Source organism: Silene latifolia, chromosome 3, assembly GCF_048544455.1.
Source record: "Silene latifolia isolate original U9 population chromosome 3, ASM4854445v1, whole genome shotgun sequence".
NCBI classification, from domain to species: Eukaryota; Viridiplantae; Streptophyta; class Magnoliopsida; order Caryophyllales; family Caryophyllaceae; genus Silene; species Silene latifolia.
The window spans coordinates 137773320-137835198 of NC_133528.1; the positions used below are offsets into that span (position 1 = coordinate 137773320).

Consider the following 61879-nt stretch of genomic DNA (forward strand, 5'->3'; position numbering starts at 1 on the left):
ACCAAGTCCTTGGTGAATATGAAGTAAAAAAGGAAGACTTGATTCCCTACCATCAACGGGCATTACAACTGTTGAATCAACTTGAGGACATCCATGTTGGTCATGTGCCAAGGAGTGCCAATAAGTTGGCTGACGCGCTTGCTAATCTTGCAGACCACTTTGGCACCTTTGGGGGCGGAAGAGTCTATGCAAGTCGATCTGTCTGCAATCGTTGGGTAGTATCATGCTTGAAGGAGAGGAAAATGTAGATACAACCAACATGATATGCGTCTACACAGTTGATGAAGATGACTGGCGTCAACCTATCATTGATTTTTTGGACCACCAAAAACTACCCGATGATCCCAGACACAAGGTAGAAATACGTCGACGTGCTCCAAAGTTCATTCACTATAAAGGGACACTCTGGACGTTCTTTCTCGGCCAATGGTTGAGGTGTCTAAGCAAGGACGAAGCTGCGAAGCAATGCATGAAGCTCATTCGGCATTTGTGGTGCTCATCGGGCCTGGGCCTAAACTTCATGATCGCGTAAAGATAATGGGGTATTATCGGCCAACCATGGTGCAAGATTGTATGGACTTTGCAAAAAAATGTGAACCCGTCGGTTCTACGCAAACTTCATACACCAACCGCCGGAGCCGTTGCATCCTATTGTTTCTTCATGGCCCTTTGAAGCTTGGGGACTTGATGTTGTGGGACCTCTTACTCCAAAGGCCTCAAATGGACACGAGTATATACTCGCTGCCACTGACTACTTCTCAAAATGGGCAGAAGCCATCACACTACGGGAAGTGAAGAAAGAAAATGTTGTGGACTTCATTAGAACCCAAATCATCTCTGAGATATGGTGTACCTCAACGTATCACAACCGACAATGGGAAACAATTCTTCAACCATCCGATGACAAGTCTGGGAGAAAAATTCAAGTTCAAACAATACAAGTCATCCATGTACAATGCCTCTGCAAATGGTTTGGTTGAAGCCTTTAATAAAACTCTTTGCAATTTGTTGAGAAAAGTAGTAGCAAAGTCAAAGCGAGATTGGCATGAAAGAATTGGTGAGGCGTTGTGGGCATATCGTACCACATACAAAACACCTACTCGTGCAACCCCGTACGCGTTGGTGTATGGAGTGGAGGTCGTGTTGCCTTTGGAGTTGCAGATCCCTTCCTTACGCATTGCTATTCAGGAGGGACTCACAGATGATGAGAATGACAAATTGCGATTAGCAGAGTTGGAAGCTCTCGATGAAAAGAGATTAGAGGCTCAACAAAAGCTCCAGTGCTATCAAACAAGGTTGTCACGCGCATTCAACAAAAAGGTGCGCCCTCGTTCTTTCCAAGTAGGAGACCTCGTCCTTGCAGTACGAAGACCAATCATCACCTCTCACAAGCCAGTTGGCAAGTTCACCTCTAAGTGGGATGGTCCATACGTGGTACAGGAGGTCTATACAAATGGTGCTTACAAAATCGTGGATGAAGACGGCGTTCGAGTAGGCCCAATCAATGGGAAGTTTTTGAAGCGTTACTATTCTTAAATCCCAACAGTGAAGGCTCCTAAGCAAGAGCGTAAACTGCAAGTCCAAGCTCCTAAGCAAGAGGTTAAACTGTATACAAAAAAAAAAAAAAAAAAAAACAATCTCCACAAAAAAAAAAGAGACTCCAAAAAAAAAAAAAAAAAAAAAAAAAAAAAAAAAAAAAAAACTCCTTCCTTCCTTTATGAACTACGTCGGCTTGATCTTGTGAAATACACTTTGTGCTTCACAAGTACGTAGGCAACTTGGGTGAACATGTAGCTCAAGTGCAGCCACACCTCCAAACAAAAAAATCCCCCTCTTGAACTACGTTGGCTTGATCTTGCAAGTTGTCATCTTGGTAGCTTTGCAAGTACGTAGGCAGTTTGAGCAAACACTTTGTTCAAGTGCAGCCACACCAAAAAAAGAGCAAAAAAAAAAAAATTACAGCAAAATAATTACTCCTGGCCCGCAAGAGTTTAAACTGTGTACGGCTAAAATTACAGTCAATCATCAACCAAGGTTGTAAGAGCAAGGCCATGTTAATCGATGATGAGTTCCGCCTGAGCTGGGTCTTTACACTATTTGCTTCACGGTTAGCCTTGGATAGATCTTTAAAAAAGAGGGTCACGTCGCATACAGGTGATGAAATGATGTAGCAATCTGGCACATAAAGGCTTGGAACTTCCTTACAATCAACGAGCGAGTTCATTGCATGGTAACTCCAAAGGGAACCCAAGATGACTCATCCAAGAGTGACTCGTACTCTCTTGGAGTCGACGAGTCAGGTCTATTGCGAGTTGCATCCCTGAAAAAAAAAAAAAAAAAAAAAAAAAGGACAAATACAAGTAAATATAAAGAATATGTGGAAATCTTTTACAAGTCGGAGAGACATCAAATCAAGAAGCGTATTCATCCGGCATGCCTCAAGGGGAGAGCGTAATGAAATATAGTCTTCATAAAGAGGTTCATTGCATGAGTCTTCAAAACTGTGTCGCGATGACCCGAATGGGTTCACCCTGACACAACCTGTCGCGATGACCCAAAAATGGGTTCACCCTAACAGGCAATAAGTCTTCAAAACTGTGTCGCGATGACCCGAAGGGGTTCACCCTAACACAACCTGTCGCGATGACCCAAAATGGGTTCACCCTAACAAGTAATAAGTCTTCATCGTGTCGCGATGACCCAAAAATAGGTTCACCCTGACAAGTAATAAGTCTTCACGTCACGATGACCCAAACGGGTTCACCCTGACAACTCAGTTGAAAATTGAAGTAACTCGTCTCGAATATGAATTAATTGCTGATTGAAATAATGACTTGTACTCCGTAATGCTTTGTAATAATCCAAATGGTACGTGCTTGGCTAAAAATAAAAACATCATTCCTGCAAATTGCCAACAAACAAATGTACAAACAAGAAAGAAAGAGGCAACATAGACATATCGGGTTGGAATAATGAGTATAGAAATAAAGCTGAAGAAAGGAATAAATAAAGGAGGCCTGAATACTACCTTGCAAAGACTTTCTAAGTGATGTAAATGATATGCTCGGATCTGTTGTACAAGGGTAGCAAATAGATAGCAAATGAAAAAGCTGCAGAAGTCAATGACTAGTATTTAATTTGTCTAATTGACATGGTGTGGTATCCCTGCAACTAGATTACCACTTTAACTACAAAGCTATTCAGATGTTCCCTGCAACTAGATTACCACTTTAATGAGCATTATGAATTCAGAATTCATTATCGGACACACAAGCAAACCTTGTTGTGTATTAGAAGATATGACAAATTGATGAGTGCTCTTATATTACAACGGTAATATTGAAATTTAACACAAGAAAGAATATAATTCGTTCTACGCCTAAACTGCTGACCGGATGCGTTAAACTGCTGAACGAAGTCGAGATTTCGGGTAAACGAGAACGATACTTACTTGTTGTATGCTAAAATGCTGAACGAATGCGAGAAACTAGGGGCGCGTCGGTGTTTGATGGCATTGAAACGAGAACAAAAGACAAAGACTTAACATCATGTATAGTTGTATAACCGAAATCAAAGAAGTTCATGCCTGACTTTCGATATTCGTTAGGCTACAAAGTTCGGGAACATGAAGAATTACTTGGCTGCATTCATTTTTTTTGAAAAAAAAAAAAAAAAGAAAGTGACAAGCATCAGCGAAGTAACTGTTAGATGAGTAAATTCAGCCAATCGGTATTAATACTATGGTCGGAGCGTTCGATAAGTCACAAGTCAGGCCATCTTACCATGGTAAAATCGTGTTCATATATGAATGGCTAAAGGCAGAGATAAAATCAAAGTCTGTAGAATCTATTAATTCATGGTATAGTATACAGATACGATATTCGGCAAATTATGGATCATAGAAGAAACATTCAGCATGTTTTTATTGTTTGAGACGGTCTTTGCTGAGGTCGTTGAGGGGTCAAACGATAACGAAAATCCGAGTTATTAGATGTTTCGGAATCGTGGGACTGCAAATTTCGTGAATATGGGAAGCTTTAGGATCAAGGATCATTCTCCATGATGTAAAATTGGTCGACAACAGGGGCTGTCCACGCACTCTGTTTTTCACGAAATCAGGGGACGATGTGGTGCGTATTTCAAATACAAATTTAATGAAATCATGTTCAGAGTGGAAATAGAAAAAAACAGCAAAAACCAAGAGCAGGGAAGAAGAAAAGGCAATACCAACTTACCGAAAGCAGTCGGATTTGTCACACGATGAAGATGAACACGGAGGATTTAATGCAAGACGATGTTCGATAACAATGGAGCTGTGTCATATATATAAAGAAAGGCAAAGAAGTTAAGAGTATGGTGTCATGTGCTGCTAGAAAATTTAGCGATGGGCAAAGAATAACATGCTCTATTTGATAAAAGCTCAACTCTTTAAGCTTAGAAGAAGGATGGTTTTATACCAATGATACAAGGAAAAGAAGAAGGAATAAACAAACATCAAGCATACCTGTGTTCTTCTAAATTTTGAGCAGGGAAAACGAAGCTGCTTTGGGTAAGCATGGAGAATAGCTGTCGTGTATATATATATATGGGATTGGGTGTCTTTCTTTAACCCTATTTCTAAGAAGTTTTCTATCAAACAAATAATCAAAAAAAGAAGGGAATAAGGAAACCCCACCTAATTATTCGCGTTTCGTATATACGGAGTTGTTCACAATGGACTTTGACGTATGTTTGGTTAACTAGAAGATTAATTTTGGCCTATAATTGCTATTTAGGCTGGAGTTGTTAAAGAAAAAAAAAATCGCTCGCCAAATCAAAAAATGATAGAGTGACGTAAAAAATATGGGTCATCCTTACGACAAGTTTGGGTACCTATTGACTTTCAAGTCAAATACAAATTCACCCGCCAAGTTAGATAATGACAGGGTGACAAAAAAAATGGATCATTCTTGCGACAAGTAAGGCCGCTCATCACCGACTTCCAAGTCAAAGCAAAATCGAGACCCCGCCACGTCAAGACACCGGGAGGCGCACGTGACAAGGTCCCGAGGGGGCAATTTGTAGGCACGGAAAATTTATTAAAGTGCCGAATAAATAAAATAAATTAATTATTTTGAGTTAATACCAAATTTTAACTTAATTTAATTATTTTGTCCCGATTAAATGAAATATGGGCCGATTCGGATTACAAAAGGAGTTGTTCGGATCAATAAACCCAGAAAGAATCAAATTTGGGTCAAGGTTGCTTATAAACCCACAAATGGGCCTGTGACCACCAAAGTCCAACAAGGGGATTTGAAACTCTATAAATAGAGCTCTTCTCCTTCATTCAAAGGGTTGGAAATTCATAATTGCAAAGGAGCTAGAGAGAACAAGGTACAAATTCCTACAAATCCTCTCTGTCAAAATCATTGCAAGCAGTCAACAAGCACATCAAATCGTGCCGCCTGCGTTGAAGATTCAATCACAAGTTCAAACCTTCAAGAGAGATTCAAGTCATCGCGACCCTCTCAAGAAATCAAATTTACATCGCGCGTAGAGCAATTAAATTTGTCTACACGCGCACCCCTCACGTGTACCCCGTACACGTACCCCTTACAGCATATTAGAATCAGAGGATACATTAGAGATTGTACACGTACTTTTGATATTTATTAATAAAATTTAATTGTTTCCTTGTTTTGTATTCCAGTTATCGCAAATACAAAATTTGCTGTTACAGAAGTCTATTACGCATGGACTCAGACCAAGAATGTTCCACAAGATTTTGCTCTTGAGAGGCTTGAACGTGTGTCTTATAGGAATTTTACCCAAGTTTTAATCACTAAACTCCAGCCTCTAAATTATATTTAATTATATCAAAGTTATTAAAAGTAGACCCGTGCATTTATTTGCATGGGATTAAAACTAGTTAGTAAAAGAAACAATAGTAACCACGAGAGTATTGAACGTAATTATATTAAGAAAGAATGTCGTGAAAGTAATAATATTAATAGCGGGGTAAAGAACGTGTCGCATAATTTGAAAATAAATTTTACATTTCATCATAATTACAAGATATGCCGTAGAAAAATATACTACAAATAGTAAACGTGTGAGTTAGACAACTCTAACATAGTTTATTTCATTGAAAATAAAATTTAAGCCGGACACCAAACCTAGTTGAGTTAGTTAAGAACAACCATTTGTCATTAGTTAGTTAGATAGAACAAACCTTTGTTAGTTGATCTAACCGCTCATGAATAAAACATATACGTATAAAGTATAAATAGACCCCACAGGTTCGATTACCCAACTGGTCTTCTCTTGCCTTTCATTTCCTTATTGTTTGTTCCTCCCATCGTCTTCACTGAATAATATCACACCCTTTTTCAACCTCTGAAAAAGGGTTTTCCTTTTTTCCTTTTTTACCCCCTGAAAACTCCATTGAAGGATGCCACGTGCCTCATCCAAGAAAACGGGTCAATCAAATTCTTCCGCTGTTACCGCCTCTGGCGACCTTTACCGCTCCGGTTATTTCCCTTTTTCTTTTTTTATTTATAATCAAATTCATGTATTTATTTAGTAGTATAATCTTGACCTGTTTTGTGTGTGATTGAGCTTAATTAGTCAATTAGTTATGAGATCAGCTTAATTTAATTAAATTAGTTGTTTGTTTGATTAAAATACTCGTCACAAAGAATAAAAAAGGTGAACAAATGATTGAGACGGAGCGTATTAATTAGTGATAAGCTATTGCTTATGTGATACTCTATGTTAGGAACAAAGGGACGATCTTTTCATGATGAATTATGAAAAGTTCTTTTTTATTCGCGACAATCTTTATCGTGTTTTACTGTTTTAGTGTGATTGGTATGAATTCGCAAGTTAATCATGAGATGTTACTTGATCATCTTAGTATGAGTCAAAATGGCAATTAGTCTTTTGTAAGGCGATTTTGTACTAATAAGTGAAGAATGGATCTTGACTACCTAGAACATGACCTGCAGATGTTAGATGTTAAAAAGTACATAGTAGTACCAAAGTTGGCGGGTGTGAGTGGTAAGGACTATCATCTCTTAAACAAGTGGGCATGGGTTAATTCCTGACTCTTGCGAACGAAAAAGCCAAATTTAAGAGGGGTCAACCCATTAAATTGCCTTCAGTACCTCGAAGGAGATTGCCCAAAGCTGTCGGTAGGGGGATACTCCTGGTCAACACCAAAAAAAAAAGTACGGAGTAGTTACCAAGAATCCCGTTTTAGAATAAAACTTTTTAAGGCCGCCTTGCACAATTTTTTCTTAAATGCTGAAATGTGAGAAGTTGGTTTCTTGTGTATGCATGTGAATCTAAGCATGCAAGCTGTGTAAATATGAGGAGTACGAAGAAACGATGTCAGTGGTCCTTCAAATGAATTGCCACGTCAGGAGGAGTACGAATTTTTGGTGTTGTGTTGATGTATGATTTTGCTCTAAGCCTGTAAAGATGTCAGTTGTCCCGGTCTGTGGAGTAATACTTTCAGTTGGTATTATGTTGATAAGCGATGATGGTAGTCTGGTACTAACATTCTAACAAGCTACTATATCTGCTTGTGTTCTGTGTTCTGTAATCATTCAAAATTTGTTTTTTTTTCTCTTGGTTGGGGTTAGGAGTGGTCGAGAAAAATGATTTAGTATGCATGACATGTCACACATTTAAGAAACGATGGTGACAAAAGTTGTAGGTCCAGGAACAATAAGCATTAGTAAGTCTTTGCCATACTGACCTATCTTAGGATCACATTTTTTTTTAAGACTTTCTTGTATATTGTGTTCAGCTTCACATAAAGCCAGTTCCAAGGAGTCGGAGAGGATTGATCAGTTATTTTGTAACTATGCCAACAAATCATCGGAAATGATTGAGTAAGTCTGCTCATAATTCTTGTAGGTTAACATATGTTGTACTGTTATTACAATCGTTGAATGGTTTTAACTTTTATATTGAGGATTCCCTTAGTGTTTTTTTTAAATCTTATTAAAGTTAAAGAAGACTCATTCCTCTTATATTATAATTTGTGTCTTCAGTTAGATGTCTCGTATAAATGCTTGCATTAAGTAATTAGCTAAAAACAACAATTGTGAGTGGAGGATTGAAGGGTAATGATCTTCTGTGTATCTAGCCTACCTTTTTAGAATTAGAGATTTTTTTGGTGGGTTTTGTAGCTCTTATCAACTGAGAAATGATATCTGCTTGTTATTATTTTGCTCGTCAATAATAAGGTCAAGTAATCTCTTCAATATTTCTCTCAAGCATGGAGTTGCAGTATCTTTCTAAATTTCCAAAGTAAAATACTGCACTCTGTAATACAAATTTTATACTCGAAAAAAAAAAACATGAAAGGGGCAAGTAAAATGGAATCAAGACCGAGTAAGGGGGCATAACCCTTTTCGTGTAGTATGTCTTGACATGATTGCATTTTATGACGGATATAAAAAAGCACTACATGGTGGATTCTGTGATTCCAGCAGTGCTTGGGAGAGAGATACTTCTTGCGTCATTACCTGCTTAACGAATAACATCAATATGACTGTATGGTTGTATTTCGTATTCACCATTTCCCCTTCTCCATTTTCGTCTCAATTGATGGTACACTGATACAGGACGTGCAGGCTATGTTTTTATACTGTGTCATATGGGATTATAGGAGTCAGGGTGAAGTGAATATACATAGCAGTATAGCACTATTCCAAATAAAAGCACCATACATATAGATAGGATGCGCCATTTACAAAGTTTTTATTTGCATTTAATGTTGACATTCTTTTGGTAAAAGTGTTGGGCATTGATTTTATTACAGGTGACTCATTCATATTTCTTTGTGTTGCAAGTTCTTTGCTTGATATGTATCTTATTTCTCATATTGTTTTTATGTTTCTATTTGTAAAAACCATGTGACCATAAAACAGCCCAGAAGGTATAGAAGCACTATGCTCAGATGTGGAAGTGGACCATACAGATGTCAGAATACTGATGCTTGCTTGGTAAGCTTTGTAAACATGATTATCTCTTTCCCTCTCGTTTCTAAATCTTTGACTTTATTTGTTGAGTTTCGGTTTTGCATTTCTGACAGGAAAATGCAAGCTGAGAAACAGGGTTACTTCACCTTGGTAAGTTGAATAGTTGTCTCATGAATATGTCGCTTCGTTCTATATGCCAAATCATTTAAGACAAGGTGTCACTTCAAAAACCCTTTTTGTTGTCCCTTTCTCTCGTCTGGCCCACACCCCAACCCCTTTCGTCTCTCCTCTTTTTTACCACATGATATAATTTAAGGAGCCCAATGGTGTCGTTTCTCTTGAATCTTGATGAGATGCATGCTTTCTTGTTTACTTCTTTTATTTGCATCAAGAAGATACTTATCTGTGGATGTAAAGGGAAAAGTTTTTCAAAATTATTATTTTGATCCGCTCTTTCTTCATATTGACTTCCACTTTCGACGGAGCCAAGGTCTCTCTCCTATTTGGGCTTGGAATATAATGAAATAAAGCTATTTGGGGGCCTTTTATACTGTGACATAATGGTAGGTGCAAGTCTTGGCGTAATTTTCATTATAAATCATATGACAATCGTCTCTATGTTGTTAACACTGCATAGCATTGTGTACGTTTGGGTCTTCGAGGGTTTCAGCAATGTAATTGTCGTGCTGCTGCTTGGTGCGAGTCTCTCTAGGTCTGGCTGAATTACTTATTACTTATATAGTTGTTGAATGCAGATGGACAAATGTGATGTGGTATATGCTAGTTTTACTGTGGACATAGGTATCGTGAGTGTAGCAAGTATTAGTCACTTAGGAAAACATTTGATATAATGTTATTCACTTCGAACTGGTAGCTTATATAGTTTGTGTGCTTCTATTGGCTATACTGTGTTACTAGACTTGCTACAAATTTAGGCGAGGAGCCATGTTGAGATTATTGAAACCATACTTTTTTTTCCAAAGTCCAAGCTCCATTTGGTGGTTGTACATATTTTTCCTACTGTTTTATACACTGCTAAAAGTTGAAAGCGATGCAGGAAGAGTGGCGGAAAGGTCTCAAAGCTCTGCGTGCTGATACAATTACAAAATTGAAAAAGGCACTCCCGGAGCTTGAGACAGAGGTGAGCTTTTGTCCGTTAAATTAACTGTGTTTTTTTTTCGTGGAACTGTAGTTGGTCAGCTCAAGGACATGTGCTCACTATGTTTTTCCTTCTTTAAAAGGTTAAAAGGACAACAAATTTTGTGGACTTCTATCAGTATGCATTTCGTTACTGTCTGACAGGTTTGCTAGCTTTGTTTTTTTTGAGCCCTTCTTTTGTACAAATGGTCAACATTAGGTGGTTCTTTCATTTATCCTGTCACCTTTTTGTGTTGTCAGAGGAGAAACAGAAAAGTATAGATATTGAAAGCATCTGCCAGTTATTGGATCTTGTACTGGGTTCACAATTCCGAGCCCAAGTCGATTACTTCATTGAATACTTGCAAGTAAGTTGTTGAATCTGCTTGGATCTTGTAGTTGTCAAAATCTTAAAAAGGCCTGTTCTTTTACTTCTATATTAACATAATAATGTGAACTAAGACGAGGACAATCTGTGTTAAAGAGGCAAAAGTTGCTGCTTCATCTTTTCTGAAAATATTTTGAAAATTGTGTGGCTATTAATGATGATTTGAAGATTGAGAAACCATTTTAAGTGAAATAAAGCTTACGTCGACTTCTATATTTTGATTGACAGTGTGCTTTTGTGTGTTTCAGGCTCAGACTGATTACAAGGTCATGAACATGGATCAGTGGATGGGATTTTACCGTTTTTGCAACGAGGTACAGTCACGATGATTATTTTCTAGTTTGATCAGGATTGAGATGATTTTTGGGAAATGGAAACCACCTTATTACTAGTTAGTTGGGTTGTGCTTCTATAGTTTTAGCTCACAAAATCAGGTGAAAATGAGAGCATGTTTTTTGAAGAGGGAGATGGGTTTCATAACGGCTTATAAGTATGATCCAGTCAATTATTTATTCAGTAACAAGCAGGCGGTGGTTTACTGGAATACAGAGTTGTGTCCTTCGCTTTATCAGGTCGGCATGTGCCTTATGGCTTACGCCACAAAATATGTTAATCTGAAGCATGAAATCTGTACAGTTAACTAAAAACGATTGCTAGTCGGCTAGTTGCGATATTGACCGTGCAGAAAAGGATTCACGAGTGATGTTTTAAATGCTATTCTTGATTTGCCCCCTCCCCCATTTCTAAATGGGCAGCCCTAAATTCACGGAGCAAATTTCCTGGGACACGAGATTTATTTGTCAACTCACCATTTTGCCCTTCAATTTCCATAACTAGTCCAAATAGTGTACTATCATGATAAGGGTATTTTTGTCCGACTGCAACAAATCCAGTGGCCCAGGCATATTTACCCGTGAATTTATGCATGGCCTTTCTAAATTTCGTGCTTAGCTTACAGAAGTGCCTCATCTCTTTTAGTCATTTTTTTCTTTTGGTACTCGTGTTCTCTTACAGATAAGTTTCCCAGACTTCAGCAACTACGATGCAGACCATGCTTGGCCTTTGATCCTTGACAATTTTGTTGATTGGATGAAGGCAAAACAAAGCTAAATCAGTCAGTATCCGTTGGCTAAAATGCATATCTGTCTGAATGTCTGATATTTTCTTCTGGTGGTACGAGCGATTTTATTCATCCGAGTCAAGAATGGTGATCGATGGGGTTTTGCCTTATCCAGTGTACATTACTTTGACGGGGAATTGCAGTATTGTGTAATGTTACCTATTTTTAGACCACAGCAAGAAAAGGAGAAAAGAAAAAACCTATCGATATTTCTATGCTTTATTCACGACAGTACTACTACTTGTTATTGAAGTGTCTTTACTCACTTTGGACCATTGCATGCTCAAAATTGGATCTTCATTTGCCACTGTGCTTGATTAAAGAAATACTCCGTCAAGCTTAATTCAATTGGATAAGTTGACGGAAGCCCTGGCTGATTTCACCAGTGATGTGAACATGACCGTCCTCAAACGTGTAAACCGCTAAGGAAAAAGGGTACAAACATTTACAGGTATCAGTAACTAATACAGTATCTGTGGATCATTATGTACAATCAAACATGCCCTCACATTCCTACTGACCAACTGATTAACTCGGGTTTCTCAGCGGTTGGTTTTTGCTCGTTTCATTCCCTAGTCCCATCACTCTTCCTCGCTCTCATTGTTCCCTCAAAGACGGGATTAACATTTCTAATACCCACGTTAACAGCAATCATTAATTGTACAACTGTGTGTACCATCCGTGACTCCATGAAAAACACACAACATTGCATGATCATGCTTTGTAGTCTCTCTGACCGTCAAGATCAATAGTTTACACTTTTCTTTTTGGGTGTTTCAGCAATAGTTTACGTTTTTTATTTGAGCATGTTTTACTCTCTACTTTATCTTTTAATAATATCAAATAAATGCAATTCTCCTCTCTTTCTACCTTGGTTTTTATGTGTAAAACGTATGTAAACATTTCATTGAAACAGATGGAGTACAATACACGAGGTGAAACAATAGATATTGAGGAAGTGTGTGTTTGGCTTTGTTTCTCAAAGTATTTTTGGACTTAAAAACACTTTTTTGGCCAAATATATTATAAATTTAAAAGCTAATTGTAGATTCTCAAAAGCTCAAAGACTTTGTTTTTGCCCATAAAAATAGAAGAAATTAAGCTTAAAAAATAAAAACTCATTTTAAGCAAATTAGGCCAAACATGCTCGAAATTTTAAGTGATTAGGTCACCTTTGCACAATTATTATGTCAGACTTAAGATCCTTAAGATTTAACTTTATCTCAGTTACGTAAGTTACGTTACTTAACGTAGTTTATACTCGTACATCCTATGTACAAAATTTTTATTTTGGGCGAAAAATCATATAATAATGAAATTGAAGTGATTTGAGTTCGTCTCAATCATCATATCATATATACATTATATTAAAGCAACAACCGCAAGCCCCGTTGATCGCCACGTGTCACAACCCCTTGAAATGCCACATGTCATTTTCTATTTAAAAAATAATTTGCAATCATATCACGGGATACATTGGGTAGGTACAAAATGGGAAAATCCTATAACATCCTATCATTACTTGGTGTCAGTTGGGGGGTCAGGGGTCTTGCACAATTTATTTCATTTAACCATACAACATCGAACCAGTCACTAATTGAGTGCAAACTAACGACACTAGGAGAGGTCCAAGTTATCCTCAATCCTCAAATAGATGTCATAAGTTCTCGAGGTGATCTCCAGATTGGGAGATCAATAAATTGTTGCTTAGCCTTCTCCTCATGGACACTACTACACAAGGATTCTGCTATCTCGCAAAGCTGTGAGAAGTCACGGATTATTGCTTCCTGTGCTTCTACCTGAAATGTAGAAACAATATCATCAAACAAGACACATAAATTTTAAAGCATTTGCAAACCAACTAGCGAAACCAAAGCATCTAGTATGAAATTATGAATATAATATCATCATACCTCTACCCAGACTGATATACCCATCAAAGCTATGAAAACCTTATGAAGAAATATGAGTCAATCCAATTTAACTTGTAACTACCCACTTATCAGGATATTGAGTTAATCTCATTAGTCTTATCATGAGACTGCCTCATATGACGACTTGTGATAAAATCAAATCACACCCTTAGCTTTCAGATCGATTACATTTACATTAGCCAAATACCGAAGTTTATCATGCATGTTGCATGACACAAGAAGTTCACGCCCTTGATAGTATTCTATATTGCAACAATCGCTACTACAGTAGCATGTACATAAATTTACATGTTATTGCTTTCAGATTCATTTATACTTTCATCGGCTGAATATTAAAGTTTATGACAGACGTTATATGTCATGTCCCAAAACCACAAATGCAGCGAATGAATTTAGAAGGAGAACATCATCAGAGCCTTAATCCCAAATTGATTTGGGGTCGGCTGAAATGAATCATTCTTTAGAGCCATCATTGAATGGTCGCATACCTTAAAACGAATTAAGAACATTTAGGCAAATCAACTTTACCATCATAAACATGGAAGTATAGCAGCATTCAAATTAATTCCCATTACTGCAGCAATCAAACAGAAGAACAGACTTCCAAGCTTGAAAACAGTTGATTTATTCAATGTTGGTATTAACAGAAGCCACGATAATTGCCACTATAACAGAAGTTGACAGAACACGCTATTTCTGACACACTTGGCTTGAAAGAATTCGTGTAGATGGCATGTCAGAAGATAGAGTAAGAATGACTCATAGGGCATTCTAAATTCTAATACAGAGAAAATGCATACTAGAGCTAAAAGCACGACAACCAATGACGCGGTTAGCATAGTGCATGAAGTTCTAAATTCCTGGTTTGCTGGATATATCTCTTAATAATCAACATTTTACATCTCACATAAGAGAACAAATCCAAAGGAATTAAGATTAAGAAGATAGCGTTTGAATATGCATATTTATATTAGTTGTGAGTTCTGACATTGAGTATAAGCTAAAAATAGGGGTTATTATGAAGTCTAATGGTACGAATAGTAAAGAAGGAATAAAAAGGGAGGCACACACCAGGGGTGGATGCAGGATTTTACTCGAGGGTAGGCACCGATTTTTTTTTTTAACTAAAATAATATTTGGTATTGGATTTTTTTCCGAACAAATGTATTAAATATAAGTATATTTGGTTTCTATTTGATGTTAATATCATTTCACTACAATATGCATTTAAGGTTAAGTTTGTAAATAAAATACTCCGTAGTAGATAACTAACCATTCAATCATTCAAGGATTACTGCTTATACAATGCACCAACAGATAGATAAGCAGTTACAATCTATGTTGCTGAGACTCGTTTAAAAGTATGGAAGTCGGGCATTTTGAATAGCACAAGTATAATATTTTTACAAAAATGAAACTGAGTATGTTTTCTGACCAATATTCATAACCCTTTAGGTTTAAGACAAATATTCCATGAATATTAACAAAAAAGGGGAATTGAATTGAATAGAGAGGGAAGGAAGGAAGTAACCTGGGAGAAAAGGTGAGAGAGGAAGAAGGAAGATTGGGAAGGAAACCCTAGAATGGAATGGGGTTGTTGGTTGATATTGGAAGGTTGATGTTGATGTTGATGTTGTTGTTGTTGTTGCTCCATAAAGATTAAGGTGTTGTCCAAATGTTGCCATACACCAAGTTCATGTTTATACTTGTCTTTGAGTTTAACTAGTGCTATGCGTCTTCTCTTCTTCTTTCTCTCCTTCAATTCAACTACTGCTGCTGCCGCCGCCGCCTCCTCCTCCGCCGTTGGATCTCCACCACCGATTATTCTACTACTCCTCTTTTTCCGCTGGTATACGAAACCCTCGTCGTTAACCATTTCCCATTCTGACCCCATATGCATATCTCCAACTAACTGCTTCTACTTTCTCTATTCTCTACTCCAATGCGCCTCCCACTTTCTATTCTTTTATCCACTACTACTCGCTAGTCGCTACTACCTCCTTCATAACCCCAATTTCACTACCTATGATATCATATTACTCCACTTGACTAGCTCACTACACTTCCAAGTAGGGATGGCAGTGGGTTAGGGACCCGACCCAGACCCTGAGGGTCGGACCCTAATGGGTCGGGTATGAGTCTCATTTTTTCAGACCCAATGGGTATGGGTCGGGTATGGGTCGGGTATGGGTCTTAAGAAAATATTTCGGGTCCGGGTCCGGGTCTAAGTTATGAGACCCATACCCGACCCTTAGACCCTTTATTAAAGAAAAAAAAATTCAAAATTACAACTTTTCTGAATTCATACTGGCAGGCTGTAGAAACCCAACTAAAGTCTATTTTTCTTCAGTCTTCCCTCATCCTATAAAGTGATAAAACCCAACCAAACTCTTCTGACAATACCACCACTCCACCACTGACACAAGAAAACCACCACCACAGCACTGATACGCGACTGACAACCACCTCTCTAATAGCCGGCGACCGACAATCACCATTAACGGCAGATTAATAAACTCATAATGTTAGAGTAGTATGAATTTTTTTTTAATATTATAGACCCCATAGCTGTTAATATTGTTACTAAAGTGGCTTAAACTCGGACCCGCGGGTAGACCGAGACCTCTACCCTTACCCATAGGGTCGGGTATGGGTCCTCAAATTTTAGACCCTTGGGTGCAGGTCGAGACGGGTCCAATGGAAAAATCTCGGGTCGGGTGCAGTGCAGCGGGGCCTACCTGGACCTACCCATTGCCATCCCTACTTCCAAGGGATTTCAAATATAAAATAAAAACCGCATTTTTCACTAATACTCCTTAAAGTATGTACAATATGGAGGATTTATCCTCTTCTTCGCACCTTCTATTCTCTAAGAGGGGTCCTCTCTATTGGGTAACAAAATACATCATCCTTTTAAATAGAAGAAGAAGTACTCCATTTCCTCTAAAATTAGAGAAAGAAGAACTTTAACCCAACATATGGGAGAATGAGTGCTTTTTGAGAACGAAATTGGAGGAATCGCAATCTAAAGGTTATGCGATTAGTTACCAAAATATATTTTTCATTTTATCGGAAAATAATGTTAGAACATGGTCGACAGGTCGGGTTACACCTAAATGGTCTTTGCCCCCCTCATATCAAAGACATTCATAAAATAAAGGAAAAGATAAATAATTGACATTAACACTCTAAAATGAAATGTGCAAATTAAATAAATGACCGGGACAAAGGGAGTATCATATAAGGAGTTCCTTATCCATTGTTTTACACAATTCGGGTTCAGATCAAGCTTGGATCCTGAATTTAGGTGTCGGGTAGGGTTATTCGGATCAGGTTAATTTTGACAAGTCTAAGTTACCTCAACCTACTTGACTACTTGCCAACCATATAAGATTCAAAAAAACTCAAGGTATTATGTAGAAATAACCATAAAAAAACTGTAAAGCATATAGATCCATAAAAAAATATTTAAATATATAACACGGGTTGAACATTCGGGATAAACACGGGTCATTACATACGATATGAGACAATTCAAGCTGAGTCGAGCAACCATATGAACTTTGATATCGTATGATTCGTATCTATAATATTCACCTCAAAGAGTTTTTTTAAAATAAAATGAGTGTAATGCACATGATAGTTTTTAATGATGGAGATTGATGTTCGATATACAAATAGTTATATACTCTATTAAAGACACGTAAATGAGTTTTTTAACATATAAAATATGAAAATTATAATTAATATAAATATTATTTATAATGCAATTTTGAAGATTGCTCGTACAATACGAGTTCAAAAACTAGTTTTCTCAAAAAAAAAAAAAAAAATAAGCCTCACACACTCGTAACTCGCAAGTTAAAAAAAAAACAATTGATCAGATGATCAGCAAGCACCCAAAAGTCGACCACAAATAACATTATACCTCCAGTGGTATAATAGCATTATACAACCAAGTTATATTTTATCGAGCTTGTGTGTAATTTTGTTGAGCTTTTTTAATGTTAATTTTTTTATGTTTAAGTGAGTGAGTTCAACAATTTTATGGTATAGCTCGACTTCTTTAAAACAAAACTCGAAAACTTTATTATATATTAGGGTTTAGAAAGATACAACCAAGATAAGTCTGTTGGTTGTAGGATCTATTAATTGAAAGTCGACCCCTAAGAAACTAGAAAATGTGACCCAAAATCAAATAAGGCGTGCGTTAGTTATAGAGAAAACCCAAAGAAATGTTTGGCGGGAGAATTAGTTTAGTTCGTTATTCCAAACGTTTCATCAATCTCCGCCATAGTAGAAGCTTCTGCAATTCCAACAAAACCCCCCAAAATATTCCCACTAACAGCACTAATGGCGGCGGCGGCGTTAACAGCAGCAAATTCAGTGATAAAAGAGACCTTGATCGGCTTGATGCATACCGTGACTTGGATGACCTTAATTTCACGAAAGCGGCCAAGATTCTCTTCTCTTCTTCTTCTCCTAAGAAGAAGAAATTTGGGTATACTTTCTTCCTTTTTACTTGTTGCTGTATTGCGATTTGTTAGGGTTATATGTTGTGTTATGATTTGATTCTCTCTTTGGCATTTTAACAAACAGTTGGTGTGCTATTTGTTTTGTCGTTAATTTTGATTGATATTGTTTGTTTTTGCTGTAATCGTATTTTATGTTTGATTTTATTGTGTTTTTATCATTTATGAAAAGTAGTAATTGTTGTACATTGTGAGAAATAGCGACTAAAGTTGACATTGTTTGATAACTTGATTACCAAAGTCAAATGGGTACGTATAAATGGGATGGAGGGAGTGTGTTGATGTTTTGAGACGATGAACCTCGATCTGACATTGGTGATAGGAAACATGGAATGCTATTTATTACTCCCTCCACTTTTTTTTGTTCACCCCATTTCTTTTTACACGGATATTAAGAAAAGTTATTAAAGAATGAAAAAGTAATAAAAGAGTTGTAAGTGGTGTGAAAAGAATGATTAAATAATGAAAAAGTAATAAAAGAGATGTAGGTGGAGTGAAAAGAATGATTAAATAATGAAAAAGGTAGTCCAAATAAGGAAAGAAGAGAAATGAGGTGAAAATAGATAATTTGCCAAAAAGGGAAAATGGGGTGAAAATAGGAAAGTGGAGGGAGTATTAGAAAGATTGAGATCCTATAACTGTAGTCTGCTTCCAGCATAGAAGAAGAGGATTGATTTCATCCCTCGCTGTTTCCGCATTTCACTAGTCGTTAGCAATGTCCCTTGTCAAGGAAGACTGGAACTCTCACTTTGGATTGTAGGACCTTTGCTCTTTAAAATGGTAATTGTTGTCGTATTGAGGCTACTCTCTTCCATGGAGCTAAAGACTTGAGTTTTCTTTGGTATTAGAAGTTAGACATCATGGCATAAAGCAAATGACTCATTATACGCGTTGTGCTTCTTGTAATGTGGAGGACTAGCTGGACCATGTACTTCTTGATACAATTGGGTCATTTGGAAACAACCTCTCTGTGTTTTTTAACTTCGGGTAAGACTGCGCACATGCGACCTCCTTATGCCACTAGGTAGGAGTGAGGCACTGGGGTAGTTACTGCGGTTGTATGCAGTAGACTTTTTATAGTTGGCGGACTGTATTCTCAATTTTTCAGGCTATGAAGATAACATGTCACAGGCTTCTAATTTAATATCGATTACATGTAGTGTTTCTCAACGTGAATTAGATTACTTGACACATTTGTTGCATGCTGATGTTATACAATCACTTACTGTTTGTTTCTCATTATCAGGTTTGATTTCCATTTGGTGCAGCTTTTCTTTGCTCTCATGCCATCATTAGGTAATGCAGTGTTGCAATTTCTTGACTTATGTCAGGCAACCTTACTTAATTGCTGTCTAAACAATATTTTTATCTGTTTCAGCTGTGTATCTGGTGGCTAAATATTCTCGCTACCAAATGAGAAAGATGGAGGCGGTAATAACCTACTTTGACATGATCATTCTGCACTGCTATATGCCTATATGTGTTCTATTATTTCTCTTGAGGCTGAATTTTGTTGCAACCGCAATGAATCTTTCCCTATTGAGCTCCTGGTCGTTGAGACTTGAGATTGAGTTTCTAAACAAAATCTCAGGTTTTAGAAATGAGGCCAGAGTGCTAGACACATAACAGAATATAGAGATCAAATTTATGTTAACTCGGGGGATCAAGAGCTATTTGTATTTTTCTTTTATTTGATTTTAAGGCCATTAGTCACGACTGACCCTCTAACTCTCTAAGCAGTAGCTTAAGGATCATCTAGTCTACAACAGCAGTCAAGTGCCAGTTGGGTAATGTCATTTGTAAAACCGCTGGAGAGGCTGTTTAGCATCAGTGGCATCTGCAGTTTTTAGTTGGCAGAAAAAAATTGTCCGTTAAGTGAAATTTGTATTGCCTTTTGTGCACTAACGGGCAAGGTGATTTTTGTTTACATCAGGAACTGGAGCTAAAAAAGAAAGCAGAGGAAGAAAAGAAGGCAAAAGAAATGGAAGCAACTGCTGCAGATGAGAAGGAACCTGAGACCAATTCTGAGTTATTGAAGGTGAAGGAGAGACTAGAAGCACTTGAAGCGACTATCAAAGAGATTGCAGTAGAAACTAAGAAACAAGGTCAAACAAGAGTCGATCCTAATAGTAGGTCAGAAGATAAACTCGTGTCTGACAAAAACCAAGCATCTAACCAGCCCCCAGCACAACCATTGAAGCAAGAAGATATTGAAAAGAAAGGGTCCCATGAAGATAAGAAGTAAATTACTCGATATTTTCAAGATATCAATATGTTTTTGCTGGCCTTTCTCTTTTGAAACCCCTCTTGCCCTCCTGTGTCACTGTGTGATATAGCTTACAGAAGAACTGTTTGTGGCTCCAAATGGAAGGAAAATATGTTATGATGCTTTTCTGGAAAACGGGTTGAAGATATGGATATGTAGCTCATTCTAGTGAAGCATTGAGTGATCCGATTGAGGTATAGTTTTTGACAAGCAGTTTAATGCTTTCCCCTTTGCTTCCCTACTTTATGTCGATTGAAACTTCTAATGGTGCAGATGAAACGTGTTTGCATTTAGCTCCACTGTCTACACAAATTCTCAAAGGAGATGATCTCACGCAATAATTTTAAGACACTGTTCCTGTTACCCATTAATTACTCATTTTTTTTGTCTAAGCGCTTACTTTGTCACCTTATAATAGGAGGAATTCGAACCTGGGACCTGTTATTCATAATACCTCCGTCTTAACTCATAACCACTAGATTAAGACATTTTCGTTAATTAAATTATTAGTACTCATTTTGATGAAATAATCTATTTCATTAAGAATAGATCAATAATTTATTTTCTACCCCAGGGTCATAACTCATAAGTGAACTCTATAGTCTATACACAACAAAGTCATTCTATGTTCCCCCATGGTGTGTTATTTCATATCTCATGCAATTATATTACAACAATACAACATAAATAATCATCTAAATAATAACACCTCGTGAATTTGGATACGATGATTTCAAATATGTGAACGGACAAATAAAAAAGTAGCAAGACATGAGATGAGACATCATTTAAGACGGCTTCTTAGCTCTGAACACGAGAATTATGCAAATATTATTATCAATATTTTCAAAAGGGTAAAAAAAAAACATTTGAATTTACAATTTAGGCATTAAAAGAAAACTTTATTATAAAACTTAGAAATTAGATAACCAGTTGTACTTTGAGATGGACTTCAGCACAGGTCAGCCCGGCCCGCCATCTCGGGCTCAACATATCTCAGCCCACTCGCCCACTGTCATAGCCCGCCCAGCCCGCCTAGAAATCCGAGCCGGTCCCGGGTTCTCTTCTCCCCAGCCCACCCAACCCGCTCATCCCACAAACTTTTCAACCCATTTTACCCAACCGGGCCGGTTCAGGGCCACTACTCCCCAACCTGGCCCGGCCCTAGCCCGCACACTCAAAACCCGCAGTGTGGGCTCGGGCTCTCCATCCACCAACCGTGCTGAACCGGCCCGAAGTCCAGCTCTAGTTGTACTCCATCTCATATTCTCATGTATAATTTATGAACAACAAATAAAGTAGCTAGTGAACATGAGATAGAGATATCATTTACTCAAAATACGAGACTTTTATTCAAATACTAGTATAGATCTCGGGCGAATGCGCGGTTTTTTAAATAGGAATATTAAAGAAAATAATAATCATACAACTGATATTTAACTCAATTTGAAATTTAATTGTAAAATTTATTATTATTAATGTTTTGTATTTTGTATTAATCGATAGAAAAGAGAAAGTTCACTATAATCCAATTGTAGAAATAATATAATGAAAGTCCAATTACAGATATGATATAATGAAAGCCCAATTATAGAGATGATATGATGAAAGCCCAATTATAGCCAAATTCATTTAGGCGGGAAAATTTTAGAGTTTTCTTATTCTTTTAGTATAAGGGGGATGATTGCAGGTAATTTCAAAAGGATCAGAAAAAAAAGGATCAATTGATGAAAACCGCCTTAAATGTTACACTTTTTAAAACTTAACCCCTTATGAATTTTTAAAAAAAAATTAATACCTTAATGTGAACTCCGTTCACATTTTGGTACCTTAAGTGAAATCCGGTCAAAAAAAACATGAAATACCCATTTTACCCCTGGCTTTATATACACTCTCACTTAGCCCAACTCACCTAGCACTCTCATTAACCCCTCAGTAAAAACACTACAAAATCCAAATTTTCCCCCAAATTACCTTCGACGATTACTACTCCAAAACGCAGATTAATTGAAGATCATCATCAATCAAAGATCAAGTTTTCATTCATTTGTAAGTAAGATTCTTCACTCTTTCCTTTTTTTATTTAATTTGTTTGATTATTTTCAAACCCTAATTTTCTGAGTTCTTTTTTTATCAAACCTAGATTAATTAATTTTTCTGAGTTATTTTTTTTTCAAACCCTAAATATTGTTGTTTTATTTTTCTGAGTTCATTGCTAAGAAAGTGTTTACGTATAATATCTTGTTGTAGGCATGTATAATTTTACTGTTAATTTGCGTGTAAGCCATGGAGGTACTTTTGCATATAGGAATAGTGGTGTGGAATATGTTGGTGGTGATGTACACTTGCACGGTTGTGTGTGGAGTAATGTCATAAACTTCAAGTATTTGAGGGATATGGCTGATAAATTAATGGGGAAGGAATGTGAAATTTGGTATAAGAAGGGTGGAATAAATCTGGGTTATGGTAGAAGGCAAGTTGTAGGTGATTATGATGTAATACCATTACTGAAATCCAGGGATGCAAATAAGGAGATTTTTTTGTATCTTGTTAAGCCACTAACACCCCATCCACGGTCTATGATCAGTCCCCCCTATTACCAAAAACAAAAAACTTTTATTGGGCTTATCCCCAGTTAAGCCCTTACCAAAATATGGCCCATCTTTGCAGCCCAACATCACTGCATCATCATCTTCACAAAATATTACAACAGAATCTTTGACTTTGACAAACACAACAAATGCATTGCCCAATTCTGCTTTTGCTTTTAAGGCACCCTCTCAAAAGATTCCTTCAAATCTGACAGCAACAATAACTTCCCAACACCCTCTCATTGAAGACAATGATGACATAAAATTGTCCAGGAGAGATCCTAGAAGATTTAATACACCCACTGAACTTAAAAAAAGAAAAAAACAGCCTGTGAGAAAGCTTCAGAAACCTCCCACTGTCACTTCAAAAGAGCTTGAAAAAACTGTCACTCCACCTTCAAAAAATCTTCAAAAAACTCTCACTGTCAGTTCAAAAAAGCTTGTAAAAACTCCCACTCCACCTTCAAAAAACCTTAAAAAACTCCCACTCCACCTAAACTACCAGCTTCTGATGATGTCACTAAGGTGTCAGAGGGGAAAGATAAAGGTATACCTGAGCTGAAGTGCATGGGGCAACATAAAGAGAAGCTAAAGAAAGGGCAAGGTAAAGCTGTGTTGTCTGGACTAGGGAAAGGGAAAGCTAAGGTAGGTGAAGGTAAGAGGGTAGCTGCTGGTACAGATCTAGGAGTTCATCAAAAGAAGAGTGGAAGAGGAGGGGCTAAGGGTAGAAAAGAGGGATCTAGTAGTGGTATTGAAGTTGTTGCTTCTGGTACAAGGAATAGGAAGCTAAGAGAATACTGAAAGATCCTACTCCTGAAGATGAGTTTGTTTATTCAGAAGGCAGTGATAATGAAAAGGATATAAGTGACTGTGAGTGACAGTTTGGGGAGGAATATTTGATTGATGAAGATGATTTGTTTCATGACAAAGAGGATGGGGAGATACTAAAGGGTGTTGAAAGTATTTTCAGTCAATCTAAACCTGAAAATTGTCAAGCTAATGGGAAGCATATCTGGGGTATTGATGACATTGAAGTTGCAATCAATGAAGAGAGGGATGATGATTCGATGAACTCGAAGCCTTCAGTGGCTCAGATAATGATGAGGTAGATCCTTACAACACTTTTAATGAATCTGTTGATTTGAAGGGGCCAATTGTTTTAAAAGTAGGGCTTAAATTTGCAAATGCAATAGTACTGAGGAAGGCATTAGTTCAACATAGCATAGAAAATGGTTATGACTATTATTATATGCATAATGTTAGTGATAGGATAACTACTCAATGCATGAACAAATGCAATTGTGGGTGGGATAGTGTGAGGTCAAGGCACATGTCTTTAGAAAATTGTACATCTGATCCAGATAGTAGGTGTTACTTTAAAGTGCATGCTAGAACACTGGGTAAGGGGCAAAAATTTCAGATTAAGTCTTTGATTCTTGAACATACTTGTGGAATGTCATATTACAATAGGAAAGTGTCTTCTGAATACTTAGCTGATAAATTTCTTGAGTTTTGGAGAACAAACATGGATTGGAAACTAAAGCAATTCAGAGATCATGTTTTTCAAGTTTTAAATGTGGAAGTTTCATATGCTAAGTGTTGGTTAGCAAGGTCTAGGGTGAAACAAATGATTTATGGTAATGACAAAGACCAATATGCTAAGGTTTGGGAATATGCATCAGCTATTCAGAAGTATAACCCAGGTTCCTCCTCATTTGTGGTGTGTGGTGGTATTGGTAGGCCACCTGTTTATTTCAAAAGAATGTATATTTGTCTCGATGCTTGTAAGAAGGGATTTAAAGAGGGTTGTAGACCTATAATAGGGATTGATGGGTGTCACTTGAAAGGTGTTTTTCCATGTATGTGTCTTGTGGCAGTTGACAAAGATGGGAATAACAATATATACCATGTAGCTTGGGCTGTTGTTGAAGTTGAAAATACTGAGGCATGGAGATGGTTTTTAGAATTGCTTAACCATGACATAGGAAAAGAGGAAGGAGAGGGTATGACATTCATGTCAGATAGGCAGAAAGGGCTGCTTGATGCCTTGAGAATAACTGTGGTGCCCAAAGCAGAAGTGAGGTACTATGTCAGACACATTTGGGCTAACTTTAAGCTCAATTACAGTGGCCAAGTGTACAAGGATGCCTTATGGAATGCTGCAAGAGCAACAACAGAGGTAATTCCATATCCTCTGAGTTGAATTACTGAAATTTTTTTAATTACTAATCTAATTTGGCATGTGTCACTAATCATTTAACATATATACAGGCTGACTTTAACTATCACATGGATGGTATAAAGTCATTATCTAATGAAGCTTATGAATATTTGAAGGCCATACCCCCACAACACTGGTCAAGACATGCCTTTGGGACTCAAGCTAAGTCAAATATGCTACTTAATAATTTGTGTGAGTCTTTTAATAGTGTACTGAAAGAAGTGAGGGATAAGCCCATCCTAACTCATATGGAATGGATAAGGAGATATGTAATGAAAAGAAACTTTGACAAGAGGGAAGGTGTGGTCAATTATAAGGGAAAGGTTATGCCTTATGTAAGTAAGTACTTGAAATGGGCTAGAGAGGAGGTCGGGTACATTAAGGTATTACCTTCAGAGGTGGGTGTATCTGAGGTGGTGTACAAAGGAGAGCCCATTACTGTCAATATCACTGAAAAAACTTGTGCATGTAGGCATTGGGATATCACTGGAGTGCCATGTCCTCATGCAGTGGCAGCTCTTATGAAAGCAAGGCTCAACCCTGAGGATTATGTTGATGAGGCATACAATAAGGCCAAGTACATCAAAGCTTATGAGCCAGTTGTTGCCCCAATGCCAGGAGTGAAGCACTAGGCCAAGACTAATCTGCCTGAACCTCTACCCCCACCCATGAGAAAGATGCCTGGCAGGCCATCTCTGAAAAAAAAGAAGAAAAGAACCTGGTGAAGGTGAGGGCAGATTTGTGAAGAGGCAAAAAAAGTCGCATAATTGTAGCCACTGTAGCCAACCAGGTCATACCAAGAAGACCTGCAAGAACCCACCAGTCCCTCCAAAGCAACCAGGAAAATCAGGGAGATCACAGTCCTCAAATCCATGGACCACTGAGCAAAAGAACAATGCTGCTAAAAGAAGGACAGCACCAACAACAACTCCAACAACAAGTGCAAGTGCAGCACCAACAGCAGCTCTAACAACAAGTACTAGTCAGCCTCTTGTCATTGCAACCCAATCAAGCCAATGCTAAAACCTGTTATGTCTTGTAGTCTTGTAGTTTGATGAAACAATTATGTGTATTTGGTTGTGTTGTAACCTCAGTATTATGCTCAAACAACTTTTAATGTTTTGTAAGACATTTAAGAAGTAATGTTATGCTAAGGATCATTATCAACATTTGAGAAGAGCAACAACTGTTTGTAGAAATCTTAGAATTCCTCCTTCAACTACTTGTTCAAATACTTAGTACATAGCATCTAACAACTCGTGGCATTACAAGTGAGGGAAAATGGCCATGAGGCATGAAATCAACACATACAACTCACCTATTACATCTCATCTACCTACCTAAATAAACTTGCTAAATAGCACAATCAAGACAACAATAACTACAATCTTCACTGACATGAACATCAGTTTTGATGTATAGCTATTTGTAGGACGCCAAACTCCAACTATTTCATCTTTGCCATTCTTCAAATTTTCCATCTCCAACTTCCCTTTTTCTCTCTCTTCTTTAACATATTGCAAATCTTCTTTCAAAATGGATACTTCACTTTTTAGGATGTTCTTCTCCTTCATTAGCTCACAAATAACATTCCTTTGCCACTCAGTTTGAGACTCATCAACCCATCTAAAAAAGTTACAACCACGAAAATTTGTTTCCGGGTTGTAAAATTTGCAAGCTTCAAATAATCGTCCCGGATTTGACTGCGTCCAAGACTTGCATCGACGAACTGGGATGCCGCAAAAACATTTCCGTGGGACATGAGAAGAAGACCTTGACGAAGAATCTGACCTACTCATCGACATTTTCTGGAAAAAAAATCAATTCACAATTTACCCCCAAATTTATGAACCCTAATTATATATTAACAAAAATAAGATTACAATCTAAAAATAAATAGATAGAAATTAAGAGTGGAATAAAATAAAAATATTTACCTTAAGGGAGAAGAAGATATGAAGGAAGGGCTTGTAGTTGAAATGGTGAGTGGGAGATTGAGAATAAAGTGAGTAAGGGTTATAAATGAAGGAGGTAAGATGATGAAGTATAAGAAGGAAGGGAAGAAGCAGTGAAAGCAATGAATAAGGGTATAATGGGCATGAAATCTTGAATTTAGAGGGAAATTTAAAAAGTGGCCGGAATATTCCCTTTTTTTTACCGGATTTCACTTAAGGTACCAAAATGTGAACGGAGTTCACATTAAGGTATTAATTTTTAAAAAAAATTCATAAGGGGTTAAGTTTTAAAAAGTGTAACATTTAAGGGGGTTTTCATCAATTGATCAAAAAAAAAAGGCTTTTTGTTTTACAAATTCAGCATGTCTTTCTTCTGCCCATAAAAAGAAAAAAAATGTTGGTTAATAAAAACGTTGGTTTAATTACGTTAATAACTTAGCACAATTTTTTATTTTTCAATTTTTAAAATCCTTCAATCTGATACTGTCTCTCATTAATGTTACCGAGAGACCTCTATCGTAATAGATAGTTATATTATTTTTATTTAATTGTTGACTTTTCTTTTTTAATTAGTTTTTAGTTTATTTGTTAGTTGTCTCTCAATGAGCCCCACTTTCTTTTGTACTCCATATATCAATTGATTTGAATTATTCGGAAAGAATAATTTGATTTGACTTTATAATTTATTGAGATATTTTATTATGTGTCAAATTTGTTAGACAATCAATCATCAATTACTATAATTTTAGCATGGGCCTGCCATCATTATCAATCATTTGGGCGGGAAAATATTGAGTATTTCTTATTATTTGGATGTATTTGAATTGAAGGATTTGGAGGAAAAAGAAAGGGACGGAGAGTAAGAGATTTAAAATACCTTGTTTCGATAGCAAATGAGGGTGGAAGGCAATGGAGGGAGAAAGATTTGGAGGGATCCAATCCCCCCCCCCCCCCCCCACCCACAAGCCTAATCAAAATATCTCCATAATAGGCAAGATTTGGAGAGAAATTGTATCCAAACACTCACACTTCATTTCCCTTCCCTTCCCTTTCCTTCTTTCCTTTTCCATTCCCTCCTTCCCCCTCCTCTCCCTCACAAGGGTTGAACTCATGACCAAAGAAATACAAACCAAGTATTCAACCACTACACCATTAGATATTTGATGATCCTTATTGAAACTAACTAGTAAATATTTCAGAACAAAGAGGATGTAGGTGAACCCCCCTGCACCCCCTTCAAAACCGCCATTGAGATTAATAATGATCATTTTGTTCATCAAGAAATTTAGTGTGTCAAGAAAATCCTTTGAATTTATTTATTAATTTATTTTTTTTGAGAGGGTTGTTTGAATTTTTTTTATGGTTTTTTGTCAAACAAAATTTCTAAAAAGTTTTTTTTTAAACATCGCCTCTTAAAAAAGTTTGTAAAACACAACCTTTAATAATTTTTTTGTTGTCAAACACGACATTTTGGCAGGAGAACTCGACATTTTGGCCAAAGTTTGACCACTTATAATGGGGTGACTTTCAGTCGATATTTGAGATAGCAAACGAGGTCGGTTTGAGGTGTTTTTAGACTCGTTGGAAAGGAGGGTGTACAAGCTTTCTAAGTGTTATCAATACGGTGGTGATAGGTGGCCTTATGTGGGGTCTATTGGTGTGTAAAGTAAGGCTGGTCAGATAGGGTTGCTCTAAATCTGGGTTTACAACGGGTGGTCGGAGGGTTTCTTGTAGGTCTTTTAATGAGGTTATAATGCTTTGTTTAGTCTGAAATTTGATATTTAGGTAGAGGGGAGTACAAGGTAGGTCGTAGTTATGTTGTTTATGGTGGTTGTTGGTTACAAGAGGTGGTTTGAGATGAGTAAATTTACCTACGAAAAAGTCCTACTTTGATTTTCTTCTGATTTGTTTTTACCTCCAATTTACTCCTCTCGAACCACCACTTGCAACCAACAAACAACACAACTACGACCTACCTTGCACTTCCCTTTATCTACATACCAAATTTCAGACCAAAAAAAGCATCAAAACCACATTAAAAGACCCACTAGAAACCCTCCGACCACCCGCTGTAAACCACGATTTAGAGCAACCCTCTTTGACCAGCCTTACTTTATAAGGTCACCTATCACCATCATGTTGATAACCCCTGGAAAACTTGTACTTACACCTTTCTAACGAGTCTAGGAACACTTCAAATCGGCCTCGTTTGCAATCTCAAATATCGACTGAAAGTCATCCCATTGCAAGTGGTCAAACTTTGGCTAAAATAGCGTGTTTGAAAAAAAATATTTATTAAAGGTTGTGTTTTACAAAAAAAAATTAAAGGTGGTGTTTGGAAAAAAAAATATTTTTTAAAGGTTGTGTTTGACAAAAAAACTCTGTTTTTTATTAATGCTTAAGATAAAAATATCAAGAAATTCAGTTTACTCCGTCATAAGACGGATATATCCATAACATTTAAACGGGTTAAGTAGTGTTTCACTTCCACAAATAGTTCTACGAATTTTTTACTCCGGCTATGCTCATTCATGGACGTTGTTTACTCAATCATAGATATAAATGACCATTATACCCTTATCATTTCTACACCCTCATTTTCCATCTCAAATAAAACTTTTAATTACTCACACCACCACTCCACCACCTAGGACCTCGAATCGCACCACCAATACCACCCTCGCCACCACCTCATCACCCTCCTCTACCACCCTAGACCTAATCTCACCAACCATACATACCACCCCCTGCCACCACCAAACCACATACTGTAACACCCCCATACTCCAAGTGCCTTACCAGGATCACTTAAGGCATGAAAGTGCTACCATCTCGGTTACCCGAGGCAATGATAATCTAATGACAATGAAGAAACATAATTTAAATAACAATATAGTTTAAAGTGATTACATGATCAAAACCAAAACTATAAAACTGAATTACAAGATTCTCAGACGGTCTACTTCTAAAACTATCAAAGCTATACAACATCGTCTGACACAGCGGAAGACTTCTAACTGCCACGTGATGACTCATCCCAGCTATCCCATACGCGTCATATCATACCTGCTCAATAACTGCTCACCACCCCCGAATGGATCACCACAGTTTTTAAAACATTTAAACGGGGTCAGTACTAATCACACAATTTATATAATCCAAAAACACAGCAAACAACACAACTCAATCGTCACAGATATACTCCGAACTCCATCACCAACTCCACAATACTGACTACACACTAAAGTGTGTAGCCCTGCCAGAATGCCCATCGCAACAGGTCACTCCACGCCGCCAGTGGGGGACCGCACCCGTTCCCACCTAATCCCCGCTCATCTTCGTCGAGCGATAAACCAAAATCCATTAATGTGCACATCCTTTCTGTGGCGGGTTCCACAGAAGGCGTATAATGGGCGTGAAGCCACTCCCGCAAGTGACTCCACTCAGCCAGGGACGCGCCCCGAAGAACACAGACAGATACAAACAATCACAACTATTGAACAACAATCAAACCAACAACCGTCACAATACTCGTATGATAACAATCAACAATCACAAATCACCACCAACACATTATGGGACTAATACTGAGTAGGGAAACCTTACCTGGAATGCAATCACTATTCAGACGATCTAGCAGCTGTCTCAAAATCTTTCTTCTATGAACCCTCCTCCTATACACATAATCATACAATCACAATCTAACATCAACAAAACATAGAAAACCCCAAATCCCGAAATTAGGGTTTAACCAACTTTAACAACACAGTATAAAAATTATATGTAAAGCTTACTCTCGACACAAGGATCACAACGGTGTAAAGCACGATGAAATCCGACACCTCTAGCTCCGGGATTTGCTAATGATGCGATGACAGACAAACTACGTAACTCATTTTCTCCTCACTTAGGTTTTAGAATAGATAAAAGAAACTAAGAAAAGTGACGGACAACCTTTTATATTTATCTCGCATTATTAACAAAACCCGACAAAACATTACCCGTAAACCGAGCCACTCGGTCGAGTAACTGACGTACTCGATCGAGTGCCGCCTACTCGATCGAGTACCAAGGCTACGCGATCGAGTACCCTACAGGTCAGAAACTATTTTAAAATGCAAAACACCCTTACTCGACAGAGTAAGGCCCACTCGATAGATTACCCAGAGACTCATAAAACCGTAGTATTACAGTCTTCCCTCCTTAAAAAGAACTTCGTCCCCGAAGTTCAACCCATACATAAAAACAAACATACTAACTCGGTTAAGACGCAACAATGCTACTAAGAACTCAAAACAAAACCCCAACTTATAAAACATGAAACCATGAACTCTTGACACCAACTCCACCAACTATTCCTACCTCCACACATCGCTCACGATATCGTATCAACTACATCATAGACTCTCCCGACACTAACTCCATACACTACCAACTACCATCCACTAACGCTGCTAGCTCCATAATATATCATCCACTACCAAATCCAATATCAAGACACTCATAGACATCAAACGGAATGTTACATTCTACCACCCTTAAAAGGAACTTCGTCCTCGAAGTTTACTCACACTCATAAACATCATCATCCCACGTCAACACTCTTGAACTCCTAAACATCATCATCCAACTGTCAACACTATTGAAGTATTCTCCCATTCCTAAACATCGAACTACTACAAGCACGTCCATGGCCTTTTAACACTATCAACTACAATATACAAACCCATACTTTATGCTACACCAACACTCTACTTCCAATTATACTACGACATGCACAACCCTCAAACGCTTTTTGCTGCATCCTACTTCTCTTAAGACACATGTTACGTCCTCGTAACTCACTAATACCAGATCCTTAGCTATATCCTCTCATTATCTTCATCACCACCACATGTCAAAGATAACCGCCTATACCCTCACACTTATAACCATTCCTATTTCCAAGGCTCTCTTACTTAAACAGTTCTCATACCTCAACTCATTCTGCATGCCATCTAACCAATACCACAAAATCCTGATCATAAGAGACACTCCAACTCTTCCACATTACCGCAACACGACATACCTCTCTATATAAACTATATAAAACTCCTATCACCAAAAGCATAACTCACGATCCACATCTGTTACATACACTCACTCTAGATCCTCAAGTTCATTTCTTTCGTTACCGCAAAACTCATACATAACTTAACATGTCACTAATTACAAACACCCTACACTCATTGTCCCAAAAATCTGATTATGAACCATCTACAGCGTCCATATCAGTACAACACATGTTCCACAAATCACTTGTCATGACTATGTGCACCAATGCCTCATCAACAACAAGATCACATGTACTGTAACAACTCCTCACAACTGTGTCCCATCAACAGAATATCACTATACCACGACAACGACGAAAACAGACACAACTCTCTTTCATATCATACTTTACCCTCATTCCCAAACTTAAACTGGTAAGAACCATCAATAAACAAAACAACTGTCTATCTGTACAAACTGAAACTCACAGGAAGCAACATCAAACAAACAACAATCTATGTATGACTGGTATGTACTTTTGAAACTCGAATCATAATCATCCCGCCTACTCCACCACAACCGGTGACGGAATCACACCTTCACCAACAGCCACACCGCAGCGCGAAAATATCCGCATCACAACGCTATGTACCGTGCCCGGATCACCACCCGAGGCACAACAACCACATCGATAGACATCACCACTACATACAATTCCATAAACACTGACTCGGAAATAACTTTTCGGACAAGAAAACTTACTCAAATCCACTTTACTAAATCACAACGCAACATATTATATGAATAAATGGATAAGCACCTCATGAACATCATTCCTACCATTTCACGGAATACACATGTATTATAAATACACATACAATTATAACTAACCATGCCAAATCAACCAAATCTTTCATTCAATTAGGTTACCGTACTCAACATATAGAAAATTCAGATAACAACTTTATAATTATCACACAATACCACTTCTTGTGAGGTCAAAACCTCACACAAACATTTATATATAACATAGACCCATAATCACATCCAACCAGTCAATCCCGATCACGTAAGTTACCACCTGATAAAAGTTACCTCTCACTCGAGCTTAACTCATATGTCCCTCATAACATGTTCTCCCATTCGCATATCCATCACCCCCTGCCAAATGTAACCATACCATTAATACTCAACTACTAACAACCACCTCATATAACCACATCTTATACTCTCTCACAACCATACATATCAATCTGGTCTCTACAAAATCAACCACTTTAGAATTGCTACCTTTCTAATATACCATCACCCTTAACCACCAGTCACAAACCATAACACTACCACTGCCCGGACTTCAAACCTCTTACACTCATCTCTAAACATCACGATCTCTTTCCTATCTTTGGTTAACATCCCAAATAACGAACATCGAATCCATCAACAAAATTACCTCAACATTCTTCCCAATACTATCCTTAATTGTATCATCATCTAACTCTCCCCCAAAATCTCGTATCGTGCAAATACTTCACCAACTTCATACTCCCTTAATTCCCCGAAACTCATGATTAATCATGTTGTCCTGAAACTTCTGTATAACCATTAACTTACTTACCCTTAATAGTATCATACATCTCGACGATTCCTTACTTTTATGTCACATAAATCCGGTGAACATTTTTCTCAGCTTACTTTTATCCTTCTTTTCTCTTTATACTCAACAATACCATTTAATAGCTCAACTCCTTATTACTTCTATCTAACCCTTTAGTGCTCCAATTACCTTCTCATCGCTCCAAAACTCAAATCCCATTATTTCATATCGATATCATCTCACTCTTTCTTACCATGGATCTTCTCTTATTATGCTATCACTCACACTTGCCTCTAATCTATCCATAAAATCAACATTCACTGTTCAAACAATTGCATCTCCTTTGTACATCTCTAGAAATCCAAATTCCTTTCATACCGTTAATTGCCCAAGGAAATCCCACAGTAGTTTCACCTTCTAATAACCCAAATCTCCCAAACTCACTCACTGTCTACAAATCCACCTCGCGACATGTCTCCACAAAGTTCACTATATACTACTCTTCTCAACCCCTTTACAACGAACTTTCACTATGTATATTCTTAACCCACACGCTCCTAACCATCTCCCTCCATAATTCTTCACACATCTCAAGTTGCCACTATCCACATCCTTACTCTCAATCCTTTCATTCTCACGTTCCTTAGACTCACATCGCCCCTTGCCCATATTCACTTACTTTTACGTTACTCAACACACAATCATATCACTCATCTCATCTCAGAAAATATGCTCTATGTCTCAATTAAGCCATAACGATCTTCCTTTTCTTTTTCCACTATCTATCACAACCACCTATAACTCATGTCCTCCCACCGAACTCATACTCACCACAGGTGCCACTCTTTACATTATAATATTGGGTAACTTACACATCAGGCTCAACATACATATAAAACAATGCATAAAGAAGCAAAATAACACCTTGAATTAAACATAATATGCGAAGAAGTCAAAGATAAACATATGACCCAAAATAGGGGTCACTAGATCGAGTACAGGCCACTCGATCGAGTAAATGACTTACTCGATCGAGTAGGTGAAAGTCAGAGACACGTATAACAAATTATCCGGGGCTACTCGATCGAGTAAGGGGTACTCGATCGAGTACCAAGGAGCACTCGATCGAGTATGAGCCACTCGATCGAGTACCTGCATTTCTCAGCACAGTCCAGTTTTCGTAAAACGGTCATAACTCACTCGTTTCTTGGTCGTTTTGGGCGTGTGACCTATCGTTAGAATCGTAAAAGAACAAGCTATCACCTCCAATTGGAATCACATTAAAATCATTTATACATCTCAAATTATAACAGTTTAAATACAACCTCTTTATAATCGAAAAACACAACTACTTGATTTTACTTCCAAACAACTTAAACGGCAACAAGGTAAACAAAAACAACCCAATAATCATAAAACCAGTAGTCTCAATCACATGTTACTATTTTCGAAAGCAAAGCAACAACATTCTTCATGCACATTATTTATTTAACTTGCCAATCATGACTTACCCACATGCTTTTATTCTATCACTTTTCATAAACAAAATCACAAATACATGACATCAAGTCCCCTATTCACATGTTACTAGCATAGCAACATTATAAAATAACTTCCATTATATAACATGCTTAATCATAAATCATATTATCATACAACGATTATTCATCTTTTTCCACTAATTCATCCATCATGCCACATATTTATCCACCATATTCGTTCAACATATTCACCCAACACATGTTCAATTCACACTCCCAACTTTCTATACTCTCACTCAAAAACGACTGCAACAACATATATACTTACGTATCGCTTTATATATATAAACAAAACACTTTTCCTTTCATAATTATAACTTGCCAAATTATATGTATCAATCATTATACTTTCATGCTTTACAATCAACCAACATACAATTCACGTCATCATCATCTTTCCACTCAGATCTCCCATCCTCCACATGCATGCATCCATCAATTCATACAACATACTACTATATAGATACACAAAGCACACAATAAGCACATAACGATCCCGACACATATCCCATGGTGACCGGTTCAAAATTGTAGGGCGAGTTCGCGACTTTAGGACGTCTCCCAAGTCTTTGCATTAACTCCTACAACTTCTACCCCGGGTTCATTTTATTTGACTCCCTATGTTCATTGGATTCATTGGTTACAGGTTTCACGATCGTCGCTCTGATACCATTTTGTAACACCCCCATACTCCAAGTGCCTTACCAGGACCACTTAAGGCATGGAAGTGCTACCATCTCGGTTACCCGAGGCAATGATAATCAAATGACAATGAAGAAACATAATTTAAATAACAATATAGTTTAAAGTGATTACATGATCAAAACCAAAACTGTAAAACTGAATTACAAGATTCTAAGACGGTCTACTGCTAAAACTATCAAAGCTATAAAACATCGTCTGACACAGCGGAAGACTTCTAACTGCCACGTGATGACTCATCCCAGCTATCCCATACGCGTCATATCATACCTGCTCAATAAATGCTCACCACTCCCCAATGGATCACCACAGTTTTTAAAACATTTAAACGGGGTCAGTACTAATCACACAATTTATATAATCCAAAAACACAGCAAACAACACAACTCAATCGTCACAGATATACTCCGAACTCCATCACCAACTCCACAATACTGACTACACACTAAAGTGTGTAGCTCTGCCAGAGTGCCCATCGCCACAGATCACTCCACGCCGCCAGTGGGGGACCGTAGCCGTTCCCACCTAATCCTCGCTCATCTCCGTCGAGCGATAAATCCAAATCCAATAATGTGCACATCCCTTCTGTGGTGGGTTCCACAGAAGGCGAATAATGGGCGTGAAGTCACTCCCGCAAGTGACTCCACTCAGCCAGGGACGCGCCCCGAAGAACACAGACAGATACAAACAATCACAACTATTGAACAGCAATCAAACCAGCAACCGTCACAATACTCGTATGATAACAATCAACAATCACAAATCACCACCAACACATTATGGGACTAATACTGAGTAGGGAAACTTTACCTGGAATGCAATCACTATTCAGACGATCTAGCAGCTGTCTCAAAATCTTTCTTCTATGAACCCTCCTCCTATACACATAATCATACAATCACAATCTAACATCAACAAAACATAGAAAACCCCAAATCCCGAAATTAGGGTTTAACCAACTTTAACAACACAGTATAAAAATTATATGTAAAGCTTACCCTCGACACAAGGATCGCAACGGTGTAAAGCACGATGAAATCCGACACCTCTAGTTCCGGGATTTGCTAATGATGCGATGACAGACAAACTACGTAACTCATTTTCTCCTCACTTAGGTTTTAGAATAGATAAAAGAAACTAAAAAAAGTGACGGACAACCTTTTATACTTATCTCGCATCATTAACAAAACCCGACAAAATATTACCCGTAAACCGAGCCACTCGATCGAGTAACTGACGTACTCGATCGAGTGCCGCCTACTCGATCGAGTACCAAGCCTACTCGATCGAGTACCAAGGCTACTCGATCGAGTACCCTACAGGTCAGAAACTATTTTAAAATGCAAAACACTCTTACTCGGCAGAGTAAGGCCCACTCGATAGAGTACCCAGAGACTCATAAAACCGTAGTATTACACATACTCCCCTCCCCCACTGACGTAAACCCCTTACTCCCCCTCCCCAGCCCTACAGAACAACCCCCTGCCACCATACCCAACCTCAGATTGGGCCATCTAGACTCATCCCCACCACACCCAGACCAAGGGCTGTGCAGGGGGTCGGGCCGTGCGGGTTGGGCCAGGATGGAATGATGGTTCATGGCCCACGCCCAGCACTGGATTGGGGCCAGGCTTTTCACATTGTCTGGCCCGGGCCCGACCCATATAGTGTTTTTTTTTTTGTATTTTTTCAATATTTTACCGGGCTGGGCCGAAAATCTCTGGCACTGGCCCACCCCGAGTAGAGAGACGGGCTGGGATGCGCTGGAAAATAACGACCCATGAATGCGGGTTCGGCCGAGCTGGCCTGTACCATTTAACACCCCTACCCAAAGCCTACAACCTCAGAACCACTCGCACCACCACCGAACTCAAGCGAAAGAATCGACAGATGTATGCATCAAAGAAAAGGAACAAGGGTATCAGGAAATTTTTGTAAGATGGATTGCGCCACCGGAGAGCTGGTTGGATCTTAATGTTAATAGGGCATCGAAAGGCAACCCGGGGCTGTCCGGAACGGGAGGTTTATTGCGGGACTCGACTGGTAAGATCATAAAGGCTTTTACTGAGAGGTTAGGGGTAGCGACGGTGACTCGAGCTGAAATCATGGCTTTGCGAAGGGACTTATCATGGCCTTGGAACTTCAAATTACCCATTTAATTATTCAAACGGATTCAAATTGCTATGCGATTGTTACTGAATTCGTCTTTCGAGTTTCCAACGGCCCATTCACATTTGATCCAGATTTGCCAAGCGTTCATTCGGGATAATCCATGGCGAGTCGAGCTTCATCATGTCTACCGGGAGGCTAATTCGTGTGCGGACTGGCTAGCTAATGAGGGTGTTTACCAGAATCAGCAGCTGGTGTTGTATGATTATGAGAATGTGTCGGGTCCTCTGTTCCGTTTGATGGAGAATGACATTGGTGGTGCATCGTGGCCAAGAGTAGTTCCTTGTCCTACGTAGTTTTGCAGTCTAGTTTGTAGTTTTTTTTTTTTGTTTGTTGTTTCGTTTTTCTGTGTGTTATGGGTTGTGTTACCTGCTTTTCTTCACCCAGAAAAAAAGTTAGATAAAGTAATAATCTTGCATCAAAATGAAATAACCAAAGAACAACAAATAGACAAGACAAGCAATAACATTCATTCAAATTAATTACTCTGTAATAGATAATAAATTAACTTAACGCTAATTTCCATGATAGAGCCATAATCATGTAACAACTTTCTATTTCTATAACAATTGATGGTTCCTAATATAATACGGAGTATTAAACTAAAAACAATAACTAATTCGACAAAGAAAAGTAATAAATGACAGAGAGTAAAGTAGTGGTCATGTTTGCTTTTTTGGGATCGTAATTTCGACGGTCGCTCGGTGGTTCTTGAAAGTCCAGTAAATTTGTTGTCTCTCAAAGTCAGCATCGCAAAGCAAAGAACCTTTGATTCTATCAATCCGCCAAAATGAATTGCAAAAGCCCTCGGGCTTCTTTTGATACACCAATATTTCAATTTGATTGGTACATTCAAGTTTACGTACCTCTACTTTCTTGATGCGATTTGAACGGTATTTAAGTATATACAAATATTTATCATCTAAATCAACCGGCATTCTTACAATCAATACTATATATTAATTTAAGAAACAAGGAACTTCAATGTAATTAAATAAATCAATACAAATTAATTATACTGTATAATTTTTAATCATGCCACTATGTGATGGACCTGACCAAGTGACCAAGGAACTTCAATGTAAATATTATATAGTTTTGGTTGGAGTATAAATTTAGAGAACACTATAATATGATGATTTTCCTTAAAATAACATGCCCCACTTATGTTATTAATTAGTATAAAGATGTTAATTATTTAACATACACGAATATAATATAATATAATATAATATAATATAATATAATATAATATAATATAATATAATATAATATAATATAATATAATATAATATAATATAATATAATATAATATAATATAATATAATATAATATAATATAATATAATATAATATAATATAAGTATTTTATATTTTGGAAACTATTAAAAGGTAAATAAATCAATCTAGATTTCCAAAAAATATAATATTTCATAATTTAATAGATTTGTAATTCAATTAGTAAATAATAATCATTGCTCTTAAATAATATTATAATCTAATATTTCAAATTTATTAAATATATAACTCTAATACAACTAGATAATCAACTACTATGATATGATAATAACCACCCATGTGAGTAGTAAAAGCAACAATAATAGTAACCGGAGTAGTGAAATACATATTAGCAGCAATGAGGGTAGTGAAATTAGCAATAATAAATGCGGGAGTAGTGAAGAAAAATTATGATAGAGGGAGAAGTGAAAGTAATAGTACTATAGTAGTCAGAAAAGATGTTATGAAAGTAACAGTAGGAACAACGGAGAGAGTATGAAAAGTTAACTAACAAATCGATTTTAAGAAAATATTAGTTTATTTAAATATATGAGTTTGACAAAACTAACGGGTTAACCGTAAAAATAACAGAACTAGTTAAACAAACAACAGTAACCGAAGAAGTAGTGAAGATAGTAGTATTAACAGGGAATGTAGTGAAAGTAATAATATTGACAGCGGGAGTGGTGAACGTGTCACATAATTTGTTGATTAATTTTAGATCTCATCATAATTTCAAGATATAAATTGTAAATGTATATGTGTTAATCAAATTTAACGAAACATATTTCATAGAAAATAAAATTTAAATGGTAAATAAAGATAACTCTGGCGTAACCGGGCACCAAACCTAATAAAATAGAAAAACACTATTTTTTTTTGTATGTATCAAATTTGAATGGCTAAAGAAGTGGTTTTTCTAAGTATTTATACTCTCTGATATATTAACATAATGGGCTCATAAGATTCTCTTAATATGTGCCATAATCACATGCATTAAAATCCACAATATATAGAAACATTATGAAAGGTTTATGTTAAAAATATTTCACAATTTTCTATTATTATAGGGTAATAATAATAATAATAATAATTAATTTATTATAAGACGGTTTTATTAGAAATATTACATAATATTTCACCATATTTTTTTTTGTATATTACGAGTATATTTTACTTGAAATGTACGTGTTAATATTCCGCGTTTGTTCCATGATCGGTTGTCGTATCTCAACTTTCGTCGATGGTTCGCTCCTTTTCTTTTTAAAAAAAAAACTTTTTAAATGCGTTTTTTTGTGTTTTTTTCAATTATTTAAGTTTTAAGTCGATGTTGTTTAATTTCTAACATTTTATATATGTTTAATGCAGATGGGATATCGAAATCAAAGAGGAAAGAACATCATGCAACCCCCACCTCCACCACCTGAACGCCGCGACCGTACTTTCGGCCGGAATGCCACTAGTTCGAATCGTCGTTTGCGTTTTTCGGTCCAAACCCGGCAACCGACAACGCCAGTTAGAGAGTCGTGTCATATGGTTATGATGCCTACTCCCGGTCATATCGCTAGTGCTTCGGAGGAGGCTAGTTCACGGGAGTTTGCTGGTAGTTACAGGCATGTTGGAGAGGAGGAGGAGGATCGAGTAGGAGGAGGAGGCGTTGGATGACATGTCAGAGGACGAGGATGTTGATTAGTTTCGGGTCGTAGGGAACCCGTCATCCCAGAGGGTGTTGACTTAGAGGTTGACCCGGGATCCTAGAGGCCCCTATGCGAGTGCCATAGAGTCGTCCTCGAGCACGGACAGGTCGAGGCCGAGGCCGCCAAGAGACACTTCTTGGATCCTGAGGGAACCCGTTCATGGTGGTCCTGCAAAGAGTTTTGTGTTACGGAGCTTTGCTGGACATGTTACGCTCACTAGTTGGTCGGATCCTAACCCGGATAACTTAAGATCGTTTCTGAAGTGCTACGACAGGCCGAATGCCGCGAGGGATATTCTGGCTATTGAGCTCCCCGATGATGTTGCTGATAGGGTTCATTTGAGCCGGCTTGGAATTTTGGTGGACTGTTTGACCACCGGTCTAGGCGATAACCTCCTTACTGCTTTTATAGAGAGGTGGCAGCCAGATACTACCACTTTCCATATGCCTTTTGGAGAGATTAGTATCATGCTCCACGATGTGGAGCGGATTCTTTGCTTACCAGTTACTGGTGACCGGATTTTTGTGGACGGTTTGGACGGGGCCGATGATGAGGGTTTGAGGGTTTGAGGGGGAAGATCGCGGAGTTTTATGGAGTTCCTCCGAGGGAAGTGGTACCACCGCTCTATAAGAACGGTGGTTTATTGACGATAGAGCTGAGGGATATTGTTGAGAAGGGGAACGACAATGACGTGTTCCGGGCTTACCTTTTGCTTTTATTGGGCCATAATATCTTTATGGATAAGAGTGGGTGGTGATAGGGTGAACCCTCAGTTTTTGCCCTTTCTTGATAGTATTGATCGGGTTGATTCGTATGCTTGGGGTGCCGGTTGTTTGGCTTACTTGTACCGGCAGTTAGGGATGGCTTCGCGCCGGGAGACAGTTGGTGTTTGCGGGTGTCTACCGTTACTCCAGACATGGATATATGAGTATTTTCCCCAGTTCTGGATTCCATCTCCAGAACAGACCACTAGTTCAGGCTTGGACCCGCTTCCCTCGGTTTAAGGGTGATCGTGAGATATTACAGATTCGGCGTCAGAGTTTAGACCAGCTTGGGGGTGGAGCATATCCGATGGTTGCCCTACGGAAAACGTCCCCATGACTCATGTAGGGCGTCGCTTTACACGGGTTTCATCAGGTGTCTTGATATAGTAGAGTCGTACCAGCCTGATCAGTGCATGCGTCAATATGGGTATCGTCAGAGTATCCCGTATCCGATGCCGATTCTGGCTATTGAGCAGCGTGTAACAACCTCTCATACCAAGGTACCTTACCAAGGACTACCCCAGCATGAAAGGTTGTTACCATCTCGGTCTCCCGAGGTTAGTATATCAAAGTTACCAATTCCAAACAACCTTTATTAAAGTATAAAGAGTTAGCGATTACATTATCTCAGACCAACTCAAAATAAAAGTATACGGTCTCAATACAAATGAAATCAAAGACAGCTAAACTCATAACAGCGGCAGCTAGATTCGAAGTAATGACTCCCCATGACTGTCCCATAGCTAAACATCTGCATTACCTGTCACAATCTGCTCACCATCCCTGAATGGATCACCGCAGGTTTTATAAAACAACGACACAGGGTCAGTACCGTTTAATCAATGTAAGACAAACAAACAATGTAGCTACCGATCATCCTCCACAAGAATCGACTACACACCGAAGTGTGTAGCCCTGCCGGATTACCCATCGCAACAGGTAATCCACTCCGCCGGTGGGGGACCGCAGCCCATCCCCACCAAGTCCAGCTCATCAACGAGCGACTATCAATCCCTGTCCCATAATGTGCACATCCCCTCCCGTGACGGGTTCCACGGAGGGCGAACTAGGGTGTGAAGCCATTCCCGCAAGTGACTCCACCACAATCACACACACCACAGCATCACAGCTGTCACAACACCACAACCGTCACAACACAACCACATCACCACCGTCACCACAACACCCACACTCCGATGATCAGCAGATAAAAACAATTACAAAACAAACACAATCTTAATCAATCAACAGTAACTGAGTAGGGGAAACCCTACCTTTTCGCAATCCAAGAAATCAATAGCAATTCCTCATGACACCGTCACCTACATACAATAATCACATAATTCCAATTACCACATGCCAAAACCCCTTTCCCCCAAATCACCAATTAGAGCAAAACCCAAAAAGACAGATTAATGAAACTAACGAAATCAGAGACTTACCGACACAATCGACGCAAGGAAAGGTGAACTAGACTCACGAACGATCCACACCATTGATAGAGAGATTTGGAGAGGATTAGAGTTACGTTGAAGTGTTTAGGTTTTATGAAAATGATTAGAAACTGTTAATCCACGATTATAGAACTCTAATCCTTTCTAAATCCAACCGCGGAAATACATCAGTCAGACCGGATACTCGGTCGAGTATAGAGTATACTCGACTGAGTACTCTCTACTCGGTCGAGTATTTCACATACTCGGCCGAGTATTCCTGGGCAGAAAGCTATCCAGAAACACACGATACACCTACTCGGTCGAGTAAGCCCTATTCGGCAGAGTAGCAAACTTAGGAAAACCGTAGTATTACAGTCTTCTCTCCTTAAAAACAACTTTGTCCCCGAAGTTCCAACCCAACCTATAAAACATGGGTACCTAACACTAACTCCACCAACCAAGCTTACTTCCACAACACGACTCACGATATCATCTCAACTACAACATAGCCTCTCGATACTAACTCCATAATACCATCGAATAACCATAACCTAAGTGTTGCCAACTCTGTCTCACTTCTATAACGCTCACTAGCACCTCAACACCAAGACAATCTACCAAACAAGATCAACCATCAAAACGGAATGTTACATTCTACCACCCTTAAAACGAACTTCGCCCTCGAAGTTTACTCACCCACTTAAACATCCTCACACAAACCGTTAACACTATCAAAGTTTACTCACACTCTTAAACATCATACTACTACTGCCATTACCTGTAATAAAATCGACCATCACACAAATCCATCCTTATTCTACACCAACACTCAAACTTCCAATTGCAACCTGTATGACCATCAAGCTCTCTTGTCGCATCCTACTCCTCTTAAGATAAATGTTACGTCCTCATAACTCACTAATACTAGGTCCTTTGCTATACCTCCCATAATCCTCATTACTACCGCATGACCACGATAACCCACTATAACCTCAACACCTACAACCATTCCTATATCCAGGACTCTCTTTCCCTAACAGTTCTCGTGTCTCCAATTAATCTGTTCTCCCAAACATATATCATAAAATCCTCAGTATGAGCACTACTCTATCTATTCTACATTACCACAAAACGGCCTACTTCTATATACATATACACTCATCTCCACAATCTTATCTCACACTCCGCAACTGTTAGACACACTCACACGAGCTTCTCAAGTTCATCTCTTTTATTATCACAAAACTCACCTTTAACTTAACATGATACTAAGTCCCAAAACTCCGTACTCACTGTCCCAAGAAAAGGTGTTAAACCACATGTAGTTTCAGTTCAATACCACACATACTCCACAATTCTCTTGCCACCACTCTAACCACCAATGCCTCATCTAAAACAAGGTCAAAAGTACTCCACAACCTCTCACAACTATGTCCCATTAACATATTATTACTATACCTTGACAACAACAGAACCATACCCAACTATCTTTCATATCATACACTATAAAGACCAACAAAACCATACCCATACCGACACTGGTAAGAAACATCGGGAAACAAAACAATGGTTTATATGCCCCGACCGACACTGACAGGAAATAGCAGTAACCAAACAACAATCTATGACAACACGAAAATACTCGTATCGCCACACGAATTACCGTGCCCAGATCGCCACTCGAGGCACAACAACCATATCGATAGCCATCACAACTTTTACAATCTTATAACACTAACTACGCACAACTTCCTTGACCACAGGACTTTCTTAAAACCGCAGATCACGACGCAACATAATAAACGGAATCACAAATACCAACCTTCTGGATATTATCCAGACCATGACTCATGAGGTCAGAACCTCACACAAACATTTACACATATCATGGACCCATAATCGAATGTAACTAGCCAATCCTGATTACGTAAGCTACCACTTGATAATGAATACCTCTCATACACACAATTATCACCACTCGGCGAACGTAGTCATATCATCAGTACCCAACTTCTAGCGAACACCTCATATATCCACCTCTTATACTCCTTCACAACCATACATACTGATCAGTCTCCACAAAATCAACCCCATTAGAACAACTAACTTCCCTAATGTAACATCATCCTCAACCGCCAGTGACAATACTAGGACACCAACATCCTTAATGTGACTACTCTCTTACTAACACTTCTTAATATAACAATCCATTTCCTCGCTTTGGTTATCATCCCAAATAACGAACATCAAATCCATCAACAAAATCTACCTCATCATTATTTCCAATTCTATCCTTTATCGCGTCGTAACCTAACCCTCCACCAAAATCTCATATTGCATAAACACTCTGCCAGCTTCTTACTCCCTTAATACCTCAAAACCGACGGCTAATATGTCGTCCTAAATTCCTATATCACTATTAACTCACATCCTCACATAATGCTATCTTGTCTTTCCATGATTCCTTATTTCCATGTCTCATAACTTTGTTCAATGTTCTCCCAATTTACCTCCACCCAGTAATACCACTTAATAATTTATCTTCTACCTTCTTCTACCTAACTCCTTAATAATCCGATTACCTTCTTGTTACACCACAACTCAAATTCCATTAATTCATATCGATATCTTCTCTTTCTTTCTTATCATTGATCCTCTCTCATCATACTACTCACTCACACTTGTCACCATCAAGTCTCCACAACTAACATTTACCCTTTAATTAGTTGTATGTCCCTTTCGTATCCCTAGAAAACCAACAACTCACCCATACCGTTAATTGCCCAAAGAATTTACATTAGACTCACCTCTTAATAATCCAAATTCCCAAACCTGGTCACTATCTACAAATTCACGTCGCGACATAACTCCATCTAAGTTCACTATATACCCCTCTTCTCCATCCCTCTAAAGCACCCTTTTTATTACATATATCCTTAAGCAACACAATGCTAACCGTCTCCCTCCATAAGTCCTTACACATCCCAATATACCACTATTCGTATCCCTCATCTCAATATTTCATTCTCACATTTCTTTACACTTACATCACTTTTGTCCACATATACTTACTTTTATATTACTCAACACACGACTATATCACTTACCATATCTCACAAAACATGCTCTTTACCTCGATTAGCTCATCATTCTTCCCTTTCCTTTTTCCACTATCTCTCGCAACCACATTACCACATGTCTTCCTTATCCAACATATGTCCCTCATAAGCCGGCATTCTCCATATCATAACATCCGGTAACTTACGTATCAAGACCGTCACATAGATAAAAGAATGCGTTAAGACTCAAAACATACATGTACACATACCCCCACGACTCAAAACAAATGTAAGAACATAGCCACCGACTCAAAATTAAAGTAAAAACATAGCCGCCGACTCAAAATGGCCGCCCACTGAGGTACTCGGTCGAGTACATAGCATACTAGGCCGAGTACAGGATACTCGGTCGAGTAATGAGACTACTCGGCCGAGTTCACGACTCCAGAAGCTAAACAGAATTATCACAGCGAGATTACTCGGCCGAATATGGAATACTCGGTCGAGTATGAAAGACACTCGGCTGAGTAGGGCCTACTCGGTCGAGTATCGGCGCAGTTCTCAGCACCGTCCAATTTTCGTAAAATAGTCATATCTCATTCGTTACTTGGTCATTCTGGACGTGTGACCTATCGTTAGAATCGTAATAAGACAAGCTATCACCTCAACTTGGAATCACAGCAATATCATTTCTGGAACTATACTTATGACAGTTTTAAGACAACCCTTTCGTAATCGATCTTCATACAAATCAAATTTTCTAAACAAAACAACTTGAACATGAATGAAGCAAACATTAACAACTCGGTACTTCTAAAAACCAGTATATAGGTGAACTTTTATCATACCCACATGAAAATTAAACACGACATTCATATATATAGACGCATGACCTTAATCACATGCTACTACCAACAAACCAAACATTAACATCATCATGATCATATACACATATACCACTACCCGTTTGAATGCCACATAATAAACACTTAACATGCCAACAATTCCATGCTCAAATCCGTTTTAACTGATTTCACACATCAATTCCATCATGCCTTTCTACCAATTTCACAATCCTTCACAGAATTTCACACATTACACCTTCTACCACATGTTCCAAGCATTCAATTTCGACACACCACACACATGTATCAAATAAACACACAACACATTCCCCCCCCCCCCGTGACTGGCTTGAGTTTGTGAGGGCCATAGTGCGACTCCGGGACGTCTCCTAATTCCTTGCGGTAGCTCCAAACAACTCTCCCCGCGTTCATTTTATTTAGACTCCCTAAGTTCATTGGGTTCATTAGTTTTAGGTGCCAGAATCTTCGGCTCTGATACCACTTTGTAACACCTCCACATACCAAGGTACCTTACCAAGGACTACCCTAGCATGAAAGGCTGTTACCATCTCAGTCTCCCGAGGTTAGTATATCAAAATTACCAATTCCAAACAACCTTTATTAAAGTATAAAGAGTTAGCGATTACATTATCTGAGACTAACTCAAAATAAAAGTATACGGTCTCAATACAAATAAAATCAAAGACAGCTAAACTCGTAACAGCGGCAGCTAGACTCGAAGTGATGACTCTCCATGACTGTCCCATAGCTAAACATCTGCATTACCTGTCACAATCTGCTCACCATCCCTGAATGGATCACCGCAGGTTTTATAAAACAACGACACGGGGTCAGTACCGTTCAATCAATATAAGACAAACAAACAATGTAACCGGCTGATCATCCTCCACAGTAACTGACTACACACCGAAGTGTGTAGCCCTACCGGATTACCCATCGCAACAGGTAATCCACTCCGCCGGTGGGGGACCGCAGCCCATCCCCACCAAGTCCAGCTCATCAACGAGCGACTATCAATCCCTGCCCCTTAATGTGTACATCCCCTCCCGTGACGGGTTCCACGGAGGACGAACTAGGGTGTGAAGCCACTCCCGCAAGTGACTCCACCACAATCACACACACCACAGCATCACAGCTGTCACAACACCACAACCGTCACAACACAAGCACATCACCACCGTCACCGCAACACCCATACTCCGATGATCAGTAGATAAAAACAATTACAAAACAAACACAATCTTAATCAATCAACAGTAACTGAGTAGGGGAAACCCTACATTTTCGCAATCCAAGCAATCAATAGCAATTCCTCATGACACCGTCACCTACATACAATAATCACATAATTCCAATTACCACATGCCAAAACCCATTTCCCCCAAATCACCAATAAGAGCAAAACCCAAAAAGACAGATTAATGAAACTAACGAAATCAGAGACTTACCGACACAATTGACGCAAGGAAAGGTAAACTAGACTCACGAACGATCCACACCATTGAGAGAGAGATTTGGAGAAGTTTAGAGTTACGTTGAAGTGTTTAGGTTTTGTGAAAATGATTAGAAACTGTTAATCCACGATTATATAACTCTAATCCTTTCTAAATCCAACCGCGGAAATAACACCAGTCAGACCGGATACTCGGTCGAGTATAGAGTATACTCGACCGAGTACTCTCTACTCGGTCGAGTATTCCACATACTCGGCCGAGTATTCCTGGGCAGAAAGCTATCCAGAAACACACGACACACCTACTCGGTCGAGTAAGCCCTATTCGGCCGAGTAGCAGACTTAGAAAAACCGTAGTATTACACAGCGCCCGACGTAGGGCACTTATAGGCTTGAGTTCGGGGAAGAGACCGATAGGACATGGAGGCCAGTGGTTCGATTGTATCGCTCCGACGTCTGTTAACTAAAATATTTATGCCATTCGATGTCGTTGACGGGTATATGAGGTGGTATCGTGAGCATTCTCACCCGTTTTTCTTTTCCCTCTCATATCGAGTACCGGTTCTTTCAGTCTCGTTTCACGAGGAGCCGGAGGTCGCCCTAGCCCTTAGTCGTCAGTTCAAGACCGTCTACCAACAACCCAATGAGGAGATGGGTAGATATGGTCTAGAGGCGTTGTTCAAGGACATGCGTCTCTACTATGAAGACTGTGACACCCTCATACTCCAAGTGCCTTACCAGGACCACTTAAGGTATGAGAACGTCACCATCTCGGTTACCCGAGGCAATGATAATCAAATAGACAATAACGAAACGTACTTTAATAATAATAAAGTTTTAAACGATACAACCAAAACCGAAACTGATAAAAGAAATACAAAGGTCCACAAACGTTAAACCAACTAGCTAAGAACAAAGTTCGACACAGCGGAAGACTTCTAAAGTAGCTCGTGATGACTCAACCCAGCTTTCCCATGCGCATCAATCACACCTGCTCATTATAACTGCTCACCACCCCCGAATGGATCACCACAGTTTTTAAAACATTTAAACGGGGTCAGTACTGAACTACTGATTACATAAAACAAATGCCACAAAGAAACAATGTCACAAACAGCTCAAACAAATCCCCAGTCTCCATCTCCAATCTCCACACAACTGACTACACACTAAAGTGTGTAGCCCTGCCAGAGTACCCATCGCAACAAGTACTCCACGCCGCCAGTGGGGGGACCGCGGCCATACCCACCAAATCCCCGCTCATCTCCATCGAGCGATAAACCCAAGTTCATTAATGTGCACATCCCCTCTGTGAAGGTTCCACAGAGGGCGAATCAAGGGCGTGAAGCCACTCCCGCAAGGAACTCCACTCAGGCAGAGACGCGCCCCGAAGATCACATACAGATACAAACCAATCAACAATATATACCCAACAACCATCAAGATCAACCAACAATATAATTAACCAATAATCACAACAACAATCACCACACATTATATAGCCAATACCGAGTAGGGAAACCCTACCTGGAACAGCAATCACCACAGACGGTCTAGCAGCTAATCAAAATCGTTCTTCAATGAAATCACCTCCTATCAAACATGCAATCATACAATCACCATCTAATAAACACAATACTCCCAAAACAACCAATTTACCCAATTAGGGTTTTAACCAAACTCAATGAAACAACATAAAAACTATACAAGGATCTTACCCTCGACACGACGAACTCAACGGTGTAAAGAACGTGACGATCCGACAACCTTAGCCCTTGGGATTTGATAGTAACGCGATGACGGAGAAAACGTAACTTCTTTTCTCTTTGAAGGGTTTTTAGAAAAAGTAAAAGTGATGAATAAAGTGACGGAAACATTTAAATATGAATCACGCGTTATTAACAAATCCCGTCAAAACAACCCGTAAAAGTAACTTACTGTTGGAGCTTGTGTCCTCCACAAATTAGTGTGATAACATTTGTAAATCTCTTACAGGTTCACAAGGGTATACTTCGTATTTTAATCAGTTGATTAACGATTACCTAATAACGGTTGGCTTGCTAGAAAGTTTGATGTTATTATCATACAGATGGCGGTGATCAACTGGTCCCTAAAGGTCACACCTATAGGATGTGTTTGAGAGATGTGGTTATAGAAATATAATCACATTGATGCCTTATATAACTAAACAGTTAGTCAATGTGTTCATGAGACAATTATTTAATGAAGATTAAATAATATTAGTTGAGACGAATTAACTGTCAATTCGTAAATTGAATATAATAAGTTATATTTAATTAAATGTATGTAATGTTAGCTTGGACGAATTAATCTGTTAATTCGTAATTAAAAATAATCGGTTATATTTAATATCAACAAGATGAATGTGTCATAGTGGTAATAGTGAGGGTACTCAAACAAAGATGTCATGGGTTCAATCCTCACTAGATGACAATTTACACATTTTATACATTTTTGGAATAACCGAAAATAAGAGAAATAACTCTCTTAATTTCGGTAAATTGGGCCGAAATTATGGAAAAGAAAATCCACCCTATTTCTCCATATACTCGGTTGTTATAAGGGGAGATGAGGGAATTTTCTTAACCCAATTCTTTTCCCAATTCTTGCCTCCTCTCATCGGAAGAACACAAAAAAAACTTAAAAATTAATCAGTGATTTTTGGATCGATTCTAGCAAAATCAAAGGGCATTTCTCATATCGTCTTGGGTGCAACTGATAGGCGAATATCAACTTTGATATTGTTCTTAGGCCGTTTTTGCTAGGACCAAAGGTTATTTTTTAATCTTTTACAATATTGTTTATGCAATTTAATTTTATGACTAACTCTCATCATCTTATAGATTCGTTATAGTCCTTAAATTAAAGGGATGCATACAGATAAATCCCACACTTACTCGATCGAGTAAGTAACTTACTCGATCGAGTGCCCCTTACTCGATTGAGTGCCACACATACTCAATCGAGTACCCATCAAACAGACTACTGTTTCGTATAAAAACATACTTACTCGACAGAGTAAGCCCCACTCGATAGAGTACCCATAGACTCATAAAACCGTAGTATTACAGTCTTCCCTCCTTAAAGAGAACTTCGTCCCAGAAGTTCAACCCATACTCAAAACAAACATACAAACTCGACCAAGACACAATAGCGCAACTAAGAACTCAAAACGAAACCCCAACCTATAAAACATGAACTCCTAACACTAACTCCACCAACTATGTCTACTTCCACAACATGACTCACGATATCGTATCCACCACATTCTAGCCTCTCTCGACACTAACTCCATACACTACCAACTACCATACACAAACGCCGCTAGCTCCGTTGCACTAACATATTATCCATTAGAAAATCCAATATCAACACACTAATAAACATCAAACGGAATGTTACATTCTACCACCCTTAAAAGGAACTTCGTCCTCGAAGTTTACTCACACTCATAAACATCATCATCCAACTGCCAAAACTATCGAACTCATAATCATTTGAAATACTAAATAATAAATACAACTATCAATTTACTAATAAATAAAAATATTAAAGATAAACAATTCAGTTCAACTCTGATAATTATAGTTGATTCGAGCAAACAAACAAGACGGGTGATTGGTGACATAATGTAAACACGATCATTAAATAACACAGTTTAAATGACAATAAACAAGACATATTAATAATAAGAGCTACATCAAAAATTAGCAGTTTAAATGTGTCTATTTTATTCTTTGTAAAAAGTAATCCAAACACCCTATAATCAATTAAATATAAAAATTATAAACATGACATTTATAAAATCACAAATTCTCATTATAGACGGAAAATATCCCTCTATAACTATAAACGAGCCAAACATGACATATATAACGTACATTACATATATTTTTAATGATTTTTATAATAACAATGTTTTAAAAAAAATCAGCAAGGGGTATTTACTCGTTTGGCACCTCTATCTCTCATTATGTTAGTGAGAGATGGTCTCTCAGGAGGCTTATTTGGAAGATATCGATTTGAAAAAAAAAATCACCATTTTCTAGGCTCATAAACACGACTCATGAGTGACCTAGGTAGCACCAAAACGGACACGGACACAGACACGTGACACGGCATCCCATGAAATTAAGGACACGAGACACGTTATTTATTTTATAGTAATAATTAATTAATGTACCATTTTATTTTTGTAAATGTATTTGATATTAAATTTAAATAATTGAAAGTGAAAATTTGACATCTCATTTCCTACTCAAACCGTCTTCTAATAAATCTCTTTTAGTTTTTCGACATCTCATTACTCTTTATTAGGCATGTCCGCGTGTGTCCGATGAATATCCGTGTCCGACACAAGACGACCGGTTAGTAGGAGTATCCGTGCTACCTAGGTCATGACCTCTTAAGTTAGTTTTCCGGCTCAAAAAATTGGGTATTTACCCATATGGTGATATTTAAGCATTACAGATTTGTGAGGGACTGAGGGATAATTTACTGTTTTTTCTACCCTTCTCCCAATTTCACCTGGCACTCTGTCACAATTCATAGCAGTTAGCGCTACTACTTACCATAAACCCTAACAAAACCCCAAAAATGGCTCGTTCAATTCTACCTCTGCGAAGATCAATTCTATCAAAGTCTCAATCTTTTCTTCAATACTTTCAAATTCAATCCCAAACTCAAAATCCCATTTCATGTCTTCCCCATTTTCTCTCGAAACAACCTTCAATTCAACCTCATACCAGAAGCTTTGGAACTAATGCCAGTGTGATGAGAAAGTCGGCTTTCGAGAACAAATTGTTTCGGCTTCTTCGTAACGAGGTTCAGCTTATTCTTGATGAATCCCCTCTTGATAAGGTCCTCTTTTCATCTCCCTTTTGTTAATTTCAGGGTTTTTGATTTTTTTTTTTGTAATTTGAAATTTATGTTTTTAATGTGGTAGGAATTCGATATCGAAAGATTGGTTCTATGTGTTTTTATTGTAATTACGCATACTGAAATGTTTCTCATCAGTGATTGTTAATTTACACTAATTGCGATGAAATGGGGTTAGCAGGGACGATTGCCCATTTCAAAATATACTCCCTTCGTCCTGGTTATTTGTTTACCTTTCTTTTGGCACAAAGTCCGAGGAAAGACGAGGGGGCCAATTATTGGATGAGAAGTGGGACAAATTGGGTTTGGAGGATCAAATTGCTCATCAAAGGCATTCCTAAAATAGAATGGTAAACAATTGAATGAGACACCCTAAAATGGAATATGTAAACAAATTACCCGAGTAAATGATAACCTTATTAGGTCGAAAAATGTAAATGATAACCTTATGAAAGAGGGGGTATCAAAAATTAGAAAAGAAATTTCTTGTTTACTTTATTACATTACTAGTTCGAACCCCTGAAAATTTTCTCCACTAGCTAAATTTCTGGTTCTGTCATTGCTTGGATGAAAGGTTGTTGAATGTTGATAACCTTTGTTCTTGTTGTTTGTTAGTTATTGTGTGCTCCGATTGATAACTTTGGCGTTGTTGTAAGAATGTAAGCTCAGTTTATATAAGTCCTGCTACAAACTTCTGTTATTTTCGGTTTGGCATTGTGCTCATTGTATCGTGAAGAACTAAGACTGTGGTTCTTTATACTCCTTGGTCAGCTTAGACGCGGTTGCTGATGAAACTGAAAAGGTTACTTTTACTATTGGCCTTAAGTAATACGGAGTATAATTGTTGGCCATTCTTACTCCTTTGATTTCGCATATATTGGGCTTATTTGATTTTTTTTTTTGTCAAAATAAACTTTGATAACAACCGTCCTCTCCCCTTCTAAATACTTGTTGGGTATGATTTTTGTGATGATATTAGAATATAAATTAGAACGTAATGGTTAGATTTAAAGTGGAAAACTTTGACCGCAAAGGTCACTGGGAAAATACTTGGCGAATGAAGGTAAAGACTAAAGGTAGTATTTACTAAGCTTGTCCTGTTAACCGAGCTCACCAGCCACCATCGAGTACAAGGGTTTATTAATGTAGATAGTTCCTTAAGTTTAGGTAGATAAAGACCTAGTATAGGCATGATATTAGATCTCGGTATGAGACTTGATCTCTAGGTCTATTGTTGCAGCTTGCTCCAAAAATGTGGCTGATATCACCTGAAAATATGGTTGAGTAACCTTCAAACCCCTGATGACTCGGTGACAATGCAGTGTCGTGACCTGGATTTAACTATTGAGTATAGGCCATGTTAGTTGTCTTGCGCTACGTATGAGATGAAATGTGTAAATTGAAACTCATGTATTATAATCTAAATCAGGCCCGTCTTTGAGGGTGTGCGGCCCGTGCAGCCGCACAGGGCCCCCAAAATTTTGGCCCAAAATTGGTCTTTGAGAGCCCAACAAAAAAAGAAACTTTATATAAGAGTATTTTGACGGTAGATACAAACATATAATGTGATGTGGTCTAGTGGTATTATTGTTGGGAAACTTTTGAGGTAGCATTAAATCACGTGCTCGATTCCTACTGCTGGCATTTTTTTTTTTGACAAAGTTATATATTGAAATTTAATAATTTGAGCAATATCCTCTATGCACACTCCTTTGTTCCACCTTATTTTTATGTTAATTTGTTTTTTATGCACACTACTTTACACCCAATTAATACTCACTTCAAGTCTTCAACTAATAAATACTAAAAAAAACTTGTATTTTCTAATAAATAAATTAAAATATAAAAATAATTTTTTTTTTCATTTGGATGTTGTTAATATGATATGTCCCCTTTTATAATGGAAATGAAAACCAGTTGCTCCAAGAATAGCCAATAACATCCTTTCAGATGAGAACGGTAAAAGAAAATCAGCTTTCACATAACCTCAAAACAATTTTTAAGATGACATAAAAAAAGATGATTTTTAAAATTTGGGATTAAAAAAAGGTTAAAGTTTACGTATATCAACTTAAAATTATACAATATCGGTAAAATTATAATTAGAACAGTACTATATAGGGCCCCGATTTAAATTTTCGCACGGGGCCCTAAAATCTCAGAGACGGCCCTGATCTAAATTAAAAGTGGGGGGCATGACCTGACTCGTTATGCAATTCCACCATAAATTGACTGGATTGAACTTTCTTTCCCTTATCCAGCCACCTTCTGATTTCGAAGGATTCAAAGTGACAGAGCGTCCAGGGGACAAGTGGATAACCTTGACGAAAATTTTTGGAGAAAGTGAAGAGATTAACATTGCAGTTTCCATGTTTGATGGGTCAGTCCCTATTCCTACAGAAGGCGATAAACCCGGTGAATCAGCCGAGGAGGAGGAGGAGGAACATTTGCATTTAACAATGATGATTAGCATATTTAAAGAAGGATATAACCGAGTCTTAGGGTTCGTCTGCTCAGCATGGCCTGACAACCTAGATATTCAAAGGTTATTTGTGCGTGAAAAGTCCGAAATGCAACTACCTAACAATCCCTATACGGGTCCTATTGTACAGTAAGAATCGTCTTATCAAACAATTCCTTGTTTGCTTGTCTTAGAAATTTCATATTAATCAATAATTGTTCTGTAAGCGTACTATTTTAATCAATAAATTTAGTTTTCTGCTAATCACCCTTTGCATCAATATTATGCATTCGCAGGGCAATGGACAATGAGCTGCAGGATTCACTGTATGACTTCTTAGGAGAAAGGGGTATAGACGATAACCTGTGTGTATTCGTGCATAGATATATCCACTATAAACACAAGGCTGAGTACATTCGTTGGATGGAATCTACAAAGAAGGTGTTAGAGAAGAAGTAACAGTATCATTGTTTCCAACCCATTTGATGGTATGCGTACAATTACTCTCATGCATCAAATACCTGTTATCTGTTATGTTCCAGTAGCTATTCCTCCGAAGCTATATAAGCTATGATATGTTTCTTGAGGGGTTTTGTATGAGACGGTTTCACACATTTGCGACCAACCTAAATCTTTATGTATTACTCATTTTATTCTAGGATTAATGGATTGATTTCTCATGTAAGACTGTCTCATTTGCCTTTCTGTGATGTTCGTGAGATTAAAAAGTTGCGATTCTAGAGGTTATAAGTTCCATTTTGCCCGATTTAGCTTTTAATACCACTGTATTTTCACCTTGGCGAAATACAATCCGTCTTAGAATCTAACTCTGCATTTGATAAATGAAGCTTTACATATGGACCAACTCCAGGAGAATAATTTAGCACAAATACCGCCTAGGCGCCTATGCCCAGTTGCCCACCAACTCCCCTAGAACGGGTTGTAGCCATCGCATGAACTACTTAAAAAATGAGAGGAGAATTGAGATGATATCCTTGAGTTTTTTTTGTGTGACTTGTTTTATGCAACTATTTGATCTTTTACGGATGTATTTGAGTCCCTTACTCTTATACGGATGATTTTTCATACCGAAGATATCACTAGTACTCCGTATCTAGACAATAGGTCTTGGGTTCGAATCCTCCCTTCCCCTAGATTGTAATGCCCTAGCTAGCGGTGTTAGAATGGATTGTGATTGGTTCGTACACTTATATTTTACATTGTAATTAGTTAATTACAGCTTAAAGTATGTGTCTCATTTAATTAATTTGATTAAACCTCCGTAAGAAAGCGACGGGAATTGGCTCGGGCAGGCATAAATCTTTATCATTATATATGTTGTCTAAAGACAGTTTTACAATTAATAATAATATTATTATTATTATTACGTAAATCTTTTACTTTTGCATGATATCTTTGGTAAAAGGACGTATAATCTTTCTCTTAACCTAATCTTAGCGCATAATGCATGTCATTATCTACCAAGTTGAGACTAATCCTAATTCATAATTGTGGCGGTAATTCTCAAATGTTTGCTTTACTAAAAGAGATGTCAGCTAGTTTAGCTCGTAAAGTCATGAAAAGTGGTTATTCATGAAATGGGTTCAAATCTCACCAGCAATATATTCGTCCTTGTGGATTCAATTCCTTCCCCTAAATTATCTTTGAGTTTGAAATTTAGATCGGTATCACAATAGTCACCGATATGATGGTCTTATACAAGAATTTATATATAAAATGTAATAAAAGAACAACTCTAGTCGATATGATTTTTTTAATATCATGTTCGATTCTTTCATATGTATCAATAGCCAAAGTTTATATATAATAGTAATTAAATAAACTCAATGTAGTACAAATTATGTCAACTTGATTGGTGAACAATTATATAATTGTAAGATGGTATCATCTTGACTATAACAGCTTCCATGTGTGAAACTAGTAAGCTTCATAAATCTAATGAGAAAAGGACAATGCTTATGACTTAAGCTATGAATTCAACCTATTTAAAACATAAATTCCATCATTTCCTTGATCTTGTTATTTCTTCTTACGATACAAAATCACGACTTTGAATATTTCAAACCTAAGAAACCAATTAATATTACATCCATTTATTTATGAGTCATATTCAAACATACATATATATATATATATATATATATATATATATATATATATATATATATATATATATATATATATATATTTGAATCTCGATTATGAACGATTAATTGCACAATTACCACTCATAAAATCACATAATATGATGGGTAACAAATGCATATCATACGCTAAAAAGATATCGTGTAAATTAAATTGCAAGTTCGAGTTTTTCTCAGGTCGCTATGAACAGTGGTGGAGCGAGGGGGGCTAGCAGGGGCGGTCGCCTCCGCTGACGTTCCAAAATTTTGAAATATTTAGTTAATATTATAACCACTCCGTCCCTGCTGAAAATTTTCGTCCCTACTGCCTTTAAATCCGGGCTCCGCCACTAGCTATGAAATTAGTATATTGTACATTGCACCTCATTCTATAGTCTATAACAAAACAAAAGAATTTATTATCATAAACATGACTAGGAAAAATTAAGCTTCATATAGAATTAAAATTGCAAACATATAAAAATTAAACAAAAATGATTGCGCTTCCTAGACCCATTGAAGTGTTTGGCTAATTTCAGAAGTTCAATACAAATAAACAAAACAATACATCTTACCAATTGATAACTGTAAACTATCCATGAGCACTTAGATTAACTAGTATAAAGTTATTTTAGGTTAACCAGAGTTCTTGGGTTCAAGCCTTGTAAATGCCAGCAATGTTAAAACTCGTGAGGGAATGACTACCACCCTTGAAGTCGTATCCAGCTCGAATCCAAAAACCAGATGGTACACAAAAAAATACTCTTAACTTTCAAATCCAATCCTATGTACAAACTCAAGAAACAAGATCCAACAAATAAATGAAGTTAAAAGGAAGATTTAAAAAAAAAATCAATTGGTCCTAGTATATTTACTTCAAAGCTTAAGAGACAAGTCAAGCTTATGCAATTGATCATGATCTTGTACATCAATACTACTATTACTCTTAAGCACATTGACACTAATACCCTTCCAAGAAATCCCTCCAATATTTCTATCCAATAATGGCAAGGAATTCTTTTGAACACTACCAAACATTGCACCTCCACCATTATTATATGATGAAGTAGGTGATGATGAGCTTGATGATCCCATTCCTAGCCGTCCGATGGCGGGTCGTTGTTGATCAATCATAACCACTCTTGACCATCCATTATTATTAGAAGAAGATGTAGTCAAGTAAGATGGCTTATGTATCAAGGAATGAGCTTGAATTCCAAGAGGCTTATGATTATTAGTACAAGACCCATGAAGGGGCATAGTAGTAATTTTGTTATGGAATGGTAATGAAGTTAATGATCTACTCTTGAAAATATCCTCAGGATAGTAATTAGCAATGATTGATGGTGAACCGGTTTTCCGGCCTCGTTTAGCTAGGGTTCTTTCCCTTTTATGTGCATTTTGATGCCCTCCTAGTGCTTGGGAGCTATAGAATTTCCTTTGACAATAGTTGCATGAAAACACTCTAGGCTCGGCTTCATTGCTCCCTTGAGGGGTTTTTTCGAAACTATTAGTTTCACCCGACTGGTACTGGTCCATGCTATCCGACTCCAAATCATTTCTGCATAAGCTAAGATCCAAAATAAGATCATGGTTTTTGTGATTTTCAAAAACTTGTTCTTTCTTTGTTGAATTTTCAGTCTTTTGAGGGTTTATTGAGCATGATAGAAAGTCTTGTTTTGAAGGTTCAGAAGATGATGAGGAGGTTGAGTCATTTGGTGCATTCATAATTTTGAATTGGAAATGATGTAAGAAGTTGTAATCCTGTTATATTGTTTGAAAGCATGCGTTTGAATGTATGGTATGATATATAGAATTTTTTTCATTGATTAGGTAGTAAAATGCTTTTTCTTTTTTCTTTTTGTTTGTTCGCGAAAAGAAATTAAAGACTCATTACTTTTTGCCTCTTTAATACAATTGATGACGATAAATTAATTCAATAAATTTATGCGGTTATTATTGAAAATTTACCGCTGAATAATAATAACATTATATTAATATGTGTTTTTAATATGATTTTTTTTTTTTTGAATAATTAGATAATGTCTAGATTTGGGTGTATGTAGCTAATCCAATCTAAAGCTTGAGCTCGAGTGAGCTCACGATGAGCTTGAAAAGTTTGACTGGATCTCATAAGTTGAGCTTGAACTCGGTTTGGAAAAGACTCAAGTTCACTCGATTCGATTAAATAAATCTATGCTATATCTTCATTTAGTCTAATCTTACCAATAAATATATATTTTTTTTAAAAGTTATTAATAATCCAAAAGTGAATTCGTTATTGTGAGCTCAGGGTCGGCTTGAATTTGTGAGATATATAACACAATTTCATAAGAAAGTTGTTACATTATACATGAACTTTATACTTTTAACATGTCATGGCTTATGATACCTTTGCATGACTATTAGAGTATTGGTTTATTGGTAATAAATAATTAGTATTTGATCAATTAGGGTATACAATCTACTTTTACCTCTAGAGATCTCTAATGCTAAGCTGTTTTCCACACTAAGATATCACTCAATAATCTTGTCTTTAAGGTGTTTAACTTGTGTGTCAAGTAGTACTTATAGCTAAAGATTAGCTAAGAATGAGATCATTAATTATGTTTGTAAACCTTTTTAAAGATTTCAGATCCCCTGTTTCACCTTCGTGTTCCATCTTGTGTCCTATTGTCTTAATTTTCTTACACCTCATTGTCCTTTTATGATATCTAAGTTCTTAATTTTAATGTTTAATACTGATGTGTCAAATAAAGAGATAGTAGGACACGAAAACAGAAGAGAATCCGGACTTCCTTTTTAAAAGCAAAGGATAATATAGTTTGATTGAATAATATACTAGTAGTTATCTTGGAGAAATATGTGGCTTTGAAGAGACTAAATCTTTATAGTGGATCATAAATCATTTTCATAAACTCTCTAATGTCTATTTTTCTTATTAATTAAACCAACCTCTAACATCATTAACAATGACAATCTCCTGTATTTATGCCTTGTGACATAATTGGAGGGCCACTTATTGAGTAAAAATAGACAATCATGATATAAAGGACCTTTAATTATAATTAAAAAAAACTTGGCAAATCTAATTAAGCAACCTTAATTTTTTTGCCCACTATCAAGAGATTTTTTTTCAATTTATTTAAGCAACCTTTAAGTATATCAATTTATTTACGTCTTTCGAATAAAGCAATTTTTTTTTTAAAATTTATTTTTTAGTTGGGCCATTTTAAAATTAGTTCCTAAGATTTTGGGGTCAACCATTGTACCTTTATATTTTAATTTTTCTCATTTTTTTCTACCCATAATCAAATTTGACCATCTTATTTTAGATTAAGGATCGTTTGGTTGCTGCTACTTGAAAAGCACAAGAAGTAGAACATCCCATAATTTACAAAAATATGAGTTGTTTGATTGTTCATATTTTTTGGAAAATGTAGAAATTGGAATTTTCTGAAAATTTTAGTGCCTAGATGATGTATGAAGTGGCTTATCTACTCCCCTTGATCATTGATAATTCCTATAGAATTTACCCGAATTGACCGAAAGGACTTAATCCATATGAAATTGAAGTTTTTAGGAAAATTAATTTTCATCATCAACCAAACGACCTCTAAGAATATCAACATTAAGACTTTTATATGGAGGTGGTGGTGGTTAA

The 61879-nt window shown here is 37.5% G+C and overlaps 5 protein-coding genes and 1 long non-coding RNA gene across 6 annotated transcripts in view; 4 read left to right on the forward strand and 2 right to left on the reverse strand.

Moving 5' to 3' along the window:
* The window catches only part of LOC141649775 (uncharacterized), a 627-nt gene extending 379 nt beyond the window's left edge, over positions 1 to 248 (forward strand). The window contains exon 1 of the mRNA XM_074458455.1: positions 1 to 248. This exon is cut by the window's left edge and continues 379 nt beyond it. Coding sequence (XP_074314556.1) covers positions 1 to 248 — 248 coding nt within the window.
* A 6031-nt stretch (positions 249 to 6279) lies between these two features.
* LOC141648133 (uncharacterized) lies at positions 6280 to 11909 on the forward strand. Its single transcript, XM_074456617.1, has 9 exons — positions 6280 to 6512; positions 7796 to 7880; positions 8925 to 8999; positions 9089 to 9125; positions 10033 to 10116; positions 10217 to 10277; positions 10374 to 10480; positions 10749 to 10814; positions 11515 to 11909. Exons 1-9 carry the CDS (start codon positions 6434 to 6436, stop codon positions 11608 to 11610), a joined length of 690 nt encoding a protein of 229 aa, XP_074312718.1. The 5' UTR covers positions 6280 to 6433; the 3' UTR covers positions 11611 to 11909.
* Positions 11910 to 13041: 1132 nt separating this feature from the next.
* LOC141648132 (uncharacterized) lies at positions 13042 to 16141 on the reverse strand. The gene is made up of 2 exons (XR_012545937.1): positions 15086 to 16141; positions 13042 to 13419 (listed from the first exon to the last, which is right to left on the reverse strand). It is a non-coding gene; the product is annotated as an uncharacterized LOC141648132 (long non-coding RNA).
* Positions 16142 to 17687: 1546 nt separating this feature from the next.
* Positions 17688 to 20552, forward strand: LOC141648134 (uncharacterized). The gene is made up of 4 exons (XM_074456618.1): positions 17688 to 18055; positions 19333 to 19382; positions 19465 to 19517; positions 20020 to 20552. The coding sequence occupies exons 1-4, from the start codon at positions 17790 to 17792 to the stop codon at positions 20329 to 20331; spliced, it is 681 nt and encodes a 226-aa protein (XP_074312719.1). The 5' UTR covers positions 17688 to 17789; the 3' UTR covers positions 20332 to 20552.
* Positions 20553 to 53209: 32657 nt separating this feature from the next.
* LOC141648136 (uncharacterized protein At2g39795, mitochondrial-like) lies at positions 53210 to 56825 on the forward strand. The gene is made up of 3 exons (XM_074456619.1): positions 53210 to 53592; positions 55872 to 56221; positions 56368 to 56825. The coding sequence occupies exons 1-3, from the start codon at positions 53329 to 53331 to the stop codon at positions 56528 to 56530; spliced, it is 777 nt and encodes a 258-aa protein (XP_074312720.1). The 5' UTR covers positions 53210 to 53328; the 3' UTR covers positions 56531 to 56825.
* Positions 56826 to 59091: 2266 nt separating this feature from the next.
* LOC141649776 (zinc finger protein 1-like) lies at positions 59092 to 59943 on the reverse strand. The gene has a single exon (XM_074458456.1). It carries the CDS (start codon positions 59941 to 59943, stop codon positions 59092 to 59094), a length of 852 nt encoding a protein of 283 aa, XP_074314557.1.
* Between the last annotated feature and the right edge of the window lie 1936 nt (positions 59944 to 61879).

Excerpts from the sequence above, each read along its gene's own strand:
- LOC141648133 (XM_074456617.1), top strand. The coding sequence starts at position 6,434 with ATGCCACGTGCCTCATCCAAGAAAACGGGTCAATCAAATTCTTCCGCT. Across the intron at positions 7,881-8,924 it reads AAATCATCGGAAATGATTGA|CCCAGAAGGTATAGAAGCAC; the intron begins GTAAGTCTGCTC and ends ACCATAAAACAG. Across the intron at positions 10,117-10,216 it reads TCCCGGAGCTTGAGACAGAG|GTTAAAAGGACAACAAATTT; the intron begins GTGAGCTTTTGT and ends CTTCTTTAAAAG.
- LOC141648134 (XM_074456618.1), top strand. The coding sequence starts at position 17,790 with ATGTTTGGCGGGAGAATTAGTTTAGTTCGTTATTCCAAACGTTTCATC. Across the intron at positions 19,383-19,464 it reads TGCTCTCATGCCATCATTAG|CTGTGTATCTGGTGGCTAAA; the intron begins GTAATGCAGTGT and ends TATCTGTTTCAG. Across the intron at positions 19,518-20,019 it reads AAATGAGAAAGATGGAGGCG|GAACTGGAGCTAAAAAAGAA; the intron begins GTAATAACCTAC and ends TGTTTACATCAG.
- LOC141648136 (XM_074456619.1), top strand. The coding sequence starts at position 53,329 with ATGGCTCGTTCAATTCTACCTCTGCGAAGATCAATTCTATCAAAGTCT. Across the intron at positions 53,593-55,871 it reads ATGAATCCCCTCTTGATAAG|CCACCTTCTGATTTCGAAGG; the intron begins GTCCTCTTTTCA and ends TCCCTTATCCAG. Across the intron at positions 56,222-56,367 it reads TATACGGGTCCTATTGTACA|GGCAATGGACAATGAGCTGC; the intron begins GTAAGAATCGTC and ends ATGCATTCGCAG.
- LOC141649776 (XM_074458456.1), bottom strand. The coding sequence starts at position 59,943 with ATGAATGCACCAAATGACTCAACCTCCTCATCATCTTCTGAACCTTCA.